General features: G+C 36.5%; 1 protein-coding gene across 5 annotated transcripts; it reads right to left on the bottom strand.

The window, feature by feature from the left end:
* Positions 1-3,219: 3,219 nt before the first annotated feature.
* MEF2A (myocyte enhancer factor 2A) lies at positions 3,220-56,730 on the bottom strand. 5 transcript variants are annotated; one of them, XM_009582332.1, is made up of 10 exons: positions 56,533-56,730; positions 50,422-50,625; positions 29,233-29,364; positions 25,621-25,840; positions 25,356-25,415; positions 16,470-16,660; positions 14,781-14,804; positions 10,994-11,120; positions 5,594-5,720; positions 3,220-5,080 (listed from the first exon to the last, which is right to left on the bottom strand). In XM_009582332.1, exons 1-10 carry the CDS (start codon positions 56,584-56,586, stop codon positions 4,735-4,737), a joined length of 1,485 nt encoding a protein of 494 aa, XP_009580627.1. In that variant the 5' UTR covers positions 56,587-56,730; the 3' UTR covers positions 3,220-4,734. The 5 variants fall into 5 exon arrangements, with proteins under 5 accessions (XP_009580627.1, XP_009580626.1, XP_009580630.1 ...); XM_009582331.1 differs by lacking the exon at positions 14,781-14,804 and adding an exon at positions 29,033-29,167 and having other exon boundaries at positions 29,311-29,364; positions 56,533-56,586; XM_009582335.1 differs by lacking the exon at positions 14,781-14,804 and having other exon boundaries at positions 56,533-56,586.
* Positions 56,731-63,164: the final 6,434 nt, after the last annotated feature.

The following is a 63,164-nucleotide window of genomic DNA, read 5'->3' as shown; positions in this document are numbered from 1 at the left end:
GCCCTGTGGTCCCGGCTCGTTGTACAGCTGCAAGCTCTTCCTGGACTGAGGAAGAGGGGACTGACAGCTTCCGTATGGAGCGGGGGTGAGGCTTCCCGGCAAGGTGAGGAACACCACGCCAAGCGAGCAGAACCACACGATGTTGCATTGATAACCTGTGCTTCCTGCGACTGTCAAAAAAAAAGTGCTCAGGAAAGCCTGAGGGAACCTACTTTTGTAAACGAGGACTCTAAAGTATCTTATACTGAAAAAAAAACCCCTTGTATTTTTTCTTCTGTGAAGGAAATGTCTCTCTCTGTTCTGGGGGGGATTATTACATTTTTAAATAAAGCAAAATGAAATAAAAGCACAAGGGGCACCGCCCACCTGACAGCTTGCGCTTTTTTTTTTTGTCACCACTAGACACTTTCATTAGACAGACGAGTGCCCTGCAGCATACCCACCTGACACTGGAAAGAGTAAGAATTCAGAACGCCTTTCTCTGCCAAGGTTTTTCTCACACAAAGATGCTTATTTCACAGAACCCCCGTGCCGTTTCCAACATGCAGAACTGTCCACGGAGGCAGGGCAGCGATGGGGACAGGGCAGTGCTGCGTGGTGCATCTGCCCACGGTCACCACACCAGCCTCCCTGCACCCTGTCTGCCTGCCCAGCTCACAGCAGCACCTGCAGCCAGAAAGGGGAGCAGCAGCAGCGAACAGCTGGAGAGGGGCAGGAGGGGAGGGCTTGCCTTTGGGTCACCAGTGCCCACCGACCCAGGGTTTGCTGCAAGTTTCTGTAAGCATTTTGTAATAAGGTTCTTAAGAACTGATGCTCTGTAACTTGAATGTAATAACAAGTATATGTATCCCCCCAAATCCATATTGATTTACAGATTCATTGCTGCAGTTTAAAATCAAGACTGAGTTTTTTTTTGTTTCAGGTACCTGGAGAGGGGGCAAAGATGCGCTAGACAAGAACGTGCTCTGCAAATACGAGAGAGGCTGGAGTACACAGTAAAAGCCAGTATCTTTACTTTAGTGAATGCAGGATACAAATATTTTACAACAACCTCTAGCATTTTCTTAACCATTTGATAAAAAGTTCACTAGAATATTTATTGTATATTGAAGAAAAAACAACACATTCAGGGAAAAAATTGAGATTAACTTATTTTTTTCTTAAAAGATTCGTCTCAAGGATGGCAACAAAGTCCAGCTTGTGCCGCCAAACGGCTTATCATCATTAAACCGTGAACAGCTTCTTTGTGAACTGTTGACTACAAACATTTACCAAATACATAAATCTCTTTTAAAAAAGCCATTTTAAATATAGCAAAGCAGTGTTCTCTTGCACAGCAAAGTGAAGAAAGTTTCTACTAAGATTTAAATGTTTACATTTGTTAAGTCTTTCTTTCACATTCTAATTTAACTTCTTCCCGTGATCAGTTGTTAGGAGTTATTTTGTTCCTTATTTACTATGTATTTCTTGTGCGCACAGTAATTCGCAAGTTTCTGATGCATTAGTGTCCTTTAAGTGAAAGGAAAGGCTAAAGCATTTTTCTCTGACAAATCCCTGATAACATGTATTTTTAAACACTATAGTGAGAGCTCGAAGATGGAGAGGTGATTTGTCACAATAGCAGATAAAAATCGTGAATCATTCAGTCTTGAATGGGTTCAGACTAGGATTGGCTCCACCTGCAACTTCATTCAATATAGTTAATTTAAAAAAGTATGGTTTACCTGTTGAAATATCTGTGCTATGTCATCTTTTCTTTTTTTTTATAAAACATTTTTACAGTTCCTAAAAAAGTATGTTCCAAAGTCAGTTACTTCTTATTAAAAATCAGGATTCCCATTTATTCAACGGCATGAGATTCTCCCCGGGACAGGGGAGGTCTTGTTTGTTCTGCGGAGTCTGGTGGAGGGCTTGGGGCAACACCTGAACACTCCCCTCAGCAGTTCATAAGAACTGTTTGGTTTTTTTTTTTTTTTTAAATTCATTGGTGCAATTTCAATACAAACTCTAACCCTTACATAGCTTTTTTCTTTAAGAAAACAGTAATAGTACTGTTTAAAAACCTGCATAGAAATAAAGACTATTGAGATACAGTCAGCAAAGCCATCTTATAAGGCACACAAGAAAATAGACAGTAAATGTGAATGCAGAACTCCCACTCAGATGTACAGCAAAGTTCATATATGTGCATAAATAATGAAAAAATCACACAACTTCTCAGAGCATTAAAAGGTTCTCTGAAGTGGTAAGTGAATTCAGTCACTTTGGAAACAGAGTTGCCATTAGAATAGGTCTCATTTTCCTCTACGCCAATAAATAGAGTAATTGCCAAAGGAAAGTGGCTGAAACGAATGGAAACCTGTACATTTTTTAAAGTTACCATGACAACAAGAGATCCGTTTTGGAAGCTGTATGTACTGACTTTGTTCTTCAATCACACATTAAAGCAAGCAGCCGAGGAGATCGCTGTCCCCCTTGGATTTCCATTTTTCACACTTCTTAGTTACAGGATCAAGTAAGTGATTTTTTAAATGACAAAAAAGAAAAATTAAAGCCCAAGCAAAAAGTTAATAAATATCAGGGATAACTTTAAAGGAGTTTGGACAACAAAACAGCACTCTAGTTTCTTCCCCAGAACTAGAACTACCAGCAGGAAGATTTATTTGTATCTATTAATTGGGTTCCCAGCACAAACGAACACTTCCCACATGCAGAGAGGAGGTGCACAGCAAGGACCTGGAGAGAGATCAGGTTTCGACAACGCGAAACCGGCTCCACCAAGCCAGGCTGGTACCAGCCCCTACACCCAGCTTTCGGCTCCTGAGACGTTTTGCTGCTCAAAGCCGGCGCCTCTACCCCCCTCCGACAGACTGGTCGGGGCAGGGCCTAGAAGTTATCGGGAGAGACAACACTGCCCTTGCTGTCCCTGTCACGACACAGCCAGGTTGTGCAAGTACGATCAAGCTACCGAATCCAAGCACGAAACAAAACCTCTCCCTGCCAGCCGTCGGGACACGACGGGCCTCCGGTCTCCTCGCTCTATTTCATGGAAGCAGCAAAGGGGAACAGCAAATTTATTTCTGAGGCTGAGGCTTTATCCCAAACCACTTACCAACTTAAAAAACCTTTTGTGCTCATCTGATATGTGTTATTTCCCTATCATGAGAAATTAGGTCAAGTTTTTCCACTGTTTTTTTTTTTCCCCCCTCCTCAGAAGAGGCAGTTTTAAATGATGCCTTAAAATGTGTTGTAACAGATTTTTTTATATTTATGCAGGATGAACTTAACACCGGATTTTTTTTTTTGCCACTTTGCTATTTATATACATATATATAAAATGTATAATGAAGCTTAACCATACAGCACAGAGATTACAATTTAACGGCACACATTCACCACCAGTGAGGGGGACAACCCCTTTATACACCCTCTGAAAAATCTGGATAATAATATTAATAATAATTAAAATCCAAAGAAAGTACAGTATATTTAACAAAATAGTAAATATTAAACAGTGAATACTCTACTTAATAAGGACCTCGCCTTTTTTCAAGTTGGCGTCAATCCACAAAAATATACTTTTTAATCTGGTGAACGTACAATACATAGGTACTTACACCAAAGGTGATAATATATTTAGGATGCTATATACACAAAGAGTTTGGCTCAAATTTAAATTTACATATAAGTGTTCATGGCTTATTTTTCCCCCAAGGTTCCGCCTGCAAGTTTTTCCTTTTCATCTTTGAAAGCAAAAACTAGAAAGTCAAAATAAGATAAAACTATACTCTACAAAAAAGCTACAACATACAGCTTTGGCTTATATAAATAATTCATAGCAGAATGTGTTCAAAAGTACTGTATATAACTTTATATATAGTCTTCAATTCATTAGGGTATTGTTTTCTTTAATATAAAATATACATGAGCTAAAATCCGTTTCTATATTTTTTCAAAGGTATGAACGTAAAAACAAATTTGTCAAACATATTCCAATTATAACTTAATATATTAATTTTATTTTGTTAACGTTCTATTTTCTAGGCTAATATCTTCTGAATATTTCATGCGAGTTCTCTATGTCTCTCTTTCACTCATTAAAAAAATCACTTCTTTGACCCAATACACTATTTTTTTTGCACGTGCAAAACAGGGTTTTTGTTTTTTTATTTCTTATAGCATCAGCCCTTCTCCATGCACCCTCTGCAATAGAGACCCATGCCAGGTTGGGTAATATAAAGGTCATTTTATGTACAGTATTGCTTTCTTCTTCCTGCTTTTCTACTGCTCTGCTGCTACAAAGCATTATTTCTTAACTACGAGTAACCATACAGCTTGAATAAAACACACAGGGACATTACTACAGGCGAGCCCTCTTGGTTTCTGCAATCTAGTGTGGTAGGATTATAATGCGGGTACAATGTTTCTTTGCAAAACAGGTTATATTATTAAAACAACAAGTCCAGGTAAGTGCCAGACTAGATCAATACCTATAGGATTGTTCTGTTACATTTTACCATGGGACATCTGCAGCTATACAAGAAGTTTGTCATAAGTGCCTGATGATTTTGTGTATGCTACACACACTAGCACATATATATGCATGTGAAGATATATATATGCATGTATGTATATACATATAAATATACTTATTTCATGTCCTTATTTATAAATTTAGATATGTCAGGACAGTTCATTCTGAGAACACAAAACTGAAGAGGCAACACTGCAAGTTTATGTCACCCATGTGTCCATCCTCATTCGTTTTACCGATGGACTCTCTCTATCTTCAGAATTCGGTGGCCTCCCCAGCACGACAGGCGAATGGAAATCGCTTCTCGGGTCTTCCCGATCGCTGCCATCGTAGGAGCTGCTGGAGCTGCTGAGACTGTCAACAGGAGAGCGACCCATCTCCTGCCGCGACTGCTGCTGCTGCTGCTGCTGTGGTTGTGGCTGCTGCTGCGGGAACCCAGAGGGAGTTACACGGTCCCGGGGAGGTGAAATTGGTTCAGATTTTATGTTGATGTTTTGGTTGGTATTAATGGATAAATTTGAACCCTGAGATAGCTGGCTGCCAGTACTGGGAAAAAGAAAACCAAAAGGCAGAAATAAGAAAACACGAAAAAGGAAAAGAAAGTGACAATTCACGTCTCTGTGCGATGGTGTGGTCTTGTGGTTCAACACCCTCAAAATGAGCACGCAAATAAATGCAACTTACTGGAGTGAAGAAACAAAGTTGGAAAAAAGCATTAATTAAGGGTCTGAATGCATTTATAGAAGTTAAAAACAAACAGAAATATTTCCAAACATTTAAGTTCATCATGCAGGTGACTCCTTTGTAAGAGGCTGGGCCTGCAGGGACACAGCTTGTCAGCTTGAGCACTGAACTAACTGAAAAAAAAAAAGGGACAAACAACATGAAACACAAATGCTTTTGCAGCCGAGGAGCACACGTGGAAGGCAATGCCCATCACCAGCAGACAAGAAATTAAAACGGTCTTGTGCTAAACATTCCCCAGTGCAGATTATTCAGCTTGGAGCGGCAGAAGTTCCCGACCGGGCGCAGGACAGTAACGCTACCAGATGTACTTACACAAGAGAGCTGAGGGCTGCTGGACCGAGATGGTGCTGTTGCCAGGCAGATACCTGCCCTAAAGACAGCATTCCTGGGGAGTTAAATCCCTGCAAGGCAGACAGGTCTGCACTAGTCAAGGAGTAATCTAAGAGGGAAAAACAAATAAACAACAAAGTAGTTTATAGATTTGGGGTTTTTTATATATACATAAAAAAAAAGTGAGAATATGTGATATGCACACACATAAACATAAAGGCTTTCTGCCCAAAACAAATAAAGGCAAGTGACCCAAAGGAGTCCAAACATGAAAGCTTTGAAGTCTGGGAGCAGTCCTCCTAGCTTCACAAGGAGCTTAACAGGAAATAAACCCCCAATGACAATTTTTTTGTATTCTGCTTTCAATTCCTACATGTTGCTGTCTCATATAGCTTCTTCTAAACCCACAGGTACAACATATTTATGCATTTTTATATATATATGTGCATCTTGCAGCAAGAAAAGTATTTGCATTTTTGAAGATTTTAGTCTGCATGGAAATTTCAAAATGAAACAAAAAGGGAAGAATCAATACAAGTTATTAGAAAGGAATGGAGTTTCTTGCACTGATGGGAGGCAGCAGCTAGTCAGGTGAGATGCAGAGACCATTTGGCCGGCTCACGTTACAAAGCAGTCCATAGTGCTACCACCTATAGCCAAAACCAACCAGCGGAACAGCGCTGGCTGCTACCTGCCTGGCTGCCAGGGCAGGCAAAGGGACCCTCGAAAGGCGGGGACCGGTGCTCGTGCAGCTGCGGGCTGGGTGGGGAGGCACAGGCAGGGCTGGGGCTGGACGCCTGAGGGATGGAGTGACCCAAGTGACTGCAGCTGGGAGCCTCAGCGACCCCTCTGTCCGCTCCCTTTGCGCAGTCCTACTGTAACGCATCACATTCTCCCTCTCCCCACAATAGCTTCACTCGCTACTTTATGTCTGATTAAAATGTCATCTCTGTATCAAATAAACAAAAGAAACCTCTTTGTTTAGAACAAAAAATTGTAATTATTTAGAAATACAACTTAAATGGATAATAGGAAATACAATATATTCCTAATCAACAGTCAGTGAGACTGGCTGTTAGTTTTGGCTCAGCTATAATGCTTAGACAGTTCTCACTTCATTCACACAGGGGAAGTTATTTTCACTTTATCACTTATGCTTTTCTTTCAGGTTTTAAAACAAAGCCGCAAATACTTCTCTGTTTTTAATTACTTTGTAATATAGCTTCTTTAAAATAATTCCTAGTCTCTTGAGAATGAGGCAAAATGCTAGCAAAAACTTACTTTATACTGCCAGCAGATGAACCAAAAATTCTGCTTAAGTAGGGTTTGTGTTTTGTTCTGTGTTTGGTTTTAGCTTTTTTCGTTTTGTTTTCTGGGGATTTTGGGGTTTTTTTAGTATTGTCCTAAAATGACACCGCCACTAAGATTTATCTCTCTTGAGATAAGCTCTCTTGAACAACTTCCCGATTCCCATCCACCAACTTGTTTGCTGTGGACAACTTCTAGGTTTCCCTTTTAACAGCCTACAAAGGAAGGAGAGCCCAGCAGGGTATTGTCCTTTTCAGAGACGCATATGCGTCACTGCAAGAATCTACCTGAAGTCCTTGGGAAGCCCAGCTGCACCCCAGCAAGTGAAGCTACTTAAGCTGCCTTTTTGTTTCATTTCTTCTCAGTTGACGTTTTTATTGGAACTCTGAAAAACCCCCACAAGTATTTCTGCACAGATTCAGAAAGATTTTGCCCAAGCTGATCCATCCAAAGCGCTTTTGTAAGACTAAAATAAAAACAAACAAAAAAATCCAACCCTCCAATGACTAGGACATGCACTCAACCTTCAAAGCAGCCAGACCTATGGCAACATGCAAGTGTAGTAAATGTAAACACTTGAGATGGATATGCTATTGTGTGCCAATGGGATTTCTGTAAGACCTGAAGAAAATGTTTATAGGAATTCAGTTTCCATGTATTTTTTCTTTGCAATTACAGCTTTTATGATAATGGACAATTAACTTCTGGTACTTTAGACAGAACGTGTCTGACGACAGGGGTTTGAGGAGATACTTTTCCAAAGAATACATATGCCACTACACAATTAGCTGCATTACCATTTCCCTAAATGATGATATATCTGCTAGCAGTAAAAGCAGGACACCAATTTCTATACATAAGTGGCTTGGTGCAAGATGGAAAAGTCGTTCAGACAAAAGATTGCGTGACAGAAACCATTACTGCTGTAACCCTAACAACAAGATACCTTTGAGGTTTGTGCCTTTGCAAAATAACTGACCTAAAGCCAGTAATGTAATTTATGGCTAGATATGCTCTGTCAAGTGTAAGTTACTATTTAACTGATCTCTGTGGTTTTTGAATATTTTTTTAAAATGCCTAGATTGTTTTAAAACGAGTAACTCAGTTCCTTCTGGCCCTTCCTCCAGCAATCTGCAGAAAGAACACTTCTCCAGCAAAACAAATTATATAGAATAGTATATTTGTGCAAAACTTATATCCAACATTTTAATTAAGGATCTAAGAGCTGAATCTATCCTTTCCAGCCCTTGAAAAAAAACCCTATTGTTCCAGAAAAACAATATAGGTATCTAAATTTTATCTTAGTCCTTGAACGGCAAAACTGAAATTGCTACGTAAGTGGTGACTACCCTGAGAATACCCAGATGACAATTTGGTTTCAACATCAAATTTCTTTTTGCAAATCCCCTGAAAGGCTCAATCTAATAGAAACAATTTTAAAGTGTCTGAAAAACACTAAAGTCTAAAAGCTTTTCACAAATTATTGCATTATCAAAGGAAATGGACTGGGTTTTAAAATCATATCCCAGTGAAAACAGCACTTGTCCATTGCGTAGGACACCAGTTTCAATTGTCTTTGCTGCTTCCTGAAATTCAGACTACAGTCCCTCTCACCCAAAAAAGCCTCTTTTAGCCATCAGCTTATAGGTTATTCTGGATGAGGGACACACACAACACTGCCTCCCGAAACAATGTCAGACTGCACGAGAGAATGAAGGGATTTGTTAGGCGACAGGTAAAACTCAACATGGGTCTTCTGAGCAGGGACCAGAACTATTTGTTTACTTCAAACAGCCATTAAATGCAATATATAAACAATCTTTGTGGCAAGCATGAAACCAAGATCTGTATGTCCAGCAAATTCGTACTTAAGCTTATAATACAGAACAAGTCACCAAGTACAATTCTTCACTCTGCTCATTATACTGTTACTGCAACCCCATCTTCTCCTTCGTTCATTTCTTTAGACTTTAACCCCCTCAGGGTAGCAATTATTTGCATAAATGTTCAACAATTTAGTTGGGTGCTACCGCAGTATAAATATTTACTGTTGCTGATGACTAAACAGTCCCTCTCAAAATGCAAACCTCATGCATGCCGTGCACTGCTTGGGGGCAGTGCCTCTGAGGCAAACCAATGCAGAAAGTGGCTGAGGGGCAGTAAACGTCAGTTAATGAGCACATTAATACAGAAAGATACCAAAACATATGAGTTGTTTGGCTGGCTACAAGTCTAAACTAAAATCTGTAGTGAAGACTTTCAAAGCTAAAAAAAAGTGGAGAAAATGTATAAAATTGCATCTTCTTTGTGGTGAAAATTATTATGAATAGGTGGCTACTTTATCTATTCCATCTTCTAACATTATATATTCTTGATGGCTCCCCTCCTTGCAGAAAACATAGAAAATTACAAAACCTCTGTATCACTCAGGTTTTAGCCATTTTCTACAAACCTGGAAGGTTTTTTTGGATTTGTCCTGACCTTTGCACAAGAGTAAGAACATTAGGTCACTGTCAATAGACCAGCACAGCATTTTACCCTTTCTTAAATATATTATCACAGAGGTGCCACCAGCATTGCTGATGGGCTCAGCTTCGGGCAGCAGCAGGTACATTTTGGAGCCGGCTGAAACATGCTTTGTCTGACACTGGGGCAGCTCCTGACGTATTCTTAGAGAAGCATCCCCTGCAGCACACGTGTGTCCTTGTGCCCCTTCACCCCCACCACTACCAAAGCCTTGCCACGTAAACCCAATACAGTGGCTCCTTAAGGAAAAGCGATTTATTCTTTCCTAGTATGCCCTCCACTGCCTCCCAGCTTCCTGAGCATCTCATGCCTGCCAGCTACTTATGTACAGCCAAAGACGATACAGGTTGAGGGAAGAGATGCTACTGGGGACGTGGATCTTCCTAGATTCATAGAAAGAAGAAAACAATACTCTCAAGCCCTTCTGTCCAGCCAGAGAGCCAGAGCTGATCAGCTATAAAGGGAAGCTCTCTAGTGTAGCTCAGTTTCTAAAAGCTATCATTGCAGAAGAGAGAAGCAAGATGTTTGGGTTTTTTTAGAATTTGAGTCTACCAAATAAGACAAACATTGCCAACACAGTGGTCCCCAGTTCAGAAATTCCTGTTTTAACAAATTATAGCACTTATATTTGAATGTCTTAACTAGACTTCATCTAAAAAGAACAGCGAACTGGGGAATTATTTCCTTTGTTTTCCTTTTTAGTTTTAACCAATAGCTATTTAACTCTGACTTACAAAATTCATTGACACTTATCTGCAATGTAGTTTCTCTGCATCTGAAAATTAAACTATGCATCACAGATCAATGGTAATCAACCTGACGCCGTCAAGGCTGCAGCCTTTCAAGGAAATGATTACAAAAATTCCTTTACTGATTATATACAGGGTCTGTAACAAACAGAGAACCTTGAGATTGAAGTCAAAATTACCTCTGTTGGTACTGAGACAAAGTAGTAGGCACCACATTACGAACTACTTTCCAAACCAGCATACTAATTATCACTCGTATTACCAATTCCTTGCATTACACTCATTTTGGATAAAAAGCAGTTTCAAGGTCCTTCAAGTAATAGAGACTCGCAGTGGTGAAATGCTGACGACGCCTTCCCGTGAGTCCCCACCTCACTCTCAATAAAACTACTGAAGAGGAGAAGGCCTTATCTGGGCTTTTTTGTAAATTGAAAGCCCCAATAGAATCCGATTCCCTCCTGCTGCTGGAACTGGGCAGAGCAGAACGCAAGGGACAACGTGAGGCATTTCAGTTCTCAAATGGAAAGCTTGAATACTACTGCTATAAGCAATGCATTTTATTGTGTGTCTCTCTGTATTCAGCTGTGTGCAACCTGACTGACTGAAAGCTTCTTCCTGATGTCTCAACATTTACACATTTTACAAGCTAAAAGCTCATTCTTGATGAGTAAGAGCCTTCATTTGAACTGAACAGAAAAATAAAGTGAAGTGTCACAGAAATGCAAATTTTCTGGGCTTATGAATCACAAAAGCCTTGTACATCTGACAAATCAAGCCACTTACTAAAAACAATGCTTACCAGTGTTGTAGGCAGTAGGCATGGCCGAATACACCAATCCCTGTGGAGGCAAGCTTGGAGTTGTCACGGACACCACAGGGGTAGCAAGAGGCTGTGTAGACTGAGAACTACTTATCCTTTGGGTATTCTATAAATGATTAAAAATAACAACATGTCTTGTGATATCAGTTAGAACAATGGAAAATCAAGTGCTAATATAAAAATAGCATTCAATTAAAACGTGTTTCTTTGCTTTATTTTTTAGTTACGAATACATCCTTTTTGTCAGGATAGATTTTCTAAACAAGCCAAAACATTTCAAGACAACCAAAATTATCTTGGCAAACTGAAATGAAAAATTAATTAAGACTCACTGGTCCACTTCCCATGCATGCAGATTTCAATAGCGTTAGAGTTGTAGGACATAAAAATAAATGCAAATTCATAGGGATATACACAACAATTCTCAGAAGTTCTTAAGTGATTTAAGAGTTTTTAGTCTTTATTTTTTAAAGAGGTTTTAGTGCAGATGGTGAGGTGCAGTTCCACCAGAAAAGAGTCTCCCACTTCCCAGCTGTTTATCCAATTTCCAAAATTTTAGTTGCCAGTTTTGACAGTGTGCTGACTACACCTGTCCTGAAAGGAACACAGAAATCTTCTAAATTTGTGTTGATAAGACTTCAGTGATAAAATAATCTTGCTGTTCCCATGGTTCCTGAGAAACTGAGAGAGTACTTGTTATAATGCAGATATGTTTTAAAGCAAATGACACTTGAGTTCACACAGAGCAACTGTGCTTTTTGACAGGAAAAATAGCTAAACCAGATTGTCTCAGATTATCTGAGGCACAATGTGGCTCTTTAATAAGAGACTTTCTTTCCCATATACCGGAATGAACATCTGTAGCAAACATATCACAAATTAAGCTCTTTAACCAAATTTGCTGTTTAGAAACCCTTGTATTAAACACTGTGGTGAATACCACCAGACAGCAAAGCTGCTCTGTCACAGAACGTACTCTTCTTCATGTAGCAACTTCAAATCTTTCTTCAAAATACGTAGTTCAACACCATTTAGCCATGCCAGATACTGTGAAGAACAGGAAATGCTACATTTTTTTATTTTTAAACAACAGATACTTGGTTTTACCTACAGAAGTCTTAGAAATACTAGAAGTAGTAGAAGTCTCTACACCCTGTATTTCTACATTCTTACAGAACCATTCCCGATTAAGGGAGCTGGATTTCTAACTGCTGAAAATATGTTTTTAAAGCAAGCCTCCCTCTACCTCTGAAAAAATATTTGCTACAACAGTCGAAGTTTTTCATCTCTTTGGTAGAGTTCCATTTCCTAGCTTTAAAAGATTGAAGCTACTACTACTTTTTCCTTATTTTGGACAGGTATACAACTATTTCAGTAATTGCAGAACTTAATTTTTCTCCACTCTGACCTTGAGAGAGTGAGCAGTATTAAAAATGCATGATTCCCTTTATAATAATGGAATGAGCAGGTACAGAAACATGGCTTTATTCAATTTTAAGCTTAAACTTGCGAAGATGAATTGAGGGCTATCAATCCTTGGCTTGTATCTTTCCAATTTAAAGAAAAAAGTATACCACAGCTACCATATTAAAATTAGCTATAATCTTCTACTGGCCACGAGCTTCTGATCTCTGTTTTGTCTGGCTGCTGTCGAAAGCCCACCTTTGAGCCTTGTAAGAATTTGGAGGCTCTCTGGCATTTGTGCAGCAGATGTACCCACGCTGCTCCAGAGCTCCCAGATTTCAAAGCCCTAAGTCACAGAGAAAGTCCCACTGATTTTCTGTGTAATTTATCCCTTTAAATCACTTACGTACTTCTGAAAATCTCCACTAGACCAAGTTTATCTGGCATAAAGATACGTTATTAGAGCAGATTTTTGTGTCTGTCAGGAATTGACCTTTTTCCAAAGCTTTCTTGGATGGCAGCCTATAAAGTTAGGATTACTGTAAAATGGAAAAGTTAGAGGAGTATACTGGGAAACAATCCAGACCAAAGGATTTCCCCAGGGGATTTTTTTTTTTTTTTTTTTTTGAGTGGCTAATAAAGGTGGTTTTCTGAGGTAATTTATTTATGAATATAATTCCTGAACACTCAGCCATACAAAGACACTAAGAAATATTTAGATGTGTCTAATATTTGTTGTACTTGGAGATTCAGCCAAAGATTCATGACAACTTTCAGGGATTTTTAAATTTTTTTTTTTAACTAAAAATTAATTTTATTTCACACTATGCTACCATTCCTATCTGTTTTTCATATTCACTGCTCAGTTCCAACCATACAGAATGAATATTCACAGACATGATTTGGAACTGCTTTCTGGAATTAGCATCAGAAATTAGCATAGTAAGAGATGTAACACTGCAGGTGTACTTCATATTTCTTTTACCACATTTGAGGAAGACACTACTACATTTTCTTTGTGTGAGCTTTCTTCCCCTAACAGATGAGCCCAGTTTTTAAAACCACTAGAGGGCCCACGCTCCACACAGTATCCATAACCCAACCCGCCCTCAGCAAGTCGCACTATTTCACACTGCAAAGAGCATAGCAATTTTTAGCAGGTAGGAATATCTTAAGTCAAGTGCTTTTGCATAATTCCAATTGCAATGCTATTTTGATTAAGTGTTTTTACATTGAATTAAAGCTCTATTTCTTGCACTGGAAACCAGACACTCCTCTATGAAGGTGAGAAGAACATGCATGGCAGCTGTTTGTAACTGCAAGTCATTCCAATAAACCTTAAAAACTTAAATACTGACTTTCAAAAATCATTTTCCCTTACTTACTTTTGTAAATCTATTGCTCATGTTTAAGGTTAAAAAAAAAAAAAAAAAAATCAACCAACAGCATGCATTCATCAAGAAATTTATCTAAATCACTACTTTTCCCATGCTTTCATGCAATTAGAGCCTCATATTAGCAACAGGTCCATGTTCAAAAACAAATCAAGGTACATAATAGGCAGACTTCTTTGTGTATCTTTACAATTGAATACTGATGCAGCATCTTCTGCATGGTTTGTGCTACAGCAGCTAAACAATTTGCAAATTGCTCTAAAAATAAGCTACAAATTATTTTAGCCTTACGTTATTTTCCAGACAGAATGCCAAATGTTAAAACCTTTTGGAAAAAATAGAGAAAACACAAATCCCAAGAGTCTCCTTTCAAAAGCAGAATATCTTTCCACTGGAAAAAGGTAGAATTATTCATTTGCAATTCTCTATTCCTTTTGGTAAACAGGGAACACCCCTGTGGTTTGATAATCTCATGCACGATGAAATAATTCTAAACTCCAAAAAGGTGACCTCACCAGCAATGATGTAATCTCCTTGAAAATAAGAGAAGTAATACAGGGCTTGTGTTACAATCCGAACAACTTCATGAGTGAAGCCACTTTCTAAAAATATTCCAATAATTTAGGGGATGATAAGTGGTTACTTATATTTTACATAAAAGACAGTAAATATCCTATACACATGGACAGTTACTCTGTAAGGCTCTTTTCCAATGTTCCCTCCAAGAAAAACAGAAATATTTTCAGGAAAAAAATTAGAAGTTTACAAATGGAAAGCACTAGACTTTGGATGTGTTTTTAACTTGAATTGGTCAGGTTTTGAGTTTGATAAAACAAATGTATTTTTGTGTGCTACCAAGGGAACACTGGAATTATTTAAAATATGTAATGAAACTACAGTTAAAAAACTGTAGTAAAAGACATTTTCAGCATCTTGCTCTCTCTCATCAAACAGTAGCCCAAACTCACCAACTCCAATTCATCCTCCTCCGACTGTACTCAGCAAACAAGAGGGATAACACAGTTACTAAAAATAGCATTGCTTTCAAAAATGAAAGAAAAAGTCACGTTTGTGCTTCAGGATTTTTATTTATTTTAATTAATAATGTGAATTTGCCACCTGATTCTGTAAATACTACTACTAGGAGGTATAATACTTTACGTAATTCAGGTCAATTAAAAAATACTGTACTGAAAGAACACACGCCCTGGCAAAATTAGTGCAGAAAGAGCTTAGTAAAAACAAGGACACAGCTACACGTTAATGACCCATGTAGATATGGAGCACACCAGTTTCTAGCTGGACTGATCCAACAAACATGCCGCTCAGTAACAAAATATTTTTCACATAAACTATCATACCATCCCAGCATCTCTACTCTGAAATCTCTTTCCAATTTCCTCAAAAAGACAGACAAAACCCAAATTGAATATTATGTTGTTCTTAACACAACAGTAAATAGGTTCTGTACACTACTAACATTAGAACAACTGCATTAACAAGATCCTCTTCTTGTATCTATTTCTAATTAATTTAAAAGTGTAATTTTCACTTTAATAATCAGCCAGTGTATTTCCTATGTCTTCTACACTTCAGTATTGCTAGAAAAACCTACAACTTCAAGAATCATTACTCTGAGGATAATTATAGCTTTTGTTATTGGATTAATATTGTATTATTCATCATGAATACCAGTAACAAATGTAAGCACTTGTGGTATCTTAAAAACAAGTAAGAATTATACAGAGAGTACTCGTATTGTTTATATCCTGCACCTCCTGGTTATGGTTCATTCTTCCATACACAGAAAACAGAAAACGTACACATAGATGTTTAAAATTTCTACATGACAGTGAAAGACTAAGACCAAAGGATCTGGCCAACCAAATTAAAGGAAAAATAGAGTAACTCTTCCTGAAAGACCTGTTCTGGTCTCAATGCTGTGGTTGCTTCATGCCTGACACGAAACTTGTGTGCTATTCCAAATCTAGGCTGAACAAACATTACTACCAACATGCCAAACTGCACAGTAGTATTGAAAAGTACACAAATAGGGACTGAGCCTGATCCTCATTACTCTTTTATGCCTTCATTGCAGACATGACATCCACCACAGGACGCACAAGGTTGCAATCCAGCGCACCACATCAAACAAGCATTTCTCTCAGACCATCATTACCACTGAAGCTACATTTTACATCCCACAACCATTACGACCCAGGAAAAACAGGTACAAAGTGTGCTTTAGGGCATGTTAATACAGTTCACATCACCAATAAGATCAGCCATTCCTCCACAGAATAATGCACAGCCCTTTTTAAAACCCACATCCTCCAAACCAACAAATTTCTCGGTACCAAGTCAGTGAGATGTCATATAAAAACAACAAAATCCCAATCTATGTCTCTAGGATTGCACTCTTAACCGCACTTAGGTCAGACTGCTATTTTACACTTTAAAAAAAAAATTCCTTACAAATGTAACTTCTCCCAAGGTAACAACTTATAACTTAGATTTTCATTAGTGGAATTTCAGAATACAAACACCTTTCTATTAATGTAACCCATGGCAAGCAGACAAGATAGTTTCTCCCTGTGCACGTGGACAGAACACTTCATTTTTACAAAGCCAGTCATAGAACAAATGTTTTAACTTACCAATGGTGGCATCATACCCTTGCTGGAGGGTGGGATGACAACACGGAGGTCGGGTTTGCGATTGTTCATTCCAAGATTACCTCCTCCAGGTGGAGGTGGAGACTTTGTAGGCATGACTTTGCCTAAGCCATTGCCACCACCAGTAGTTCCAAGTAGACTTGGTGAAGCTCGAGAATTCACAAACCCATTTCCTGAAAGAGGAAAAACAAATATACCGTAAGACTGAAGAGAAGTAGCAACACAAAATTTTGGTGCGCATATACAAATTACAAAATATTTCTTTTGTAAAACTTCCAATAACAAACTTATCACAAGAGGTGCAGTATTGAATAATCGAACAAACAAAAACCACTTTCACCAGAAGATCAATATGTAAAGGTAGTATCACCTCAAGGGCACACTGTGGCAGCTCAAACGCTGAGAAGAGCACGTTGCCAAAGAACTATTTCTAATAACATCTGTTGTGTTTTATTTATTTTGCCCTTTGAAGTTCCTCCAGGCTGAGCCTGCAAAAAATTGTGTGCTTTTGCACAACCTCACTTCATCCCCACCCCCACAGAACATGAACTACTGAATTGTTGCCTGTGAGAATAAAAAAAATCAGCTCTTAAAATCTCTATTTCTAAAATGTATTCTTCAAATGTCTTCAAGATCTGCAGACTCCAGTTATCTATTCTCTAATAAAATTAATTTCAGTCTCAAAAATATATACTGTTTGACTATTATATTTAGCAACGAGGGGAACAAATCCTTTCCCTTCAAACTCATTCCAAGCTCTGGACATAGATATACACATCATTTATGCCCATTGATTTGTTTTACCCAGGTCTTTCTCTACCTTACTCCTGATACTCATTCTAAGTAGAATTAGACAAGCCAAAGCCTGGCTTCAGCACTGAAATCCCCAAAAGCTGAATATGCTCAAGATACAGGCCTTAGCTTATACTCAAAACGGATCAGGAAAAAAGTAAAAAGACTGTAAAACAGTTAAGTGCCTACTATTCTGTTTTCCTGTACTGACAAAAGCATCAATCATGTTAACCAAAATATATTTCTCAGAAAAATTTTCAAGCCACATTCCTATGATTTTATCATATTTATAGCAACAATTCCCAAAATACACACACCTTATTCAGCTGCAAATGAAAAAAAAAGTTGTTAAGCAAGGGGAATTTCACAACAGGGAACCCTATAGTTCACACTACTGAACTTGTGTATGTGTGTGTATAAATAAATACAATTCATAGTAAGATTATGTTTATGCTAACATTGCAGTTCTGAAAGCAGCCTTTATAGTCACAATTCAGGAAAAAGTCTATTACACAAAGTTCACTGTGTGGGAAATTCTCTTCTAATAGCCTGTAGCGCCATACCGGCATGAATTTATTCTAATTTGAATAGGCCCCTATGCCCAATCCAATCTTATTACATTAAGTACCTATTAATCTAAAAGCAATTAAAATAAGAAAGTTGTCAGTGTCACATTCTACCTTCTTTAGCAAAATTTTTAATGCCTTTAAAAGCTTAGCAAGAATGAAGAACAATAACATGTATCTGTAACAGCACACTTCATGAAGGTGAGTGGTACTGCTGAGATACTTAGCTAGCGCATGTTGAGAACCTAGGTGTGAATTCACCAGGATGCTAAGGAGGGAGCCTCCTCCATTACTACTGATCCTTGTTACATGGTGGGGGAACTGCCAAATGCAATCCTCACCTTTTCCCTGTCCACCATAAATGGAACCCTACATACTGTTTTATCAATTTAGAAATGGAAAAAGTAAAGATTAATGTAAGAATTATAACAAAGCTCTTGTGCTGATCTGACGATATTCTACTGAGTTTTATAAAGGTCTTTTGGAAACAAAGTTATTGCTAAATACTTTTAAAGAAAAAAATTGTAAGTAGGTAGAACTTACTGGAATTTGCAACCACAGTATTCTTGTTCACATACGGATGAGCAATAAATTCACAACTTTAAAGCCAGGATTTCAAATTCTGGATTTACTTTCTGTGTGGTGCCAAAAGCCTGACCATACATGGGTGATCTGATAAGTCCGTTGAGTTTTTCAAGGTTAACAGAGCAAGGAGGAGTTACTCTAATTCAGTACTTTCCTGAAGCATTTGTATGGGGGTATGGGAATACGTCTTCTGAGAATTCTACCATTTAACACAGAAGTTTTGGAGGAAAGAAGGAACACGGACAGCAGAAAGAAGAAAAAGCTTTTCATGTCAGCATTCTTCCTTCTGTATTAAAAACCACAGCAAAAACTCATTTCATGATTAAAGCATCTACATTCCTCAGCAGAAAACAGCAGAATTTATTGGGACGCTTCTAGGTTAGCGATAAAATTTAAAGTGGATGAAAAGTTGGGCTGTAGCTGAGAATACATACTAGGGCTAAATATATTCTTGACTGCTAGAAGAAAACTGGCCATAGCTAGGTTACACAGAAAAACCAACCAGCCAAAAAAGAGAAATTAAATTCAGTGCTACCCCTACAGTTCCTGAACCTGTGAGACAGTTTTCACAGAATCATGGTTTTGTTAAATGGTTATGCATCAATACCTATCCATTATAAATGAGCGTAAACATTAGTTATAGACAGCCTACAAAGCATCAGATTGCAAGCGAAATCTTGCACAATGGACAGAGTAAAAATTAAGTGGATTTGGAAACAGATGTAAGGGAGGAAAAATTATTAGAAAGTAACATAACTTTCACCAAATTATATCTAAAACATTGTTACAGTATCTTCCATTTTCAGCAAAAATGCCAGAACATTTAAAGAACTTACTGTTATAAAAAAGTCCGGAGTTTAATCTAATAATAAATAGCATTTTATTACTCACTAGGCTGCCAATGTTACCTTTTATACACCAAAGCTGCAGTATCCTGAGTTGAATTTAAACTTCAGAACAATAACACTTTGTATAAACAATGGAGGTCTGTATAGCATTTTAGTCTACCCTATGATACCATTTCCTGTCCTCTGTTTTCAAGTATTTCGGTAGCTCGTGTGTTAAATCTGGACAGTGTCTTTCTTCCACACCCAATACAGTCATTTCCTGCAGCCCTTATTACAAGGCTCTGCCAATCCTTCAGAAACATTGCATGCTTTTAGTGGTGCTGTCAAAAACAACAAATTCCTTGCCATTGCCATCTCTGCGCAACATCATTCAGCAGCAGGGTAGAGTGAAAGCATTTGTTCTGACAAAAGGCTGAGCGTTTCTTAAAATGAGTGTTCAGAAAAAATATATTAAGAACAGGAGAAACAAAAAATGTTTTAAGTGTGCAATACTATGGGTATTAATCCAATATCAGCTCTGTTATAAATAGCAAGCATTGAACATTTAGCAAACACTGGAGTATCTATATTGATTATTTGAAGAATCATATGCTGGGGCTGCAATAAGACTGTAGAATATTAATTTTTAATATGACACTTAAAGCCTTTTTTCCTGTTAATAAGAAAATCAAATTATAAGTTAAGAGTGAAAGAATAACTAAAAGCATGGTATTTCTTAGAGTAAGGTCAGGAGCCAGAAAAAGATAATGATTACAGGATGATGCAACTATATGGCAGTTTGCCAAACCGAGGCTTTAATAACCCCATAAATTCTACTTACTATTTTGTATAATACAGAAATTGTATCTACCCCACCCACTATAGATCTTCCCCAAAGACAATTACTTTATATTTAAAAACACTATCAAACTGAAAAATGGAAACAGAATATCAAATCCTACATAAATGTAAAATAAGACTACTGGTTTTACTTTCATTGGAAGAGTCTTACTTAACTCTAATTCTATGAGAGCATGTTCAAAACACTTCTTTGGAAAACAGAGACCAATGCAAAGATAAGCTCTCAATTATATGAATCATAATTTAATTAGATTTTATGATAACAAATGTTGCCAATGTACATTAGCCTCCTTCTTGTTTAGTCAGAAAATGTTTACTTTTGAAGTAACTTCTTTTCTGAAACTAAATGTTAAAACCCGGCCATTTTAACAACTGTATATTCTGCCTTCAGAAACATAATACAGCTTAATCTCATTTATTGTCCTGCAGCCCAAGACGTAGCATTCAATTACATGAGCCAGACTCATATTTCACTATATAAATCACATCAGCTGAAACAATGAACACACGTGGCTGGAAAGTACTCCATGTACTTATTATACTCAAGGAATAAATTATAGTCATTGATGCCATTAATCTTTTTTTGTGGTTCACCTTTGGAGAAACTGAACAGTTATACAGAGTTTTGGAAAATAATTGTGGGCAAGCAGCTAAGCAATATAAGATTAAGCAAAAATAAGAACAGTAGTAAATAAATATTTATGCCTCAAATGACATCATACAACCCAATAAATGTCACATAATTAACAGTAAACTGAAAATCGTGTTTGCAATAAGCCATCGATTCACTATGCATCTAGAAGACCGGATAAATTCTATTGAAGAAAAACATATACATGTAGGACCCTGGTGGGGGGCGGGAGGGCGGAATGTATTGCAAATAAATACAACAATAGCATTTCTATGTGCATTGGTTGCTCAATTTACTTTTTTTTTTTTTAAGTAGTAGACAGCTTTAAGTGGAAATTAAAAAAAGAAAAAAAACAAACCACAAAACAGCATATGCCATTCATACCATTTTCAGCTTTGCACAGAAATCACTGCCGATTCTAACATCATTTCGAAAAGCCTAAGTTTTCTGCTAGCTTTGGAAAGAATTTACTGTAACATCTCAAGGAAGCTGAAATAAATGTATTTCCACTGATCTTTACAAATCAATACTTCAGATAATACTATGATTAGAATTAAAATATACCTTTGACAGTAACATAAGATTTTGAAACATGTTAGACATGCAAGATTTATACTTCTAGGGCAGCAAAAAGAAATACACATGACTAAGTATCAAGGGAATGCTTACTCATGTTACAAAACTAAAAAAACCCCTCATTTCCCAGGTTGCTGGAAAATTTTTTTTGCTACATAGAAGGAAAGACAATTTTCAAGGATATTTAAAATTTAAATGGGCCTTCTTCAAGACCAGGGTTATTATTCAGAATGCAGCAGCAAACCTAAAACAAAGGCATACTGCTTTTGTATCTAAATGTTATTCAACATTGTGTGAAACATTAGCAGTGGCAATTGGATGCCTTTCGGGTCTTTCGTCAACTAAACAGTTTACAGCTAACGAAATCAGAGTTCTACTTTCTGAACTTGTTGATTTCTATGTATCTATACAAAGCCAATGTAAAGAATGGTAAAGAATGAATGACAGAAGTGATATGTTTAGAACATCTGAGTATGTGTGGTGGTGTATCCTGCGCAAGGTGACATTATATAAATGTTGAGACTTCACACAAACAGATACACTGCAATACTTTAATCTAGCTGGGAGATTAATAATTTGTTATACATGTGGCAAATTCTAACCAGAATTATCTCGTACCTCTTAGTAAATCAGAAATTATGGTAAGATAATGAACACACATAACAATGTATGAAATTTCAACTAAAATCTAAGGACAGTTGTTCAGGGGCTGAACTGACCACATGTAGATGGGTGGTTTCCAAGGAGAGATTGCTACAATTTAAAAAAAAAACAAAAAAAAAAACACCAAAAACAAAAAACCAAACACCAAACCACACCTCAAATGCTTTCTTCTACCAGCATGTTTTTCATGCTGATTTCAGCCAGTCATTTCATGCAGCCTTGTCAATGAAAACCAGCTCAGGTCCTTTGCATGGTTCTAGCTCAATGCCATACGCGAAAAGTATGGAAGAAAAAGTAGCGATCGGGTAACAGTTGTACTTCTTTTGAGCCTTTCTGATTCTCAGAGTCCTCAAGGATAGGACAACTTCACTGGAAGTGCACTTCATTGGCAACCTCTGGATGATTCAAAGTATAATACCGAATCTACTGGAACACAGTGAAGCAGACCTCATGACAAATTTGAAGGTGATCCATCCATCCATCAAGTCCTTTCAGTTCAAAGTCAAAGAAACTCTCCCCCGTATTTGGGTACTCAGAGCAAGTGAGGCTATACTTTGCCTAATTAGAATCCACAGCCTTTTGAAGGGAGTAATATAGACATGCAGCATGTGTTCAAGCCATGATGATGTTGACAACAAATAGCAAGTTGTACACATCCTGGTGACACGCGATTCTCGAAGCATATTAGATGCCCATCACAAACTGAACAGGGTTTAACACTGACCATGGGCAACAGTACCAGGAAAATTCTAGCTCCAAAACATTTGATCTAATTAACAGAAAAAATAAATTAGCTCAAAAGCAAACACTGTTATAATGCCAGACATTTTTCCCCTCTCAACACTGACATACTTGCCAAGTAAAAATTTTCAGCAAATGTTTTTTACGTGGTGGGTAAAATTTTAAAAATATTACAAAATAAAAATGCTTTTTCAGAGTTATGACAGCTGTATGTGAAATAAGCTCTCAGTATTACCAAATGATCACAAAATTTTCTGTCCTAGACATAAAAAACCACCTAATCTTTGCTACAACACGCAGATATTTTTACTCAAAGTTATTTTCCACAGAAAAACTGTTAAGTTGGCAGATTGACTGGTAAAGGAAATCATATCTATTCCAATCAAGTTACACAGGACTTGAGAAAAAGACTCGTGAACTAAATATAAGCCACTTTATGCAACATCTTTGTTTGAACTTGGTCCCAACTATGCAAGATAACCCTTACTTGCTTTTTACTCAGTGATAAGTGTATAAGTATATTTCAATGAAATGAGAACAAAATCTCAAATACTTGACATTATGAAGTTTTGAGCAACACTTGGGTTTTTCCTCTGTCTATAAGAGAGTATCTGGGAACGTGGGTATGACAGTACTCCATCTTTATCTTTGACATCTCTCCTATAAATTGTGAGCTGCAAATTTGACACATGACCATTCACAACTATATCCATAGGAGAATTCTCCCTTCCCGAGAAGTTTAAACGAAAAGATTGAAAGTTAAAAGAAGAAAATACATTTTTTAAAGTGAATTCTACAACAAATGTAGCAAGAAACTAAAACCATTGTTCTCTGCAGACATAATTAACTTGATATACACACTTCAACGGCAGCCGTCACGCTCAAATTGACAAGTTAGCAGATTTACTCAATCTGGTTATGTATGGTTTCTTGGGTTTGGTTGCAATTGAGAAGATTACTGTGCACCTGATAGCATTTAAAAGAAGCCATGCCACATCCTAGTAGAAAGTGGCGCTCTGACAACTTAGGGTACTCTGTGGCTTACCATTCTGGTGTTAACTAGGTATTTGAGTTTTGCTAGAGATACTTCTTATAGACATTCCACTGTTCTTGTATAGCCACAACTCTTACTTGTATGAAAAATCTTTCTAGAAGTGAGTGGGTATATGTAAAACATTTTGAGTGCGAAGTTCTGGAAAGTAAGAGATAAGCGATGCATTTTGACTTTTCATAAACTATTAATAAATGCAAGAAGGAAAACATTTTACTGCATTAAATATGTTCACCAAGCTGCTGTAACTGGGTATTTCTACAGTTTAATATTCTATAGCAAGTGCTGTAAACAACTGTTTTATTTGCTTATTGAAAGAAGTAGTCTTAAATCTGAGGCTGCTGTTACTAAAGCTTGATTTTGGAAAAGAGGCCTGAAACAGCTTGATAATAAACTTATTTAGTCTGACTTGAGAAATACTATGGAAATCAACATCTGACCTCCACAGTTTCTAAAAATAGTCATCTTTTTTCAACTCCATTTAAATCTTGCATACCTGATGGAAACCACACTTTAATATCTTTGCTGCACATGGCCAAAAAATGGATGAAGAGTAGAAAAGTCAATCCTGTGCTTTCAGCCTTGTAGTTCCAGCATTTTTTATTCAAAAATTCAACTGCCTGACTTTATTTCTTTCCCAGTTGCCACACTAAGTAGCCAGTGGACAAATACTGAAAGGTCAACAGTGGCTTCTCTAATTCCTTGCTATGAACACATACCAAGGAGAGTTATGTGTATTTCCAAAATTGACCTTCAGTTACCAAGACATCTCAAGCAATGGAAGGAACATGAAGGAAGTGGGTGAACTGTCATTTATTTTGTCTTTCTGTGGCATGATAAATTTCAGTGGCTGCCTGCCCTCTACAAGAGCACTAAATTTTGTTTAGGGGAGACAAAGTATTATTTGAATGAAAAAAGTGCTATCATATCATTTCACTGAAGACTAAAAATACTGTGAATTTGATTTTTGGCAAGATCTCTAATTTGTTTTTGAAAGAAATTCTGATCATCTTCCAAAATTAAGACAGAACCTAGCTATCAGCTTCCAAGATTTATTGCCTTCTTTGTATAACTGCTAGAAAATAATTAGCAAGATACACATGGCAATACAAACAATACAGTCTGTATTTTCTTCATTTTGATTGGCACCACAACCAGTATCAAACATCCAGGTCTTATGAATACTAAAGTTGAGAACACAGCTGAGTTGTCTTTAGTGTAATAGTTTTGTATGAAATTCACTGCGCTTACTAAGTAAGAAATTTGGCGAACATAAGATCTCTTTAGAGTGCTGTAATTACACCTGTAGAGAGACACAAAAGCAAGAGCAGCATGCTACTACTGAAAATCACTAAAATAAAAAACGCAAGTATTACTGAAGTGGAAAGGGCATGGCAGTAAAGAGTTAAATGCCTGATAAGAATTTACAAGACTTGACAATTACTAATAATATTACGACTTTTGTTCTTCCACAGTGACTTTTTCAAAAGAGTCAAAATAAAAAATTGCTTTTGAGTAACTGTGAAACTAAAACCACAATACTATTTTTCAACAAAGACGTGATACCACACTTACCAACTGGACTGGTACCAGCTCCATTTGGCACTGTGAGGTCAGTTGTCCCCAGCATTGCACCTAATAAAAATAAGCCAGAGCATTAAACTAACTTGCTCTCATTACAGTATCTTATCATTTTGTACTTCAAAACTTAAGTTAAAAAAAAGAAAATGCACTGATATCATTAGGAACTTGTTACTTTTTTGTTTGTTTGTAGGGTTTTTTTAAAAAAAAAAATAAAAAGAGGGTATAAAAGGAAAGCACAACAGTACTGAAATCTTACCTGCGTTGCCAGTACTCGGTGGTCTCTGAGGGGCCCCAGGTGATACGTTCCGATGCAGGGTGGTCTGAGGTGGGGAGAGCATGGTCGTGTCCGTTAACGATGAACTGGCTGCCAGTGATGGGGATACAAGGGAACTCCCTGGGTTACTGTAGGTTAAAGTGTTGGGATTGGACACTGGAACCGTAACCGACATCGAGAAGTTCTGAGCAGGCAAGCCAGGCTGGAGGAAAGACAACAAGGAATACACACAAGACAACATTAGCATTAACTATGTTTGCAGAAATAGCACATTATAAAAATACACATCGAAGTTTGCCAAGAATTACTCAGGTTAAAAAAAAAGTTAATTATGTTAGTTTTTAAACTCTATTAAGCATACAATTTTAAAATATCCATTTGTTGTAGAGTATGGTGTTAAGCTCTTATACATCATATAAATACAGTTCCAAAAGAATTATTCATAAAACTCTAAAACACTGAAAGCTCAAATACAAAAAAATAGAAGATATTCATGTGAATTCGCAAGCTTAGAAATACAACAAATTTATCAGTTAATTTGGATTATTACAAAGCAATGACAAGCTATACACGTCTACATATCAATGAACTGTTGCACCTTCAAAATGTAAGCATAAACATGCACATTATAAAATAAAGTCAATTATTACACAAAAAAGAAAAAGTTAGTAATAACATTTTCTATTAATAACCTTGCCAAAATATTGCTACTAATCTCTAAAACTTTTTCTTTTTCAATAGATTAAAGAAAGTAAACAGATCTTTAGAAATTCACTAAGTTCAGTAATTTGAATTTAAACATTTCAATTGTCATTATTCTGAGCTGTGTTCCACAAAACCCTGCTTGGATAACCACTCCATCTTGCTTTTTTGCAAATCTCATTTTTTTAAATTCTAGTTTTTACAGCATTATTTAAAAGGCAACTATTTTTTTGAATTATATATGTTTGTTATTCAACAACTATTGGAATCAAAAGCTTAGATGCCTGCCCATCTATGGTACTCATTTGGTTATGACTAACTTCTTCGGCCTTTGTTTCATTCCTATCCTTTGACAGTGACGAGTTTCTGAAACAAAAGGGACTATTTTCTTTCACAACTCTCATAATTACTAGAAACAAAACCATGACAGGTACAATTTAAAGGTAAAAATTCCGTAGTATTTATTGACAGAATAGAGCAATAATAGTTTTGATTTAGAGGTCAAATGCAGATGAGAAACATTCATGACCTAGCAAGTATACTTAAAAAGATGCACTTTTGTCATGTGCAGCTTAAAATTTACTCACAATGATACTTCTGTACAACAACTTTGATAATATTAGAAATACAACAATAACTACACTAATTAAAAGAGCATAATACATTTTCTACAGGAAACAAAATCTCTTACTAGTGAGAGCCAATGACAGTGTCTCTACTGAAGCATTCCTAAGAATAATTATCAATTTTTGGCACAGACAGAAGGAAAAAGTAATGAAGCATAGCGACGTAATGCTAGCAAATCATTCAGAGTATCTAACTAATGACAAGCTGTACTGGCATTTGTTTTCACGGGAAACTACTTCAAGAAACCATTCAATATCTACAAGAAAAAGGTTGTTTTTAAACAGCATTCTGTCAAGTAACTCAAACTAAACTTGAAATACCTGAAGTATGCTTAAAACAATGCTAGAAGCTAGAAGCAGTTGGAACATTTTTTCTGTAGGTTTCTCAATATAGAACTAATAAGTGACAGCTTCCCCCCACACCTTACAATAAAGGCTGCCTCTGCCCATCTATGGTACTCATTTGGTTATGACTGAATTCTTCACGCTTTGCCTCATTCCTATCCTTTGACAGTAATGAGTGCACTAGAACAAAAGAAACTATGTTCTTATACAGACCCATAAGTACTGGAAATAGAACCATAACAGGTCCAATTTAAGCTATAAATACAGACTACAGAGCTAAAGAATAATATTGCCTTTATTATTTACACTGATGTCCACACAGACAATTTAGGCTGTTCATGAAGACCACAGAAAATCAAGGGAGAGCAATTTAGCTGTATGATACTGAGAGATGGGGCCTGAAGAAGATGTCTCACCACAGAAATGTTGGATATCAAAAGCTTCAAAACAAAGCAGGAACAAAAGATATTGGCTTCATTCAAGTATAAAGAACTTGCTAAAAAAAGTGATGCTGGGTGTCATGACTGTCAGTTTGCTGTTAAGTCCCCAGAGATGGCCTCATTGCTCTGAACAATGACATAATTTCTAGTATCAGCAAGTCATTTGGGGACACACTACTCAATTACCCCAGGGTCTGTGCTGATTAACCTAGCCAGTCCCTTTACTTTAATTGCTACAAGATTTGCAATGTTAAAAAATTCAAAGGCTGTGGCAGAGCCCTGTATTAGTTTTCTCAGAAAATACTTCCCCTGTAATACTCAACACTAATTGGTTTTTGCAGATGGAAATTAAATGTCATCAGGTACAACTCCATTAAAAACATGCAAAATTTACACTACTGTTATCCCCAAACTTGTTGAGTTCCGGAGCCCAATAATTCTCTTCCAAGAGTCCTTCTCCACTACATCTTTTTTGCCTTAGACCCAAAAATTGAAGTGGATATATGAAACTGAGGAGAACAGGAATAATCTGCCCAGTAAATATATGGGGTTCAGACAATGACAATTTCATTTTTGAATTAGATAACACTAAAATGAAAAATGATCCTCTGATCACACTATGGGATAGATCATATCGTTCTAAAGCAATTAAGTGACATGGCTGCAAATGGCTTAGGCACTTTGGACAAAATTTTCAAAGATCTTTCAGTGTCCAAGGAAGTATCTGTTAGAATTTCAATAGGAGTAAGACACCAATCTTCTGAGGCTCCCATTGCACACCAGTCTTTATCTTTGAACATCTAAATACCTTTCTACATCCAGTCTTCAGCAAAATAAATTCCACTGATTTGATGACAAAATTAATCTAATCCTATTTGCCCGCTTGTAATATATTGTAAAATCTTGATCAACAGACAGACGAAGAGTTACAAGATGTAAATAAACTATCCTACATCCCATGACAAAATCTTTTAAAAAATATTTTAGATAGAATTAGGTAATACAGCTAGGCTCCTGAAATTTAGAAATGTTACCTCATGTTCATAAGGTATGAAAAACTGAGTGCAAAAGAGAAGCCAGAGATAAATCTTTTTATTCTTTACGGTAAAATGTATTTTAACAAGATCCAGTATCAGCATCTCATTTTTCCTCAAAAACATACATTCCCTTCTCAAACCATTACATCCTCTTGTCCTTGCAGTGGTATTCAGTGGTAAGCAAACACTGTGAAAATTCTCATGCATGTAATAGAAGCACAAACCATACTTTAGTACTCACTGCGATTTTATGATTCCGCATCATATTATCAAACTCTTCATTAATTTTTTTATATTTTTCTTCTGTATGTGGCGTGAGCACATATGAAGTGTCAGGGTCCGGGCTGTCGCACCCTCTGTGTTCCTTCTTGTTCAGAGCCTAAATAATGAAGTTAATAAAAAGGATCAACAAATAAAAAGTAGAGATAAAATAAAAGTACTTACAGGGCCTCGCTTGAAAATAAAATCACTATCTTCATTTAGTTTGCTGAATCTGTCCTCCGATAGTGGACTGTGCTCAAAGTAATCGTCAGCATCAGGGCTCTCACAACCATTAAGGCCTTTCTTTCTTAAGGTCTGAAATACAATTGGAAAATTCACATACAAATCATACTAACTTGCCAAGAAGTTTTGTATACTACTGAATCATTCAGAGCCACTGAAACGACATGAAACTTTCACAGACAAAACTCACTGTTCAACAAACAGGCTTAGTCTTTCAAAATAGTGGCATAGTACGCAAACAGACAAGGTTCATTCAGAGGCACAATCTCTCCCAGGTGCCATCTCATGGGTAACTTTAACCTACACCCATTTCATCTCTCCAGTGTTCCATGAAAAAACGTTTTTAGATACTGGCTGATGGAGTAAAGTTGCCTGACATATAAGGAACATTCAAGCCTATGGCAAAGGAGTTAAAGTCACCACTGGTAATTAAAAGCCAGTTTACTGGATCTTTAATAAATTGATTTTAGCACCCCAATTTTAATATTCACATTTTAAAGAGCATAAAGTTAAACTCTGAGAAACACAGCAGCTAAAATTTTCAATCGAATTCAACAACTGCAGTGCATTACTATAGGTAACACTTGGTCTCAGCAGTTTATAAAGGCACGATTTTCCTGCACTTCTGTCAGTCCGCATGATAACAAGAGCTGCAAAAATTATAAAAAGAAATTACATAATCCCTCCCTAAAATGACTTAGTTTGCTAAATGTAAGTTTTTTCAGACTCCTTTAGACTAACTTGATGCAACTGCTTTATTGGGCTACTTCCTCTTTTCTGATGGAGAACTCACATCAACATCCCCGGGGGGGGGGGAACAAAAACAAAACCAAAAACCAACCAACAACTTGTCTACCATCTAGGCATTTCCAATAAGCTACTGAAAAAAGGATGTGAAACTACAAGTCTCGTGACCAAATTTTAAAAGATATTTGTATTCCTTGTTGTTTTTCTTTTTCACCCTATTACACAATCAGAAGTCTTTCTTTGCAAGTTCTCATTTATAACAAACCAAGATTTAAAATGCTACCTATGGAAAAATCTTTAGTGTTTCAAAAAAGTTTCAAAAGGAAAGCAATATAAATTTTTAAACAGGTACACATTAGCAGTACACAAGACAGCAGCAGGATTATACAGGAATGAGGGAGTCGTGTTTTCTTTTTTTGAGAAATTATTTATATTCTATGAATTTTACTCTAAAAACCCTAAAGATTTGAAATCTGCATGTTGATGTTCTCAGCACCATAAAGAAATTGCATTTGTTTTCCTACAGAAGCTATATGTTTCCACAACACTGAATTGCTGATTAAAAAAAAGTTTTAGTTTAGACTATGGTATTCATCAGCATTTTCTCTTAAAGTGCTATCTACTAATTTTTAGTACAATAAAAAGTACACAAGACTTGCTCACTGTTCATACACATGCAAAATATTGACTTCAGTTTTAAAGCAGTACTTGAAAATTCAATTACGCCATCTGAAATTCTTTAATATCACAGGTCACCATAAGCTACAAATTCCTTCTCAAGTTTCTTGGCTTGCTCTACATATCCCACACAGTATCTGGAACTCCCACAAAAATGTAATCACTAAACCAGCATACGGGGAAAACAGGTGTAGCTTCCTCCAACACCTGTCACGGCACTGATCCTGCTCCTCTAACCAATCAGCTGGACACGTATATGGACTTGGCCATACAAGGGCCGGCTGTTTGGCCTCTCAAGGTCGGAGCCTGTTATCCCTCTCCCAGCCCTTCCTAACAAGTCAGCCTGCCAGTCTTCTACACTTTGATATCAGCAGGGAAAATGTTAACACTGTATAATCTGGATTACACTGAACCCCTGCAACCCACAGAATTCTGTAAATAGAATCCAAATATGTCTTTACATAGGGCTCAGCGTCAACATGCATACGCAGTGCCCAAGACACAACTAGAAGCTGTATTTAGATACTTTAAAGAAAGATCTTGCAAGAAATACACATACTGTCTAGTTCACCTCCTTTGAGAAAAACATTAGAGCAATTTGAAGTATCACAGCATGGGAGTTTCATTAGTACTCCTTTCAATATTCTAAAACAATCAAGCGAAAGCTTTTCAGCATAATGCTGCCGATTCATCCTCCCGGATCTGTCTGAAAATCATACTCAAAGTTCTAACATAAAGGAAGAGATTTAGTTAAATATAAAAATGCATCCTTCCCCTTAGCAACTGGTTATTTTTATTTTTGATAACAATGGGGTTAACTCTGCTTTGACTCATGAGGAAGGAAAATGCCTCAGTATCTCCCGTTTAAGATTCTGGAAACCTTCACTCCAGATGGGGTTCCTGTCATTGTGGAAGGATTTAAGCCACGGTTCACTGTTACAGATAATAAGTCTGGGTCTGATATCCAAAGCTCTGTCTCCTTATCAGCTAAAACACGAACTGCCACTTTGAGGACCTAACCATAAAAAGACTGCCAACTTTATCATTGCCCAGTAACATAATAGTAAAACATTTCTGCTCCGTGGCTCGTACTAACAAGTGGAATGCTGTAATCTGTTCACACGGCCCGGCGAGGCCTACACAAGACAGCCCAGCCTCGGCTTTCTCACAGGCTACAGAGAGAGACACGATAACAGGCCCTTGCTCAAGGGAAAACAAGGAAGGCTATGACTACTGGGAATCGCTCTGTGGGGACACAGGAAAGCCAAACTCCATAAACAAGTGCTGACTCCACCCTCGAGATTCTCTATAGCTAAAATTTGTTATTTCTCCGATTCATGTAAATAACTCGCCCTCCCTGAGCTATTTCCAAGATATTATCATGGAGACTGAAATTTTATTAACTCTGAAGATAAGGGGGATGGGAGGGAGAAAAAAAAAATACCAATTAGTGAGACCAAATAATATTTGTGCAACACTAAGAGTTTTATTTCTCAGCTGTGATACACAAGCTTGCTTAGAATAAAACCAGAGTTTTTGCAGTTGAGGCTAATAAATATAGAACATAAATTTTCTTACTACAACAAGAGGGAAAAAGAACATTAAATTTCAAGTTTTGCTATTGGATGCTCACTGCAATTACCTTCTGATGTTAAGTCTTATTTTCCAGATCATCTAAGGGAATGTGTAGCCTTTTGAGTTAATCTGTATTACTTTCCACTTCCTAAGACTTAGCCAAAATTACTGGAAATTGTTCCAATATGTTTGCCAACGCACTGTATTGTGCCTTCAGTAATTGAGATTGTGCAGCTTTGATATTAGACTGGATTAACTAACTGATGAGAGAAAAGTACTGATTTTTGTCAGAAAATAATGCAAAGAATTTATGAGGAACAAAGGCAGGTATGAAATTTTTTTTAAAAGAATCAAGCAAACACAACGACATAGTTGTGTGACATACAAAGTGCTATACAAGTGTTCCAGACAGTTGTGGTCATCTTGATATTGCAGAATGACCCTGAAGTTTTAAACTGCTTTTGTAAAACTGAAATATGCAAATATTATAATTATTAGTTTAATATTCATTTATTTTAATTTTTTTGAATGACAGAGCTTAGAAAACGTTGTATGAGAACGGCTGGACTAGCTATGACAGGTTTAAATATCACATTCAAGCACATGGTACAAGAGCCCCAATATTTTCCTGAACTTCCCCATACATATGCAAAGTAATTTTTAACTGCAGTGTATTTTTGCTAATTTAAGAAAAGAATCATGCCTTGGCAAGAAGCATCTAAGGAACAGCAGAAGGGCTTCTTGCAAAACAACAACAACAAAATAATTAGCTTGTCTCTACAATTCAAAAAATTTTACTGAAACCTGTAATACAAATACCAAAGAGTACAAAAATACAATAAAGTTATTTATTGTATGATCCATGAGGAACAAAGATGGCATTCAACCATCACAGTGTAATTATCTTAGCATAAGCTTCCTTCCACAAAACCCAACAGAGAAATATGAAATGCAGGAGCTTTAAGCCCACTGAGTCTCCACAGCGTGATATCAAGTCACCACCTTCTCCAAGGCTTGTTCCAGCCCAGCTGCATGCAGCGTCTCTCGCACAAACTTACACTGGCTCAATATACTGGTCATCAGCAGTTCTGGAAACCAGAAACTTTGAACTAATAAACACAGATTACTGCTACCAGGGATGAAGTTAAGTGACAACCCCCAACTGTCCTCCTCCCCGTGAAAGATCCTGGTTTTTATATCCGACCCTGAAAGGACATGTTGCTAATGGTTAAAAGAGCACAATCAGCATGTTTTGTGCTCCGATTCAGTGAGTGTGGTTAAAAAGCCAAGACTTCTGATATTAGTGATCTGGGCTCCTTACCAGCTCTGGCAAAACTGTAGAGAACTTGATTATGTTCATTGTCACCTCAGGAAATAATATTTTTCTGCCTTAAAGCAAAAAAGTAGGATGACCTCATATGTAAGAAGTGTTATGAAGTGCAAAAAAGTGTCAGTTCATTCACAGCATTTTCAGTGTTGGGTTTCTTGTTACACAAAAAGGAAATGGTTGTTGCTATCAATGCTACTATGTATCATATTAACAGCTCTGGTTTTGCACTTACTATTGGAGCTGGCCAAACAGGATTTTTGTTAGTGTTTCATCCCAAATCATAAGGAAAAAAAATCTGACTAAGATTGAAAAGCGATTTCCCTTGGAAAAGGCAAACCTTTCACTTAAAACCTGTGGCTAGTTCTGCTGTTTCTGCTGTTGCAGTCAGAGCACGGAAAAGCTGTGAAGCTGCACAAATTTGGAGTAAATACTTTTTAAAAAAATTGTAATTTAAAAAAGCTTAAGTATCCCTCAGGCCTGACGTAACGGAAAGGCTCCACTAGTACTGCCAAATATTACTGCTGCTCCAGCAGGCACGTACACCATGGTTATCTCAAAAGGATACCAATTAAACAGTTTCCTCATGCTCTAGAGAGCTGCCATGCAATAGTGGAGGGGGAGAGGACACTGCTGCCACTTGCACCAAATTCCAAAGGCTCCTCACCCACAAATGTAGCTGCCAAGCGCTCACACAGCTCTGTGCAGGAAAGACAGGACTGAGCATCACTCTGTCATCTGTCATGGGAATAACGATAAGATTGCCGAGGCAAAAGATTGTGAAGGTGCAGTCACACCAATAAAACGCAAAAGCCAGTACCATTAGCCCAGGATGCAATAGTGCCTTTCCTATCAATGTTCAGGAACAAAGAAAAATAATTCCTAAAATAGAGATCCAAGGATAACCGAGAGCTATTTAGCCATACCGTAGCCTTTAGGATCAGTCTCACGTTCCATCTCTGCAGATGATTAGAGAGATCCATGCTTTAAGGTTATCTCCCCATGCTTTAAGGGAACTGCTGAAATGTCTGACAAACTGACTGCCACAGCAAGTGGCAGGATCCTAAAGACCACCCTTACGCCAAGTCTCATGTTTGCTCAAGCCTGCAATAAGTCGTTTTTTCTTCATCAAAATGACAGAAAATTCTCCTTGGCCATTCCGTATTTAACTTATTTCTATTGGGTTTGCTTTCAATTGTAGCAGGTGGTTTTCCAATGTATGGGCTGAACACCACAGATACAAAATAGGCAGAAGAAATGGCCTGTCCTTTCTGGCAGCGGCAAACCATTGCCTCAGCCACCACTGATAATCACATCCTACTTAAAAAGCCGCACCTTTTTTCTGCGATATTCACAAAACGAAGGACAAATACAGTAGTGACAGCACCAGACTCCCACCCAGTTTTCATTCCTATTATGTGAAACATCAGTGAGAGAAAACAGGGCATATTCCTTTAATGTAGTTCAGCTCCCTTCCCACAGCAGAGAGACTTCAGCTGGCAAGAACTACATGTATCACCGCAGACTTTACATATAACAAAAAGTCATGCTGAAAGCATGACAATTGCTTTATTATTTGCTTCCTGTTACATACTATTGCCAAGAAGATGAGCCCAAAACCAGGCTGGATTTTTCTTCTTTTATAACACAAAATATTTCACTTTCACCACCCTGAACAATACTACGGTGCATCATCCTTCACGTATTGTCATTTCTCCCCTATTATGTATAAAACATATTCAAGTATCCAAGGAGTATTCTTAGTCACTGAAAGCTATTTATAGTTTTTAAACTTCCTGCAGGTCATTTTGCCTTCAGAAGTATCATCATTCCTGTTTCTTTTCTCTAAGGTACCAACATGGTTCTGCAAAGTTGGAGCTTGACCCTGCAGTGCTGGGTGTAAAAATTTTACCACTGTCTAAAATACAAGCAGGAGTGAATCCTAAGTGCAGCATATGCATCAAAAGTGAACAGCCAGAGAAAAAACATATAATTCAACTCAGTAATGGTGTTTTGTGTTTGAAGCTCATCAACATAGCTAGATGTACTGGATTATTCTATGTAATGTTTACAAATTTTGTAAATTTTCCGCAGGCCCTATTAATATTCTCAACTTCAACCACTGAAGCATCTGCAAATTTCATTATGAAGCTGTTTTCCTTTTCTTTGAGTTAGGAGGCTACTTAAGTTTAGCCCTAAAACTATTCCTTTCAGTACCCCTGACACATTTTCAATTACATTCTGCTATGCTATTAGTTAGAATTTCACATTCTAGTTATAGCCACAAATACATACATCCCAAAACAGGACAGTAAAGCAGAGTGGTGCCCAGCTTTCAAAACTTCAGTGAAATGCATACGAGGTCAAATCAGATTATGACAGACATTTCCACAAGCTAAGCAACTTGAAGAGCTTAACTTCTTAAAGAACAAGACCTCACCAATATTTCTGGTAGGCTCCCCAACCAAAATAGTGTATACTAAGTAAAATCTGAAAAATTGACATACTCTGCTTTTAGCTTACTTAAATAGTATTTTTCATACTTGTGCTCAATTAGCAGTGGTATTTCAAAAGTATTTGAAATAATTGATATTATGCAAAAGTATCTAGACATCAAAAATTCTGAGTACAGTACTTAAACAAAGTTTGCTACAATGATTATTTCTTGGCCAAATATTATAGTATGTTAGGAAAAAAAAGGAGGTTTAGGATTAATTACTTATTCCAGGGTTTTACAAACAAAAATTATTATAAGCCTGCCTAGCAATAGGCCAAAAAATACAAGGAAGAGCCCTTTAAGCAATGCTCTACTATGTTCAGTTTTAGGCAAAATTTAGATGAAAAATGTTCATGATTTGAAGTTTTATCAGTGTCCCTGTTATATACCACTCTAAGAAAAGACACGGTCTTGTTTCAAATGTTGGAGCACTTCCAGTACCTGGCAAATTTTAACATGTATCCCTGGCTTGCCAAACATGAAAGCTAGCTGTCAAATTCCTCCAAGATATGATAAAGATGGCACTCAGGATTCAAACTCTCATTTATATAAAATAACACATACAAAAGGTTTTTAGACATGATATGGTATGAAGCTTAAATTCTAGCTTGACGCATCTTTGCTGTGAAACATTATTTTAAATAGATAAACCACAAGCAATTACTAAAAAAATAACAATTTTACAGGCTATAAAATCCACTCTTCTTTTCATCCCCACAATATTACACAATGCACTGGACTAGAAGGTATAGGAAGGGAAGCTGCTTACTTGTATTTGTGATTTTAGAGAAACGCTATCTGTAAACTGTGGACTTTATAATGCAGTTGCTGACCTACAAACAAGATGGATTGCTCATTCCTAAATGAGCTTCTTGAGACTTAAAATCATTAGTAATCCATTAGCATTGATAATACTGTTTCCATGGTGAAAGCTAAGCCAAGCTCTCAAAGTCTGATATTTGATGCATTTGTATTTGTTTCTCTTTCTATACAACTTACTAGAATATTAAATTTTATATCGCTGAGTAGGTTTTCATTTTACCTGTTTTATAGAAAGTACCATCAACAAGATTTTTCCATTAAAGAGTACTAAACTGCCAGTCTAAGTCGATCTTATTCAATCTTTTTATTAAAAAAAAAAAACAAACCACAAAACAAAGTACATCGATGTTCATCTTCAAGAAGAAGAAACTATTCCTTAGCACATAAGTTAAATATATTTTTTAAAGTCCTTTCAGGGAATGCAGTCTGCAACAAACAAAATTAATGGTAAACCCAAGCAAAACACAGTTCTATCTTAGAATGTTCAAAGAGATATTTTATGGTACATAAATGCTTTTTTCAGTCCTCACTCAAGTGGCAACATATATATATGTACATATACATCTTCCCATATACACCTCTTCACATACTTGCAATAGTTAAAATATAAACCAGCTACAGCAATAGCCGACTGAATGCCTCCTTTCAGCAACAGTATATTACAGATAAGCCATATGGAACACGAAAAGTTTCCAAGTGTAGCAACCCATCTGCATAATATCCTTCATAATCTTTTAGAAGTTCTTCAGTAAAAATATTATCTCCTACTCATAGTTTGCCAAGAAAAATTTTCTAAACTCCAATTACAATTCAATGATATAAAAAGAATGGGCTGCTTTTGGTCTACCTGCCTATGCAGTATTGCTATTTCAAACGTTTCTTGTCCTGAATTTCTCCTTACAGCTTGAAAATTGGAAAGGATAACAAAAACTATTTCAAAGTCTTGGTACTCAAGATAAATTAGTATTATCAAAACAGTAATTACAACACAAATAGCAACTATTCCCAAAGAAAACGTTTAGTGGATTCTACGGATTTATACTATTGTTAAAATACCATTCACATGTAAGATTAGGGGAACTGGCTACACTAATGTCCACCAGAACAAGCTTCAATTACCTTTAATATTGGTATGGAACTGCCATTTTGTTTCACCTAAAAAGGTGTCCAAGTGTATAGACAAATAGCTAAAAGTATGTGCGGGCACATATGTGTGCTCTAAACAGGTGTGGTGCATGTGCACACACGCATACAAGCATTATGCCAGTTCATAACATTTCTGCAGAATATTTACCAAAAAAAACCCCAAAAATAAGCAAGTTGAATAAGACAACTGAAAGCAGGTACTTGAAAACTGAGACAAGTATGTACCAACAGGAAGCAGCGAGTCAGAAACAAATTAGGGTATAAACAGATACATCTCTATTTTTACTGAATTAAAATAATTAGAATGTAGGACTTCAAGACACAAAGCTGTAATAAGTATGTCACAACTCATGTTCTGAATACTGAAATTCTCAGTTATGTGTCAAAGGAATACACTTAATATGTTTTTCCCTGCATAACCTTCACTTAGAGTGAATTATTCAAAAGCCAAAGCACCTCACTGAAGACTGTCCTTACCTAACCTGAAAACAGGGTCGGAAATCAAAGGTGGGGGGAAATCAAAGGTGGGACCTAGAGAGGTAGAGAGAAAAGACTATACAGGAATCAGGGACAGTGAAATATGAGTAAGCTTTACTCTATCATGTGTAATTCATGTCAATATTGGATAAAGACTGGCTCTGGCATGCTTGATTTTTTTTTTTCTTTTTAATAAGTCACTCTACTCAGCAAGTACTGAATTGTAAGTTAATGCAAAAAAGAGCAGGGCTTTAAATGGCACTGGTTTGTTACAGTTAGAAGAGCTTTCAGTGGGGCAATGTGTAAGAGCGTTGATCTAAAAAATCTTCACAATATTCCCAATGAATTTGGGAGTTTTTAATTAAAAATGTATTATTCACTTCCTATTGAAAGTAACTGATTAATTCCAGTAAAACATAATTTAAATGTTAAAATTCACACTACTGCCAATTTAACTAACTTAACTAGCATTCCACAGTCTATACTATAAATTCAGACATGTAAGTTCCCACATGAAATATTACATCACTGATATGACATTAACAAGATGTAATAACTCCCACTGGTAAGTCACAAAAAGACATTAACATAGTATGTGTATTGATTTATAAGTATTATGAAGAATTAGAATGATATGATATGATATAATAAGGGCTGTCAGGAGATTCATAGGTCTGTACCCCAAGAACTACCACCATAAATACTTTCTTTATTCAGGTGATAAATCAGTTACTGTGCAAAACATAGCAGGTGAAAGGATCAACATGAAGTCCTTTGTTCAGATGAGTGTTGAGAATGTTACAGCCTAGATGGGCCACACTACTTGCAGCAAAATACTGGCAATGAACAAACCACAATCTCCATCACATGATCAGAAGTATCTCATCACACCCACATGTTGGTTACATGACTGGCAGGTTCTATGAAGATCTAGGCCATTTTTTCTTGGAGGCTAGAGACTCCCACAGCCCTCTTCTGCAGAGGCACCATCAGTTTAAGGCCCAAACATTAAGATTATTCAAAAACAAAGTATTAGAAACTACTCAACAGAAACACAGCATGTAAACACGCCGAGGTCCAACAGGCAACCAGGAGTGAAGCTTCCTATAGATGACACTTTCCCTCCTTTCTGACAACTTATGCTAAAACACTGGTTGATGAACAGCAATGATCAAGAAGCTAGCACTTCTGCTGTCCCTTCTGCAAAGTGGTTAATCCCTGGCATACTGGCAGGGTTGACAGCTGAAGACACTACCAAACCCACGAGCCTGAAAGTCAAAAACTGGGGTTACATTAACTCACCACTGAAATCAAGAGTATCATCAGAAAGAACAGTTATTTTCCTACTGTAGCTCCAGGAGACACATTGTTCTGGGGTCTATTCTTTCCATGCACAGCTTGTGTAAAGTCACTCACTCTTGATTAACAGATGCAATGGTCCTTGCTTTGAAATGGCAAAGTAAAAATATACTCTTCTAACTGTCAATACATAATCTCAAAAGCACCAAATTCTGCAGCAACACAAGGACTGAAGAATACATGAGACCAGCACAGCTTGAAGAACTTGTTAGTACAAGTAAATAATTACGTCTTTGTGTGACTGCCTGCCTGAACTCCAGCATTAACAAGCAGTGAGCTGTTAGAGAGTTTCTTGGAGTCAATTTTCAATCCTACTTAACACAACGTCTCCAGAACAGCTAAATCCAGAACCGGATCTTTGATATGTGTTTCCCCGAGCAGTGGGTGTGAGAACTGGACTTTGTGTGTCTGCCTTATAAATTTCAAAAATAAGAACATTCTCCAAACACACTGCAGAATCAGTTAGAAAAACATAACTTGCACAGCTGGGAAATAAATACAGGACTTCGTAACAGAGGAGAATCACTGTTTTTATGTAGCTGACCAGCAGCACCTATTTAAAAACAGTCCCCAAAGAAAATGAGAGGTATGTGTTATTCACCAAGAATAGAAGCTATATGCAATATTAAAAAAAAAATAGCTGCTTTCATTAAGTTTTGATTCTTTGGAATGTGTTATCCAAGTCTGTAATACAAACAAATATATAAACATGGAGCCTCAATCGCCCTTCGCTTCTAAAGGAGGACGGAAAGTAAGAGATATAGGATGTAGGAATCACTGCAACAAACCCTAATGGGCCAAAGAATCCCAGATACAAGATGGATCCTTAAAGATCTCTCAAAACACTCTTAGTTACTCCACTTGAAAGTGCATCTTTATTTTACAAATGTCTAGAACATTTGACACATTTTAGCTTCTACAGTTCAAAGTTTATATTTTAATAAAGATTTGTGAGGAAGGGTAGAGTAAATATGGTACTACTATCTGCTAATTTGTAATATAAACCAAAGTCAAGGGCAGTTTTCATAGGAAACACATGAGAAATACTTACAATAGCCATAACCTAAAAAACCAACACAGATTCCACCTAATGGCAAGTTTTACATCGTAAGGCCTCATTCAAAAGCACAACAGCCTAAGTTTTCTACAGCAAAATGAGCAAAAGCAAAATTTTTCTTTATACAAACCTCATCCTAGTAAGTTACACAGGTACAGTGGAAAAAAGTTTTGCTCTTACCGCTTTCACTATTGAATATTTTGGTTTATTCCAATTACATCTAGATACTGCACACTGCAAAGGAAAGCCCCAAAATCACACAAACTAAAAGTAGTTAGCATTATGTAATTAGAATCCAAAATATTCATTATATTCATTAGCATTGTTAGCTATTTCTATCTTTAATGGTTAGTATGTCTGGAGTTCAACGAGACACTTATGAAATTCTTACATCATCCAAACCAAAGTATTAACAACTCATGTTACCACTAGAAACTGAGGAAAGAACCTTTAAATAGTACTACTTTCTGTTTAGATAGTCTACACTTTAGGATTACAATGACAGGCTTATACCACTGACTGGCAGGACAGGACACTGAACAGTCAGGCCCATAGTCATGTCTGTCACATTCAGAACTGTTCTAAGAACTAGAGTACATCTCTGGGAACTTTACTGACTATAAGCAGCTTGTAGCTATATATGCAGGTAGTGATGGGAACTGAATCAAGCCATGCTTTAAGTTGTTTTAAAGAAAACTGCTATCTGTGCTCAGAAAAATTGCTACCTAAGTGCCTCAACTAGTGCTACTCCAGCTCTGCTTAGAACTTGCATCTTCGAGGCTAGGATGTTAACAATTCATTTACTATACCTATTAAGCTAAATCTATTTATTGTTACTTTGGGTTTCATGTCAAATTCAGGAAAAAAGTTGACAGCATTTGATAGAGGCAGAAAGGAGAAGAAGGGAGAAAGTTTAATGTATTAGTTACATTTTCTCATCAGGTAACTGTAAGAAGGTGGTGGAAAAGGAAGAGGGGAAGAAATGACCTCTGGTCCATGAACAGAATTTAAAACAACTGGCCAAGCATCTAGCTCACAGGACAATGAACTATTTCATTAAGACAACCAGGTCAAAACACTGATAGCTTGTAATGAGGAAAGATGAGATTTTGGTATTTTCTTTTTACTACTGATATTTGGACCTATGATATCATCCATTCCCCTTTAAAGAGAGATAAACATAAATGGGGAAAAGAAATTCTCAAAGAGAAAAACATGCTATTATGATCAACTCAAACTCTTGGTGTGTCTCCTAGATGAAATACAAAGTTATCTTGGTTCTCAAAATACATCCACATCACCTATCAGCAGAGTTGCTTCTGCAGAGTTTTCAGTAGACAGGTACCGTACAAAGGTCCTCTACTGGTATTTGACATAGATTTGAGATTCTGGTCCTCACAGCAGCTCAGCTTCCTGAAGAGCCATCTGATTCAATTTGAGATTCTACTGATGTACAGCCCAGTAAGCTGTCATTCATCAAGTGACTAGCTTTTTCTGTTAGTTTATTAAAAAAATAAGGAAAACATCACAGTGAATTTCATTTCACAGCTTTAAGATAATGTCACTAGTGTTAACTGTTAAGGGACTGTCGCAGGACAGAGACCAATGTGAACTGGAACTACATAAAATTACTAGTGGTAATACAACAGCTAAGCACAACCATTTTTAGCAAGAGACTTCAGAAACTATGTATTAAGATGCATTCTAGACAAACTACAGATCTACATATGCTTCAATTCGTGAGCAAAGCTGTAACTCATCAAAATTCAGAATACCAGTACAGCATGGTAAGTTTAAGACACCAGCACTGTTTTAAAAGGTAGAAGAAATCTAGTGTTCTTAACCCTAAAGCACTAAATTTAATCACTGGTTTATACATAAGGGAAGTGTAGCTTTAGATTATCTGCAGGCAAGCCAAAGCTATTAAAAAAAAAAATTAAGTCTATCCTACTTCTGGCAATCCTTTATATATCAGAAATGAAGGAACGCAAAATAACGTTAACTAGGAACAAAAACTAGCACTGTCAGCTTTCTTAAAGTCACCAACAATCTGTAATTTTTAAAAAAAAAAAAAGCATGTCAACATTAGTCAATTTCCCCAAGCAATTTCAGCATAGCCAAAGAATTAAAAGAATATTTTAAAGTAGAACAACATTACCAAATGAAAGAATGCACAAATTAATGATAACAGTAAAGAGCTCAAATAAAACAACTTTGGGGATTAACTGTTGACCTTAGTCTCCCAAATTAAAAAAAAAAAAAAAAAAAAAAAGACGAGAGAGACACTATTATGAGTGGTAACTGTTCTGCTCAGTACAAAACACACAGTTGTTTTCTGTCACTGTGTTCAGAATAAATATTTGCTACCTTGGCCACATTTTAAACTTCAAGGAAGCTGTTTCTTCCTGAACCCTGAGTGGGAAATAAAACCCCAAAGCATAACCTGTTTACAGGCCAGATTTATAGTAAACTCTTCCATTAGAAAAAAAAGAGGTTCAAGCTACTATACATATATATCTAAGCTTCTGATGAATCATATTCCAGACCACTTCAGTTTTTATGCATTTTCTCTCTTTTTAAGGTAAGCTAAAAGTGAGATTTTTAGTCCTTAACCATATATAAATCCTCCTCAATCACCTCCTTAAAATGTCTCAAAGGCATTTGTGTGCCATCTCAAATTATTTGAAATGTTATATGCAGTATAATTACATTTACATAATCATTTAGCAAATCAAGTCCAATAATGCCTACATTTTCTCAGCATCATGAGCAGATTACGAAGTTATTTCCTTACTTCACTGAAACCATTTTTAAGCTTCTTCCTTCTTTTAAATATACACCACTTATTTCCCCAGTGTGGTCCATGCTATTTGGAGACCAACGCAAGTGGTCCAAACAACAAACACACATGATAATACTATTCATACTACTCATACGTATTCTTCTATCAGCCCAAAGCTTTTTGCTTTTTTCTTTCTTTCCCCGCCCCCTTCCCCCCCCTCAAGTCTAGCCCACTTCTGGCAATTCTCCATCTATCACATATGAAGGAATGCAAAACAGTGTTAACTGATAAGCATTGTCAACCTTCCTACAATCTCTAGTGTGTGTCTAGCCATCAATGTTCACGGTATTGCCTCTCAGTACTATCTCAGTTCCATAAAACTGTGTTGATATTTCATGTAAATTTGGAGATTTTAGTCACCTACATAAAGCATCAGTTTTTATTTTCAACTGAAGTTCGTTGTAGAGCAGTCTGTTCCTTTTTAAAAATATGTTTAAAAACTTACCATGTAACTTCTCTTATGAAACATTTCAAAGAAATGTATTTTTGAAGGATGTGATCCAATTTCCACCATCTTACTTTTTAGCTTTGAATAGCAAAATATGGAAGCCCAATTGCTTGCCAAATGCATATCTAGATTGGATACACCAGGTATCCACCAAGAAAGGAAACAGGATCAATTAACTGAATGTCCTTCTCATCTAATTTTTTATGTGTGCATCCATGTATATTGAGATACAATTCCCAGATCTTCAATTTCACATGAAGTTCACCCAAAATTAAAAAAAGAAGCTATGAACCAATACAAGTGCTACTAAAATACCATAACATCCCATGATTAACAAACTACTATACTGTATGACACAGCAGTAACAGTTCAAAATACATGTTGGTAATCCATAGCCTGGAAAAAAAGCAATGCTGAGGAGGTGGAGAAAACTTGATAAAAAACAAAACCAAAAAGCTTTTGGTTTATAAACACAGTGTTTCAACACCAACTTTTCTGTTTATGCTCCCCACACTGTTACACTTGTCTTTTGGCATATGCTCCATCTGGCTGTGGAGATGCATCTGCTTCTTTATGCTGCAGGCTCTACATGTGCAGATGAGCTCTACATGCTTACTCAAAGGTATCATCTGACAATCGCATCTCTGACACTATATACGTCTATGACTAAAGAACATGTATTGCTCCTGTAACAGCTCTTCATTAAAATTTTGTAAAAAGGCAGAGAAATAGAGTGTCCATTTGGTATTTTAATGCAAGATGATGCACTGAATACAGCTTCTGTAAGATTAAACTGGCTTACTTACACTACTGTTAAGTAGCAGCAGGTACATTTACCTGCTTTCTGCCTTGTTTCTGTCAAAACTATGACATGACCGCTATCACACCAAGCCATCACAAACATTACTTCCTATTAGAATCATCATTTCCCATGTTAAGAGTTTTAATAAACATCCAAATCACCTGCTGTAACTTAAACCAGGAAACAATTATGATTATTCCAATACAGCGCTCTTTTCACAAGAATGAGTATGTTTACAGTAATTACATGATATCATTTAGGATAGATTTTTTATACTTTTTAGTCATGATTTTTATTACAGATTATTGCATATTTCAAGGACAGCTGTCAATATTTGGGGTACAAACTAAGCCTTATATGACACAGTATGCTATACTGAAAACAGCATTGAACTATACAGCACGGAAGAAGCTCATTAACTGACACCTATCCAAAATTCTCATGGGCACAGATGCCAGCTGGCAAAGTAGGTCACATTTTAGACAGGCTCCTAAAAATCAAATTACCTCAGTTTGATGAGGTGATATGATGGAATGTGTACAACCCACCCACCCACTGCCAAGTGTAAGTTAAATAAACCCTGTTTTGCTGTATCACTCACAGAACATCAAAGCGTGGAAAAGAGATAAAAAGTCGAGCTAAACAGGCAAGAAGAGCCTGTCTTCAGCTCTTGACTCCCAGAAAAAGCGAGGCTGGAAGAGAGGTAACAACTGAACAACTGCTGCTTTCTGAGGCCCTCTTGAGGGACAGAAGGACCCAACATGGAAGTGTTACCTTGTAGAGAATCTGTAATAATCTTAACACCCCCTACACTAAAGAAGATTGAGTATGAGTGCCTGTTCATTTCCCTCTTTTCCTTTGGATCAAAAAAGGATGAATGCTCAAGGTCTCAAATTGTCTTTTATACATTAAAACATTCTGTCGACCATATGGATACAATCCTGATAAACCTGAAATTCTTCCCATTTTACTCTGCAGAAATACTCTACTTTTCCTCAAGAAAAATAATTACTTGCCAAGAATAATGTGTTACAGAAAAAAAGTCCATGAACGTTAAAGCATCAAACACTGTAACACCTACGGCAAGTCCTTCAAATCATAGACAGTACTTCGGTGTAACTATCTTCAACTGCGCCATAACGGCTTTGTGAAACTAAATACATGATTCTAATATTTCAAGAATTCAAAGCACACATTGAATGAAAATTTCACTTTTTTCAATAACTATATATGGTCCATCTAACCTGTGCAAGAACACTAGCTTTCACTCAAATAACTATGAAAAAATACGATGAATGAAACCTTATTGTATCACAGAACAAAACCTCTCTCATCTGATGTGAAAATGACCATATTCTCCAAGAGCAAGAAGCATCAAAGAATTTTTTTGAATGATAATTTGTATTTCTGAAATCATATGAAAAGGCTATTTTGGAATTTCAACAGAAGATACATTTTTTTCCTTCCATGAGGCTTAAAGAAAACATTACACTCACCACCTCTTGAGTAAATGCCTTTTACTAAAAGGTAAGGAGATCACCAATCATAAGCAAAGTTTCACCGTCCTCACCAACATCAGCTGTGTTCACCTTCCATATTTCAGAGGGATGCAGAAATTAATCTGAATCTAATCCCATTAGATGAATCGTACCTGATCCTGATAAGCCAGGAAGTTTTTTCACAGACCTGTGTATGTTCTGAATATTTTAAGTATTTCAAACAATCCTGTTTTCCCTATTCACCTCTTTTTTCCAATGCTGTAAAACAGATTCAAACAGCAAAGAAGTTGAAAACCACAGAGGTTGAGTCCCAGCTCAAAAATGCCACACAAATTATCCTTTAAAACTGGTTACAGGCCATCTGTTACAAGATCTTCTCCCTTAATTTTAAAAGTGCCAAATGGCAGGGAATAGACCATCCCCAAGTATACTACTGATAGTTAGAAAACTAAGCTTACATTAAACAAAATTCTGTGATTTCCAATTCCAGCTATTCAAAAATCTGTGATTCTGCCAAGATGGCTGAAAAAACCGTATTCCTTACACCCATATCAGTTACTAGTTACCAAGTAGCTACAAAAGAAAAAAAAAATGACGACAAAAACCCACAGTAAGAAATAGGTAAAGCAGCCAACAATTTATTCATAGGTAGACTATTTAGAAATTGAATGGAAAAAAAAAAAGGGGGGGGGGGAGACACACAAGGAAATATTAACAGAAATTAAAAAGAAAAATGGGACCAACAAAAACACATAAAAGGGACAAAAAAATTAGAAAAGAATAGATACAGGACAGCAACAGAGCATTCACATCTACAATAACATGTACAGTGAAAGACATAAGGGCATGTATAAAAAAAAATTCTAACATTCATTTTAGATGCCAGTGCTCTCCCTCCTACTATGTTTTCACACAAACCTTCCAGCAGCAACAGAAGATACCAAGCTCTGGGCATATAAAAGCAATTCCTATGCCAAAATTGAACAGGAGGCAACTATAAGGGGAAGATGTCTCATCAATTTCACTTAATCATTTACAACATTACCATCTACTCAATACTGAAAAGAAGTAACAGTAGATTTGTTTCTTCCCTTACACAGCTTCTGAGCTGTGTAGAATTAGCTTTCCTTCTAGCACAGCAAAAAAAACCTCCTGTCATGCATATCAGGGACACAGAGGATCAAGACTAGTTTCACGGTGAGCCTACCGTGAAACAATAAATACCATCTGTCATATTCAAGGAGGCAAGTGAATTACTAAAATGTTAACTAAGATATATACATCAGCTATAATTCCATAAAATGGAATTACTTCTTCTACATTGATTTAGTACATATTTGACAGACTGGGGGGGGGTGGGGGTGTAATTTTTATTTGTTAAAATAGTATTTCTACATAGGTACAATAAGAGAGAAGCCATTTTACATTGTTCTTTCAGAACGTTTCCAAAATGCTGATGCTGTAACTTCACCTCTGTCATGCCACAAGCATTTGTCAATGGTGAAATTACATGGAACAGTGAGCTTCTGGCAACTTGCTACTGCTTAAATACAGGAGTCTTACGCTTCCCCCATCTCATGTCTTCTCCCATGTTCATCCCTACCTATGCTGTACCTGTCACTGCATCTGCTCCAAAGCACATCATATTCTCTATTGAACCAATTCAGCTCTGTTGTAAAGCAAAAAAGTAGATAATTTTCCACTGAATTTTCCACTGAAAAGGAATGTTTTTCTAAATTAAAGACATCATTTACTTACAGTGGGAAGCAAACCATGCAAACCCAACCATGAATCATCTCTTCATTGCCTAAAGAACAATAGCTAATAGACTACAAAGTTACCATACACGCAGAGCAAATCTGAAATGCAATCAGTTGCAAAAAATGAAACTGTGGAGTATATCTCTGAAATACTGCACACAATTTTTTTTCCCGGAATCCAACAGAGAGAAAACATCACTCTACCTTACATATATTGAGCTTGTAAATATTTCACCCTACCAACTTAACTTTCCCATCCAGAACACAGCCATAAACGTAAAGAACAGATTTTCCCTGCAAAAAGGTATGTACTCCCCTCTCTGGCTAAATAACTTTTTACTAAGAAAGGAAAAAAAAAAAAAAGAAAAAAAACACACCAAAAACATTTCAAGCAAACTAAAAAGCACACAGGGCTAATCTGAAGAGAATGGGAGATGCACTCTAAATTATACTATGTTTGAAAAATGAGAGTAAAGTCCCAAATCCCACAATAATATAATACAGAAAACCTACAGAGAAAAATCATAAAGAATCTGCAGATGAGTCCTTGCATGTTCCCCCAGAACAGAAACCATATTGGGTACTGACTGCACTTTTTTATGTAATTGCCAGGCGTCAAATGCTTGACACTGGTAAAAAAAAAAACCACCAACAAAAAACCCCCCAAAAAATACAGACAGCCTTGCATAGAAATTATTTTGGAAGAGATTCTTAGTCCTCATGATGTGAAGAAGCACTATTACCACAAGTCATAACACAAAGAGGCGTTAGATGCAGAACGAAAATCAGCCTGGCTAAATGACTTGCTTGCATCCCTATCTCAAATTCACATCCGTCACAGTCAAAAGCTCATCTTGAAAGAATTGGGTTTTCCCTTCCTCTACAGCGGCTATCCCTTATTTATACTAATCCAGTAACTAAGAGTAATATTCTTCCAACTCTTCAAAGCTTGTATTATGCCCCTCATTAGTACTCAACACTAAAGACAGAAGTTGAGGAGGTTTTCTTTCTGATCATAAAAGGCGGTTGACAAATTAGCAGAGAATCTTTCTCAGAAAGAAATAAAGCATTTGTCTATTTCTCAGTTTTGTCAATCTGATTTTTGTTGAAAACTTATTTACAAGATCAGCTACTATCCTCCCTGTACTCTGTGATTCCCTCGGCAATAGAGTCTTCAGCTATACAAGGCTAATCACTATTCCTAAATCACTCCTAAAAAGCAAGGCATTTGTTCAGAAGACAACTTCAGAATTTAAATGAAACACTTAAGTCAGCCACCTGTTTTGGTCTATTTACAGGACTACTGGAGACATGACTCTTATCTGAAATGCAGTTTCAGTACATAAAGGCTCCAATTGCCAAGAAAATCCTTGGATTTCTACTGCACCTAATTTAGAAATTATGCACTGGAAAGAGTTTCTATTTAAAGCACAAGCATAATAGAAGTAGATGAAACCAATACCTTTGAGTAAATATATTCATGCTATTCTATTACTGCAGAAACTGCAGTCATTCTACTGCTGTTTTAACTGACATACACAGTGACTGGACAACAAATTTAATTAAGTTCATTTGCTCCATAGATTCACATTTTTTTTTTTTTTTATTTTTTTTGGCTGAACAAGGGGCAGAACAGGCTGTTGCTGATTTGATGTGCAACATTTGTTGGGTAAAGTGGCCACTACCTCAGAAGAGAAAAGGGGCCAACCATAATTGTCTTTTAGGCTGAGGGCACTCTTTGGACCTTATTCTCCATCCAATTTTTCCCATGAAAACCTTGAACATTACCCCCCCTTCCTCCCCCAGAAGAAACATCTTTCACACCTCTATTTCCATCGCCAGATGTGGTTGAAATCAAACATGTTGTTTCCCAGAAACTGGCAGGAGGTGGAGGGCAGATGGGAAAACAACATGGCTGTACAGACTACTTATTGCCTTGGAGAAACCAGACTAAAAGCAGTAGTTTACATTTTATGACAAGGGTTTCAAGTTATTAAGTACATTTGGTTAAAATATCTTAAAATACTCTACATTGCTCTATATTTAAAGTATTAAGGAGATAAGAAAACTGATGTGTCTTTTCAAATTGTTACCTCAACGATATCTGAGTTGGTTCTGCTTTCATGCGGCTCGTTGTATTCTGTGTATTTAAGTAGAACTTTGTCCATATCAGTGCTGGCATACTGAAAGAGTTTGTTAGAGCTGTTAAAAATGATGAGTGCTATTTCACAGTCACAGAGTACACTCAACTCATATGCCTTCTTCATTAATCCAAACTTCCTCTTCGTAAAGGTGACCTAGAGAAGAAATAAAAAAAAAAAAAAAATCATTATTCTTTAACACATGACAAGGGTTTGAAGGACTATAATCAAGCATTCAAGGAATATACCAAGTGAGCCTACACTATTTATTCCTGCTAACAAGCGACAGAACTGAACATGTGTACAAAGCTTAGAAGAAGAACTGCCTATCATATTTGGGTGTCACTTTTAGGGCCAATGCTCTATATTAGACTAAGCTAAACAATTACATCCCTCCAACTCTTCCACTGGTATATTACTACCAAGGAGAGGATATATAACTACCAAGGACAGTTAAAGTTTGTAGGATCCTCTAACCGTATCTCCTCCTGTTCAACCAACATTGACTTTCCAGGTATCACAATATTTTCTTCTGTGATTATCAGTTATTCTGTAACTAGTTTACAAGTTACTCACAACCTTAATTCTAGTAAAATCGAAGAAAACAGCAATATCAATGGAAGCAACATAGTTACTATGATTCTATAATTTCTAATTGTGCAAAGCTAAGAAATACGCTTATTTTGTTGCTATTAAAACCATCTAATCAGATTCACTTATACTTTTAAGCTGTTTTCTGCCACTTGAGAACATCATGAAACAATCATTCTGTCCAATTAGAACTGCTGTATGGAAATAAATCCATTACAGACCATCACAAAGGAGGATTTGCCCATTGGGGAAGGGGGAAGACAGTTACAAAAATCACCATCAATTATGAAAAAGAGTTTTAAAAAATTATTCCTTTCACAAGATTTCAGTTAGTTAAGAATATAAGAGGATCAATGTGTTCGACATCAAGTTGAATCAAGCACAGGTCTGGCGCTAAGGCCAGCTTTTCTTAAAGCACAATATTTTTACTCAATGTCCTCTTAAGTGTCTCAGAAAGGCACTTAATCTACTACTCTGAACTTAATGTTCTGAGACCTTTTAAATAAAGCTGCTGGTTTTGGATCTAGCCTTTCAATCTGAGCTTCAGTGCTGAAGGGTACACCTCTGTCTATGGCCATATTCACACCCCCATATTACAATCCAAAGTAGATGCCTCTGCTGTCAGGTGAGTGACCTACATGCCCTACATGTTTAACAGACAATCATGAGAATACTTTTGCAAGATTCGGAATGAAGTAAAACACAAGAAACAATCAAACCTGTTCTATGGGTTTCTATAGTTTAACATGTTAATTACCTAGGTGTACACCAAGTTTTTGGAAGATGGATGGGAAAATTCTGTGTATACACACCTCAAGGCATTTTTTCCAGAGATGAGTATCTCATGCATATTACTTTTTTAATACTATCCATAATACAAAATATATACTATCATTCCTATCACATAAATAGTCTTAGAGGGAAGCAGATGGATATACTAACAACATTATGTACATAGCATGCTGACAATAACTGTATTATTAAAACAGTATATGCACACTTTGCTCTTCCACCACAAATGTTTGCAGAGGTACTGTGGACCTGGGATTCCTCTCCAGCTATAAAACAGTATCCACGTCCATTTAAAAAAAAAAAAAAAACAACACACAAAAAAAACAACAACCTGTTTTAACATGTGCCACTTCCCCCAAAAATGCACTGTGCTTATGATTTTATGATTTTTGAAAACCTGGATTGTTAACACTTAGTCAACACTTAGTAGGAATGGAGGTAATGAACAGAAGACCTAGAAAGATAAGAATACGGAATGTCAGGCATATTATGATAACCATAGTTCCACCTAAGTTCCTGTGCAGTGTTTCTAACTTAGAAACTTCTTGGGGTTTAAAGACCACTGATCACAGAGCCTTTTCTGAGGCTTGAATAATCCGTGTTCAGACGAAAAGTGAGTACCTACCATATCTTTTTTATTCAACCCTTTTACAGCACATTTGGTGAGAAGCTCCATTAAGATACAGCTCTATCTCTGAAACAATTTTAACTAAGAGTGCTGTAACACATTCAAGGTTCAACTAGGGAAAGCAGATCTTTTTACCTACTTATTGTTTATCAATTACAATACGTTAGTGAGACAAGGTGCCAAAAAATCTGACAGACTTTACCTTAATGCATTTTCTGTTAGTATTTTATTTTCAGTTATTAATTCAACAAGTTGACCAAGTACAAATGTAGGTTTTACTGGGCTGTACTTTTCCCAAATGCAAGTGGAAATTTTACTATCCACATATAATACAACACAGCTGCTTTTTAAAAACAAATCTTGTGTAAGTCTCCTAGCAGTTCTGTCACTTTACATACTTCTTTCAGAACACTTGGGATTTATTTATCCTATCTTGGATGGGAAATTAAGAATTACTTTGTCTGGATTCCTCTGGGGATTTGGGGAAACTGTGGGTTTTTTTAAATAGCTGATGTTGTTCTTCTAGATACTTCAATTACAAGACACTTAAGAGATTATTACCCGAGCATGAGCAGGTATAGACAGATTCTACTGTTTAGTTTTTGTTAGGAAAAAGGCATCATAAACAAGATGTGTGTGTGCTATATTACTTTGAGAAGTCATTAAACGGAAAGACTGAAGGCTTAGTTCCACTGAGGACCCGTATGATCCTGGGCAAGGGATCTTAACTTCTCTGCTGCAATGTTATCTTTCTCACCTCTTGTAAAGCTATTTCACTTGTGAGATTCTCAGCTAGCGTCGATTTCTCACTTTGTGTTTGGACAGTGCTTAGCACAAACCCCACTACCACTGGAGTCCAAGTCTTACTTTAATGCACATAGACTATTATAAACTCCCTTTTCATTTAAGAACACAGAAAGCAGAATATTAGTTCTGCAAATTCCTCTTTTTTTCTTGCCATTTAGTGTGCCATTTAGGACCACACTAAAAACAAAAATATGCATCTTTATTGCAAACCAACAGCTTCCTCAGCACTATTCTAATATTGCTTAGCAAAAAAGGGCGAGAAGGAGAGAGCAAAGGCAGCAAGATTGAGCTCCTTTGATATCTAATTTACTCTACTTGATTCTCTTCAGCTTAATGAAGATAAATGTCCTACAGCTCATTCAAGCAGATAAGACTGCTTAATTAATAATACAATGACAGTCTCATGACAATTGTAATCCCCCAGAGTAATGGTCTACATATTCTGTTTTGAGCTCACATACAATCCCATCAGAAATAAGATGCTTCTGATAAAACAATAGCTTTTCTTGCCACATAAGTTATATGAACTTGCTCTGCAAGCAAAGCTCTATCCCATTCTACTCATATTTTCAAACAAAAAAACTACACATCATACCAAACATATAAACAGGACATCATATGCATGTTCATGAGTGCCCTACTAACCAGCTATGTATGCCATAGAAAAACTGACAGAACACAACTGAACTATACTTTCCATTCGGCAAAACAACCCCTAAATGCCCTCCTTATGTGGGTCAATGAAAAAAATTGTCAAAATAAATTAATATAAATTAATATATAAACTAGTAAATATCCTGTGCATTAGGGCATTTTAGTATGTTAAAACTCTATATACTAGCTACCAAAACCACAGGACACCAGTGGAGTGAAAGAACACCATCAATACCTGTACACATAAAAAATTTGGCTCCACTAACAAAAGCCATGTAATTGCTTTAAAACCTGTTAAAAACAAGATGCAGTATGTCATCATCTCTGAGTCTCCACAGAAAAAGGATAAGGCAAGCCTAATTCTATTTTTAAGTTAGAGCTTAAAGCCTCTTCCTAGTCACCAAAAAGCCCAAAAAAGTGCTAGCCAAAAAACAGCCAGAAACAAAACTTAGAATTTAATCCCCATATTTTGCTTCAATCAGAGCAATGGTACAAGCGGGCTAAAATTCGATACAAATGCACTCATTCTACTCCTCTCCATTGTTCCAATCTGAATAATGAGATGGAAATCCAAAAAAAACAACTCCCCCTGAAAAAAAAAAACACCATACCAAAGTCAGGGTATAGTATAACAATAATTGTATTTCAAGCAGAACAGAAACATGGTTGTCCAACTTACTCCAAGCAAGTTAAAAAAAGGGGGGAGGGGGACCAATTCCCACCTCTTCAACATGCCTGAAGTTCTAAAGCAAGACCTGAAAGAACTGAAGTTATTAATTCATCCACTTTTACTACGTGTACTTAAGACATTTATCTACATCAAACATACAGTCACTGTGTGATTAAAGCTGTTCAAACACAATACTTGGCTTTCTCCCAAACTCCAATAATACTTCTCTTGCTATATATAGTCTTCTCAGGATTTACATTGCTTTAAAGTGATACAGGGAGAAAAACAATCCTGATTTCAGAAACAAAACAATGGTCTCTGAACTGATATATCAGCAGCAAGACAGTCTCATGGAATTCTTACACTACCCCAACATCAAGCTGGTGCTCAAAGTTAAAAAAGCAAATCAAATACTAGGAAGGGAACAGAGAACAAACATCAGTACACCACTATATAAGCCCATGTTTTGCATGCATCTTGAACACTGTGCAGTTCTGGGTCCCCTTGCCACCAAAAATAATGTACCAATACTCAAGAAGGTTTAGGGAAAAATAGTGACAATGGTCAAAGGTGTGCAATAAATTTTGTATGAAAACAACAAAGTAAGCTAGGGTGCTTCAGCCTGAAAAAGTTAAAGAGAAAATAAGAAAACATGGCAGAGGTCCACAGAATAACAAGCAAAACGGACAGACTAGATACGGAGTGACTGCTGCCTCTTTCATACAAGAGCTAAATAACTAGCAGAACCATGACTAAGCATAAATGAAAAGGTATTTCTTGAAAAAACAGTTAATAGACCTATAGAAAATCCTAGCCAAAAGATGATGTAAATGCTGCAACTTTATTAGGGCTCAAAGGATAACTGAACAAGTTCATTGGCGGAGGGCAGGGAAAACAAACAACAAAAAAAAACCACCAAAAAAAATCCATTAATGGTTACTAAATATATGGAAACCACATCCAACTCAGGAAATCCCTGAGCTAAGAATAGTTAGAAGCTGGAAGAGGATTACAGAGTAGTGTAATGTGCATCTCTATCCTACACTTATTTGCTTGACCATCATTGGACAAAAGATACTGGCCTAGCGGCATCTTTGATCTGACCCACTACGACTATTCTTAAAGATCCTAAGTCATTCTTACAATACTTTTCCTTAAAAATGGTATACGTTTCAATATCCAACTAAAATTTTATTTCCTATCTAATTGTAGCAATTTAGAAGTTAAGAGGAAACACTACTTCTGCACGGAGTCATCAACTTTTGGTACCTTTCAAGTTCACAGGACACCTCTTTATTAGGGCAAGAGCAACCAAGTAACCAGCTTTCCCTAAAACAGTGCACTTTTGAGTACTCTTCCCTTTTGACTGACAATTTTTAAAGACTGTTGTAGCGAACAGCTCTTACAAGGCATATAAACCAATGCTTTTAAATAGAATCATGTCAACAAAATTCATTACTATATCCAAACCACTGCGGATCATTGTCCACAACTATGTCAAACTCCTCTGTCAAAGATGCTGCAGCAAATACTTTTACTACATCCTTTCTGAATTTCTCATCCTTTCTCCATCTTCATTACTAAGTGTTCCTAGTAGCTATCAGATCAAGGTGTCTGTTTCAACATGATCCTCCAGTCTACCAGAAATACAGGCTAGGGTACCATTTAAATAAGAATAGTAGTTCTACAGTGAATTTGATTTAAAATAGTAGTTGATATTACTTATAAATAACAATTTCTCCTAAAACAGTAGTAAAACCATTGAGACATATTTCTTATTTGTATTCTGGTAATGCCATCTGTAGATATATGAAAACAAAGCTCAGCTTTAGAAGAGTGAATTAAGACGAATGTATTCCAAGTTTCCAATAATTTTTAGGATTACTGATGAACTTGTTCATGCAGACTCCTTGTTTCTCACCTGTCTGTTCCGTTCATCCATTATCCTTGTGATCTGTATTTTCTTTCTCCCCATTTTCAGCCTCTTCTTTCTTTTGCTTTGCAATCCAGAAATATACTAATCCAAGAAATTTCACTCTTCAGTATTCTAACACATGATACAGTTTTCTTTTACTTTGCTTCAGCTTGAGAAAAGGTTCCTATTTCTTCTTACAAACCCCTAAAAAATAAAATTTGGAAAAAAAATTAATTTACAAATTAATAAAGAGGAAGCATCATTAAACACCTGTATAGCCATAAAACATGTGCATGCATAAAATAATTTCAGTGAAGAACCAAGTATTTCCATTAGTAAAATATTATACTACATACTTTCTTCCAATTAAATAAACTCCGACTAGTTTGCTTGATTCTAAATCTGTAGCTTGTAGGTAAGCCGCCAATAATTTCATACACTTTCAATTGGATGCCTTAAAAATATACAGTTGTCAAAGGGGGTGGCGCTCACCACTCTAAGCTTTAGGCCTTGAGTGATTTGAGGTTTCAAAAATTTAACCCACAAACTTGTGGCAAACTCCATTCATTATTTTAGGAAACCTTATGGAGAAACCGCTTTGTGTTTCCTGTTTGTCTTGTAAAATTATCATCATGATCACGAAACAAAGCCATGAGAATATCAAGTTTCTGTTCCTAAACTAAATTACATCTCATTTAGTAAGACAGTATTTGGAGTTTCATTGGAAAGCAGGAGGGAGAAAGAAAGAGGGAATATCTTCACCTAAAAAGGATAAAGACCACAGAAAATATTTTTGCAACAGAACTATTTCACAGCTACCAAGACACCAATGAATAATTAAGACATTCACACAGTTACTCCCTCTGCAATAACCTGTAAGACGCACATTTGCAATAACGAATTACCAGTCAGCACTTGTTTCATTTTGGTAAATTGTTTAGAAAGATAAGGGCACATGTGACTTCAAAAGCCAGTGTGCCATCATAATATTTTAATCTGGTATTAATGCACCAAACTGACTTGTAAAACACTGATATTTACCAAACTTTAAATGCATTTTTGGTAAAAAAAATTGCTAAGCCATATTCCAAACATACTGCTTGAACTGTAGGATAACATTAATTCAACAAAACTGGAGAACAATTGGAAAGAAATAGCCTCTAGAACATCAACTGTATACTAGAAAGTATAAACATGAAATAGGTACACCTTATTCTATCACCACCTAATACTCATTAAAATAAAAGGGGTAAAACCAGCCACAATATTAGCTTATATTCTCTCTAACTTTCCAACCCAAAACGTCTTTTGAAATCAAGCCTTGCATATTTTAATACGGGTGTCACAATGCCATATCCTTGAGGCCATGTGTAGAAAGTGGTGCAACCACATCACCATCAGACAGCTAATAAGTAGAGACAGTAAGAGGCAATTAGTCACAGGCTACACTTCACAATACATTCAATTTACACTGAGAAAACAACCATGACTTTCTGATGCAGCTTGGGAGGAAAAAAAGAAAAAAAAAAAAGAGGTGGAGGAACATCACAAAACAAAGGGATGTCATTTTATATTTACCTGATATCAACAAAGGACTGCTTTCGTAAAACATCACAAAAATGCCCAACAGTATTTAGAAATACTACTCCATGGAATTTAAGATCAAATCAACACTAACATTATGTGACGTCCATTGGTCAAAAGGATATGCACTAGACATTGGTTATACATCAAAACATTTAAAAGCATGCATCAGCATTGCATTCCTTTTATTTTCTTCAAGAAAAAAAATTCTTCCAAAGTGCTGCTAAAAAGGTATTAATAGCTAGCTAAGGCCAGATGAACAAGCCTCTATACAACGAATAGCACACAGCAAATATTCTACATGGAAAGCAACAGCTGGCATATAAATTTATACCTTTTTGTTGAAAAAAAACCACCAAGAATATGCACTGGACTCAAGAATATGCACTGGACTCTAAGCTTCAATTCATAAAACATTCAGTCTTAAGTCAGCTACCCCACTCTCAAAAAAAAACCCCACACAAAAACAAAACAAAAACAACAACAATACCACAAAACCTCAGCTCACGCTATGATCACACATTAAATTTAATTCCGCAAAAATCTGGTTGCATTCCTTGAACATATCTAATAAAAGGGTCTCTATAAGCAGCTCTTAAAATTTCATTTCTCCTTCATGTGTGGCTTCATTTTTTAAATATACCATACATTATTGAAACAGTATTCTGAATACAGAATTACCAGATTATTTCCTCTGCTTTTTAAAAGCATTCACTATCCTAACTAGCACATACAAATAGCTACCATATGTGAGACCAAAGATCCACCTGGTCCAGCATTTTATGCATGGCTATCAGGAAATATCGCTAGGATGGTAAAGGAAGGACATAGGAATAGAATAGACATATATCACTTAAAAGCAGTATTTATAAAGCATTTTCTCCAGATATTCAGTGATTTTTGAAACAGGAACTTGTGAAGTCATATACAGAATCTCAAATTCAAAGCTGTTCATCAAATCTCCTTCCATGAATACTACTTTTGAATCTGTGTAGATTTTTAGCACCTAGAAGCAAGGAGTTCCACAGCTTAGTTATGCATCAGAGTAGAAGAGACATCCTTTCATTTAAGCCTGATCCTGCTAATTATATTTGGTATCCACAGATTTTTAATTATACGCGGCAGTACACAGTCATCTTCATCTTTCATGTTAGTCCTGATTTTGATGCCTATATTATATCTTCCGTCAGTTACCTTTACTCAAAACTAAAGAATCCTACTCCAATCAACCATTTCTTACACAAAAGCCATTCTCTGGCCAGCTATCCTGTCCTCCTCTTTACCCTTTCCAGTTACACACTGTTCTTTTTCTGAAACAGAAGGACACACAGTGTGTACAGTACACAAGATGTGAGGTATATAAAATTTTATTATAATCTACCATAAATTTATACAGAGGCATAACAATATTTTATGTTCTACTGCATTAGACATACACGTAGGCAAATTTACTAGTTCTCAAAATTTTCCTAAGGAAACAGACCTATGCTCCAGAACATAATTTTAAATTCCCTACGTGGGACCACACACTTCCTTCATACAGTTCTGTCTCATTCACTCAGCTCTTCCACCTTCTGCAACAGATATTCAAAAGCAAGTCTATGCAGTGAATAAAATAAGGAGCTCATGGGAGAACAGGGTAGAGAGGAAGAGAAATATGATGTGAGATTATGCAATACATATTCTTAAGGATACAAAATAAGAGAAATGCACAAACATTTTCCATGAGCTAATGGAAGAAACAACAGCAGGGTAACACTATTATCTGCTCCACGTACCATCACACAAAGGGAAATGGGAAAACTGACAGTAATTTTCGCCAACATTTTGTTATAGTTTTGGGGTGTTATTTCAGGTCTTCTAAAATTAGCATGCTCTATTAGGCATAAATGCATCAACCCATTTGCCATTTACGACTTCTGCTTCACCCTCTTTAATCAGTCCACTGTTGCCTCTCATCTCATCTTCAACCTCACATGCTTTTGTCACTTAGCAAATTCCAAATTCCTATTTGCATGTCAGTCCCCATCTGGGTCCAGCCAGCGACAGCCTCTCCTCCCTCTCCACAGGTTGCTATGGACACCAGAAACCTGGCTTTGAAACACATTTGCCAAAGGCAACCCAGCTCTGAAATACAGCATCCCTTTCATTTTGAAGTCACGTACAAGATGATTTCAAAGCTAAGAACTGAAACATAAGTTTGGCATGAGCCTAGGGTAGAAAAGATCTTGACACCAACTGCAAAATCAGAGTAAATTGTGCAGTAAAAAGCCACTTTTCGTGCGTGTCAAAACATCCAAATGGGAAGTCACCACCAATGACAAACGCACGTTAAATTTCTTATGCAAAAATATTCCCTCATGATTGCGTATTTTTAGCAACTCAGATCAGTTCGTTTGTTGTCAAGGTTGCTTCCGGTTTCATAAATAGCAAGAAATATACAACTTTAAAGCAAGGAAACTGTATTTGACGTATTTTAAAAGATTCTTTCAAGGGTTCAATGGAAACAAATTATATCTGTGCAGAACTCCACAAGATCTTGAAGCCTTCTGGCAGAACAGGTTAGGAAAAACTGTGTCAGAATTATATTCCTTCCATTTATTTTCCTTTTACTTCCCTCTGCCTCTTTGTTTTCTTGGAACTTCCATTTCGCCATCACGGTTACAGGTCACATTTGACAGTAACCATCTCATCACAGCTCATTTACTGCAATGCACATAAAGAAATTAGTACCATGATGCCAGATAATTTGCATGATAACTCTCAAAAGCCACAGCTGCATGAAAACACAGATCTGTATAGATCTATCTTACACTTGTAAGCTTTAGGTAAGGCTTACTAAATAGCAGACAATAATTTTGACTAAATTAAGGTCAATAGGTTTTTTTCTAGTCTTAAAGGAGTCTGTGCAGATATTTTTGTAGATTTGGCCCCTAAGCATGAACTGATGGGCATAGACGACACAACCAAATCACAGCCAAACTGTACATTCACTGGTAATTCTAACACTTTGCATGCTTACCAAGGATGTGACCACAATATAAATATTCCCATACACATCAAGACACAGACAAGGCCCATCACCAGGTGTTGACTGTTTTACATTAACAAGGCAGATAACACAGAGTATCTCGTTTTTGCATAGTACCTGTAAACATGTAAGTGTCCCCCCCTCCCTGCCCCGTAACTCTGAGTGGAAAGAGCTAGAAAAAATTAAGTCAAATCATGTCTTCACCAAAATAATTAATCAAAAGGTTAATTAGAAGGTTCTCAGACTCCATTTCACTGTCCAGAAATAAGAGATAAGAACATTTTCTTCTTCATAACCTCAAAGAAAATGCAAACCCATGTAAAGTAAGTATACAACTCCAGACACCTTTTCTTCTAAATCCCAAACTAATTACACAAAATAAATTCATTCAGACTTGGATCTGCACTGAAACATGTTGAGAGCCATGGGATGTTATTACTGTGCTCTAGACATTCTACCAGCCCTGCTCCAAAATTTATTGCTACCACTTTGAAGCTAGATTTTAAAATTAAGATTTCAAGCAAAAGGACTCCGTCTCCCTCTATGTTTGCACTTAACAGAGATCATGCTCAGATTCTTGCTGGGGTTTTTGCAGACGTGTGCAAAAACAGTAACAAAAATGTTTCTTACAGCCACATTTCTATAGCCCTATCATCATACATTGCTGTAAGTCATGTAAAATATAAGTGTAAAACAATAGCACGGGCTACCCCTTCAAAACAAGACTACATGTTGTCATTTATCTCACACTTCTTGCTGTACCACAATATTAGGAAATAAATCTTTTTTCCATCCTTAGTTTAGAAGCCATTCTTCTACATCCAAGTGGAGCCTTACAGTAAATGAGACTGGCCTCAGAGCTCCAAGGTCCTCAGCTAGCAAGTGATACACAAGCATTGTTGTAAAACAATAATACAACCCTTAGCCAAAATAATTTTTTTTAAAAAGTGGGACAACATCAAAAACAGGAAGCCATACACAATTCTTTATTGATATTATTTTTTATGCATCATAAAACACTTGTTTCTTTCAGCTAGGAAGAACAACACACGTCTTTGATACTAGACCATTTAAGTAAACTGTACTTCTAAGAGTGGATTTGTGGAGTTTTGCAACTAAACATGGCCCTTAGTTTCCACATTAAAATCAACCTATTTTTGAGCTTCTAATTTCTAAGTTACACAGCTTTTCAAATTAAATGTTGAAGGCACATTAGAAAAGATCTCAAAGTACTTTCAAAAAATATGGTCTTACTGAAGAACTGTAACTCCCGAACACTATCTAAATATACTGTTGCTCAAAAAGGCCTTTTCTGCCATTCTTTTCCATGCAGTAAGTCCTGTCTAAGATGAAGCTGAAAAGCTACATTTTCTAGCAAACAGAACTACAGAAATCTAAGATGCATGAAAAATGAACTAAGATTCAGATGCCTGTTTTTAAAACAAGTTTTATTACTCCTAGAATGAACATTTTTTTAAGAGTTTTTCCTGAGTTGATGGACCAAACAGTTTTCGGGAACTATCAGCGTCACCTATGACAGTACATGTACTCCTAGATAATATGACAAATGTGGCCTTGTCCAGGTAGCAGGAATTCTTTAATTTTAAATAACCAAATTTAATTTAAAATTAAATGGGTTCACATTTCAATTAAACTCAATACCCAAATATTTTTCCACACTGTTACATTGCTATAAACTTTTTTCCTTGGCCTATTGCTTAAGCCCCCCAAAAATATGTATCATCCTATTCTGAGCATTTATACTCTCTAGAAGCGAAACAGCCATTATCAAGCTATCTGTAAAAGCATACATCTTTACCACATTTTCAAGTGACATTAAGTTCTATTTTATTATTCCCATACACAAATTTGGTCTTGGTATTTTCTAAAATAATTTTTATTTGTATTCTCAAAAACACATTAGAAAGCAGTTGGAAAATAGAAACTGGAAACTGATGAGCTAACAGTGGAGAAAGAAGACCACAGAAAGAGAACTAAACTTTCAATACCAGATTAAAAACCA

This window comes from Fulmarus glacialis, unplaced genomic scaffold (genome assembly GCF_000690835.1).
Source record: "Fulmarus glacialis isolate BGI_N327 unplaced genomic scaffold, ASM69083v1 scaffold7417, whole genome shotgun sequence".
NCBI classification, from domain to species: domain Eukaryota; kingdom Metazoa; phylum Chordata; class Aves; order Procellariiformes; family Procellariidae; genus Fulmarus; species Fulmarus glacialis.
The sequence above is the reverse complement of the archived record's forward strand: the minus strand, read 5'-3'. Positions and strand labels throughout refer to the sequence as shown.

Coding starts and splice junctions, on each gene's coding strand:
- MEF2A (XM_009582331.1), bottom strand. CDS start 56,586: ATGGGGAGAAAGAAAATACAGATCACAAGGATAATGGATGAACGGAAC. Junction 29,168..29,310: donor GCCCTGATGCTGACGATTAC/TTTGAGCACAGT, acceptor TTCATTATTTAG/GCTCTGAACAAGAAGGAACA. Junction 5,721..10,993: donor GCCTACTGCCTACAACACTG/GTAAGCATTGTT, acceptor TTTCCCTCTTAG/ATTACTCCTTGACTAGTGCA.